Source organism: Tamandua tetradactyla, chromosome X, assembly GCF_023851605.1.
Source record: "Tamandua tetradactyla isolate mTamTet1 chromosome X, mTamTet1.pri, whole genome shotgun sequence".
NCBI classification, from domain to species: Eukaryota; Metazoa; Chordata; class Mammalia; order Pilosa; family Myrmecophagidae; genus Tamandua; species Tamandua tetradactyla.
In genome coordinates, this window is record NC_135353.1 from 114,224,421 (window position 1) to 114,295,503 (window position 71,083).

A 71,083-nucleotide genomic window follows, 5' to 3' on the forward strand; every position below is an offset into this window, starting at 1 on the left:
CTAGAGTTGTACTACTAACTTGACTTCTCCGTTTGGGTATCTCAAGGGCATGTCCAGCTTAACGTGTCCAAGACTGAACTCTTGACCTTTCCCTGAAGAAAATTCCTCTTCTCAATGAACAGCCTGGCCCTACCATCGCCAGATCCCTAGGAGTCATCCTTGATTCTCCCTTCCCACTCCAAGTTCTCACACCAAGCCCTCTCCATTCTAAATCTCTCTCAAGTCTTCAACCTCTTTCCATCTCCACTGTCATCACCTTAGTCAACTTGCCATCACATCTGACTGCAACAGGCTCCTAATCTTGTCCACCTCCAATCCAATCTACAGCCAAAGTAATCTTACAGAAATGTTAACCAGATCATGTCAATCCCAAGTAATCTTACAGAAATGTTAACCAGATCATGTCAATCCAAAGTAATCTTACAGAAATGTTAACCAGATCATGTCAATCCAAAGTAATCTTACAGAAATGTTAACCAGATCATGTCAATCCCCAGTTTAAAACCTTTCAGTGCAAAGTTTTGGTAATGGATGATGGTGATGGTAGCACAACATTGTGAATGTGTTTGACATCACAGTCAATATATTTGAGTGTGATTGAAAGGGGGAAATTTTAGGTTGTATATGTTATTACAATAAAAATTTAAACAACCAAAACCATAGGAAAAAACAACACAAACAATGAGCCCTAATGTAAACTATGGACTATAGTTCAATAGCACAATTGTAATAATAATTTTTCATCATTTGTAGCAACGATACCACACTAATGCAAAGTGTTAATAATAGGGAAGGTATATGGGAACTCTGCATTTTCTGCATGATTTTTCTGTAAACCTACAACTTCTCTAATTAAAAAAAGCTTTCAGTGCAGTGTATTTCACCATTTTCAACATGACCTACAGAAGAGATACATACTATTTTCATCATGATCCAGTTCACATAGAATTTATATGTGTAGTATATATAACTGAAATAAGCACTTCATTAAACATACCCGTCCTACGTGATCCTATGATACACGCCAATATCTTTTCTTTCTCAAATTGATTTCAGTATATTCTCCAATGTGACCCACATTTAAAAGCACTGCTTCAGTATGTTTCCATTGCTCATAGAACATAATCCATTCTTCTTACCATGGCCTATAAAACCCTACATAATCTGGTCCTTCCTACCTCTTCAGCAACATATCTCAGCCTTCTTGCCCTTGGGTCACCATGTTCCAGCTACACTGGACTTCATTGTAGTTTCTAAAGATACCATTTCCCTTTCTCCCAGGGCCTGCCCCACTTTTGCCTCCACACATTATTTAACGTCCACTCTTTCAGGTCTTAGCTTAAAAATCAGTCCTCCTTGCCTGACTCCTTAAGCTAAATTACCCCCATCATTCTCTTTCCTATCATCCTGTTCTGTCCCTTCATAGCCTTATCACAATTTGTAATTATGTGTGCTTATATGTTGTAATTATGTGTTTGTTTATTTTGCATCCTCTCCAGCACCAGACCGTTAACTCTGAGGGCAGTTTGTTCACTACTGTCTTGTTCATGGCTGTTTATTGACTACTTCATAGCTAGTGCCTCACATCGTGCCTGGCCCATAGTGTGTGCCCACAAAAAAACCCAAAAAACAAAAACATTTGTTGAATGAGCTGAGATCTAAAGAGCAAATGAAAATGAGGGTGGGAACAAGTGGAGAGGGTTTCAGGCAGAGGCAACAGCATATGCCAAGAGTTGGAGGCTAGAAAGACTAAGAAACAGTTTAAGAATTTCAGTTTTGCTTTGAGCATGGAGCCTGAAAAAGATGACAGGGGCCAGATCACAAAACGGTAGGCAAACCCTATTAAGGAAAGTATGTCTCCTTCTGAACCAGTGGGAACTCACTGAAGAGTTATAAATACAGGAGTGATATGATTCGATTACCTTTTCAAAAGATCACACTGGCTACAGTGTAAAGAAAGGATTCCAGGGAACTAGATTGAAACAGGGAGACCATGACAGTAGTGAAAGTTAGAAATGGTGCTGGCCTGTACTAGGATAGTGGCAGCTGAAATGGTTGAAACAGGGAGACCATGACAGTAGTGAAAGTTAGAAATGGTGCTGGCCTGTACTAGGATAGTGGCAGCTGAAATGGATAAGAGACTACTTAAATAGATATGGTAGATATTCAGGAAGTAGAAATGACAGAAATTGGTGATTGCATGGGGGTGGAGAAGAGAGAAGAGTCAGGGATATAACAGAAGAGTCTGCTTTGACTGGGGTCATTCACTAAGGTACAAAGGAGGTACAAAGAAGGACAAATAGGTTGGGGAAGGATGAGTTGACTTGGGGAGAAGTTGAGGTATCTGTGGTATATTCAGGTAGAGCTGTCTAATATCCAGTTGAATGCATGGGTCAGGAGAAATATCTGGCCTTGAGTCAATATCAGTTTTGGAGTCATCAGCAAAGAAATGATTATTGAAGCCATGGGAGTGAATGAGATAATCTAAGAAAAGAATGCAGAGGGAGAAGGCAAGAGAGCTCAGACCAAAGCCCTTAAGAGCACCAACATTTAAGGGATGGACAAAGAGAAGCCTGGAAAGTAAAAACGAAATCACCAAGGAAGTAAGAGGAAAGAAAGGAGAGTGCAGTAGTTTAAGTAGTTTAAGAAGGAGGGAGTGGTCAGTAGTGCCAAATGCTACCAAGAAGTTAAGTAGGATAAAGTCTGAAAAGATTAAATTGGATTAAGTGACACAGAGGCAATGGAGGACCTTGAGGAGGAGCAGTTTAAGGCAGGCAGTGGAGGCTGATGGGAGTGAGTTGAGGGCTAACTGCGAAGTGGGAAAATGTTAGCAAGTGTAGGCAATTCTTTCAAGAAGTTTGTCTGTTGAAAGGAGAAGGTGGGGGGCTGGGAGGTGGTTGGGTAGGGAGATATTTAGTAATTATTTGCTTTTAGATAGAAGAGACCTAAAGCATGCTTAGATGCTGACAGGACAAAGCAAGGTATGAGTTCTGTAGGTTTGGCACCAAGGAGTTAAAAGTTTCCTTTTCGTTGGCTTCTTTTTATTCTGTGAAGTAGGAGGTGGGGTCATCTGCTAAGAGTGAGGGGCTAGATGGAGAAATCGAAGGATTGAGGGGAGGGGGAAGGTTTGAAATGGTTGCTGTGGAGAGCGGGAGAGAGATAACTAGGGCCATGTAGTAGGATTGTGGGTCAGCACTGAGGGCATGGTAGAAGCTGGAGACCATGAGTTTTTTTGTGGCACCAATCGGTGAAGTTGAATGATTTTCTCCAGCAGTGTTAAACTGCCTGGGCGCAGACAGGAAAGGTGGACAGTTGGGCTGGTCCAAGACTGGGATTTTGCTAAGCGGATGGGACAATCCAGGGAACTGAGGCTACTGTTAAGGGAGTACTGAAGGAAAGGACCATGGAGTGTGGTCTGAACAGAGTGAAGAGTATGAAAGACAGGTCCTCTATGAGCCAAGCCCCAGGAAAGCTCTGGAACGTGTGGAAGGGCTTCTAGAAAAAATATTGAAGGAGGTGCGGAGGGAGAAAGACCTGAGATGGGAAAGAAGGGTAGATTTGGCAGTTGGGAGTAGGGGATAGCCCGGAGACATTGCCTGTGAGGGCCCAAGGCAGGATGGGGAAGGCAAGCTGAGGGGTAATTTTTAAGAAGGATGGCCTTGAGGGCGGGGTTGCAGCAAGGGGTGAGGCGGGCCTAAGTGAGTGGGCGTAGCCAAGCTCAAATCCCCGGCGAGGGGGCGAGGGGGCGGGGCCCCGGTAACTGGGTCCCAACGCCGCTGTGGCTTCAGCTGTGGCTTCGGCTGCCTCAGCTACGGCTCCCGCCTCCCCACCCCCTTCCCTGGGCTCCTTCCCGCCCGCCGCCGCTGAGATCCAGGCTAAGGCTAGGGTGGACAGTGGAGCTGGGCCCAGGCCGTTCCCCTGCCCCCGCGGCTGGAGCATCGTCCAGGGGAACTGGCTGAGGGCGAGCCCCGCAGCCCAAGCGCGCGGCACACAAGCGCGCCCCCGACCGCCGCCGCCCCCTCTTCCCTCCCATTCCCTCCCCTCCGCCCCCCAGCCTCCGCTGCGGCGGGAGGAAGAACCCTTTCCGACCAGCCAGGAGACACCAGATCGATTCCCATTCCGGGAGAAAGAAGACTCCGCACTCAGATCCCACCGGCCGCTCGCCCCCAGGCCACGGAAGTGTTTCGCGGCGGATTGCAGACCTCGACCCTCTCCTAGCCGCTACCGCATAGACTGCGCTCCCCAGCGGGCCCCCGGCCCCGCCAAGCCTACTCCCCGCGAGGGGCCCGGGCTGGCGATGCCTGGCGCGGCGGCGGCGGTAGCCGCGGCTGCTGCCGTTACTGCCACGGCTGCTGGCCCTGGTCCGGGCCGGGGGCTCAAAGCTCCGCAGTGGGGCTGAGCCCGCAGCCCCGCCCCCCGAGCCTGAGGCCGCTGCTCTGCCGGGCGCCGGGCCTCCTCCGCCCGCGCCTCCGCCCCAGGAACTGGAGCCAGGCGGGGAGCCCGGGCCCCGCGCCCAGGCCCGGACCATGCATGGCCACCGAGCCCCGGGGGGCGCCCGGCCTTCGGAGCCCGAACACCCGGCTGCGAAAACCCCCGGCGCTGTTCCACCGGCCTGTGACGATTCGGACCCTGGAGCCTTGGAGTCCGGACTACCGGTGCCCAGGGGCGCAGCTCCGGTTTTCTGCGGCCCCTTGGATTCCCAGCTTGCCGGGCCCTCGGACACCACTCCAAGCGCAGCACCAGGCCCCCGGGTCTTGCCCTGCGGCCCCAGCCCACAGCACCACCGAGCCCTGCGCTTCTCCTACCACCTGGAGGGCTCTCAGCCCCGGCCTGGTGAGTGATCGAGAAAGCGTGGGAGCCCGGACCACGGGCCTGGTACTGGGAGCGGGTTCTAGGTCTCTGCGGCCCTCTCACCCCGGCTTTTCGGGTCCCCTCAAGCCCCACCCCCCCCTCCTCTAGGCCTTCCATTCCATCCTTTCAACCTCCGTCCCAGTCCTCTCTCTGTGTCCCCTGTGTCCCTCAACCCCTCCGATCCCCTTCTCATCTGTAAGCTGAGGCAAATGGGAGAGGGAGCAAGAACAAGGGGCAGGTTTGCAAGGCAGCAAAAGGGGTTTGGTTGGGGAAACTGGAGAAAAGGAGGAATCTCCCATTTGCCAAGTACCTACATTGTGCCGGGCGCTGGGGTTGGGTGCTTTACATGGTATCTCATTTAATCCCAATGGGCCTCTTGTGAAGTAGGTATCATTAGCCTCATTTTGTAGGTAAGGAAACTAAGACTAAGAGAAGTTAAGTAACTTGCCCGGATGGCACAGCTAGTATGGAGCCAAGATTCAAAACCAGATCTGTTTAAGTCCAAAGCTGTGGTCTTTCTGCTTCCCCAAACTGAGGTTGGTGACCATGGAAGAAATGCCAACCCTTCTGCTTATATGACTTTATGCTGTAGTATTCAGCAGCTTTGGAATATGAATGGAAATAAAAAAAGGGGGGTGGTGAATTGATCCAAAGCTAGGGTTTTGCTAGGTGTGAATGGCAGGAGGCCAGGGGAGGGAGGGAGTTCACTGTGCTGATGAGAGAGAAAAGTGGAGGAGCTAAGCCTTGGGGTTCAGACTGTAGGGGAAGGCTGGTGGGGTGGGTGGGTAGGGAGGCAGCAGGAAGGTCGTGGGCAGAGCCTAAGGTACAGCAGAGCTGGAGAGCTGCAAGGGTTGTTTGTGAGGAGAAATCAGGATGCTTGAATATTTGGGTTTGCAGAGGTAAAGCAGCTCTAGCTGGGCTGGGGCCACAGAAGACTGCCTTGGGAGGCCTTTGCACTGCACAAACTCTAGTGAGAAGTCTAGCAGGGCCCCCTCCATTTGAGGACATTCTCATGTGGGCCTGAGCCCAGGAGCTGGGGAGGAAGATCAGTACATGTCTGCCCTGTTTTTCTACTGGACAATACCAAGTGGGTTGTTCAGCTTCTGTGGGTCCCCCAGGACCTCATCCCAGGTCCTGCAGGGTTTTGGGACTGTTACCCAGTACCACATAGCAGAAGTAAAGCATAAAGCACTGGCAAGGTGTACACCTTGATGCTGTTGCAACCTTGGGATAGTCACAGAGCCTCTAGGAGTTTTCAGGAGGCTCCTGTGATGTGGGCTGGAGATAACCAAATGACAGCAGACCTTTAATGCTCTGACTTGCATGTTGTTCTTGCTGGCTTTCCAAACTCCCCTTCACAGACTTTGATCTTATGAGTGGGCTACTCACTTGCTTTACTGCAGTACCTTCTTTCAAATCTCAAAACACACCACAAGCACTCCCACCTCAGGGCCTTTGCATTTGCTTTTCCCTCAGTCTGGCAGCTCTTGCCCCAGCTTTCCACCTGGCTTGCTCCTCAGCTTTCAGGTCTCAGCTCAGATGTCACCTCCTCCAAGAGACCTTCCCTAACCACTTAAGGTAGGGCCACTTGTGAGTCTCCCTTGCAGCTGCCTGCTTGTTTCCATCCTTGCACTTAGTACAGTCTGAAATTATCTTATTGTATGTGATTCCTTATTTATTGCCTGACACCCCCCACTAGAATGTGAGCTCTGTGAGGGCAAGGGGATTGTATCTGTTTTGTTCACTTTTGTATCCTCAGCAACTAGCATGTTGCCCAGCACACAGTAGGTGCTTAATAAATCCTTATGGAATGAATGCCCGAACAGGTACTAAGGGAGAATACAATGGACCCTCAGTAACTGTTGTCTACTACGAGAACTGAATTCCTGTCCTCCAGATACTCTTGGACTGGGAGTCAGTTTCTAGACAGTGTCTAACCGTGATCTCTGGCCTCTATGATCAATAAATGGTGCTGTCTGCATGTTCATTCCTACTTGTACCAATCCTTCCAAATTACAAATCACAAAACCCTTCCTAATCCACTCCTCCTCTCCCCAAAAAGTCAACACAAAGTTCCTAGGAACCTTTTCCTAGTGAAGCCCATGTCTCTGTCATTGCATGCATGGTGGGCATCTTTTTTTTTCTATTTCCGTCATGAGGATTGGGAATGATGGTTGTCAGGGAAGGACCTCACCCCCCATCCTGCCATTCCTAACTGACTCACTATGTGACCTCAAAAAAGTAACTTCCCTTCTCTGAACTTGTGTCTTCATTTAGAGAATGCCGTAAGGAATCTGTGAGATATTGGTTGCAAAGCTGGCAGCATGGTCTAAGCCCTCAGCAAATGAGAGCTAAAAAAAAATTAAAGTAAGCAAAGAGAAAAAACCTTCTGAACAGGAGGTAGAGGAATTACCAAGGCCTTGATGGGGCAGGCACTGGGCCATGTGATTCACGGCAGCATGGGGTGTAAGAGGCCCACCTCCCCCACTGCCCAGCCAGCCCAGGGGTAGGCACAAGTGACTAGCTTTTCTCTCCACGAGACTAGCCTATAATTGGCCTGAGTAGGGCAGGGTTGGTGGTTGTGGGGTGAGTGTATGTGAGAGAGAGAGAGGGTTTTCTGAGCTTCAATTAAAGGGTTGAAACATTTTAGTCCACATTTTAAGATTTCCGAGTGCCTGCTGATTCCTCCCTCAGACTGCTAAGGCCTTTATTGAATCACCATCCTTTAGGGTCCAGTGGTCCATCCTGGCTGGGGGTGGGGGGTAAGGGTAGAAAGGAGTGAGGAGGGTGGAGAAGTTGGTTAAAATAATGATTATATCTTATCCATGTAAAGAGCCTTGATTTGCTTCAGAATGTTGTATTTTCCAGTTACCTTGTCTGATTCCTGGTGAGGGGAGGAACAATTGTTTTTATGCCCATTTTCCAGGTTGATAAAACCTAAGGCCTCATTGGGTTTCAGGCATAACCCAGTGAGATTCCAGAGAGGGCTTGGGGGTTCCAGGTGTAGGTTTGCTCATAAGGATTAGTGCTCTTTCTTGGTCTTAGGGGGAACTGAGTCATTTGAGGGCGAACTGCAAAAGGGTCTGGCTTCTTCTGATTTGGTGCCTGGGGACATCTTCAGAGACTCCAAGACCTAGAACTGAAGCTGGAAAGGCCCCTAGACACCATCTAGTTCTGAGTTTCCCAAACTGGTCATCATCAGAATCCCTTGTTGATCTTAAAAAGAAAAATGATTCACAGACTACTTCAGAGCTACAGAATCTTGGGGTTGGAACCAGAACCCAGGGATCTATTTTCAAAAGCTCTCAATGTGATTCTGATGTGCAGCCTAGGGTGGAAATCACTGGTCAAGCCCATTTTCCTGTTAAGGTAGTAGAGGCTCAGAGAGAAAGTGACTTACCCATGGCCCTCCAGTAAGTGACAATCAACTAGGACCAGAAGAACTCATCTGCCTCCCATCTGAGACCCTCTCCCCAGGGCCCCATGGGGGCCTCCCTCCTAATCCCAAGGGAGGTACTGAGCCTAGGTGTGCACATTCACACAAACACTGGCTGCCTCACTTTGCTCTCTTCTCTTAGCTTTCATGAATGGCTGCCATTCGGCAGTTATAGTTGGAAGACAGTTACAGTTTTGGGACTCTAAGCAGAGAGAGCCAAGTACAGGGCCTGGCCCAAAGGAAGGGCTCTATAAGTGTGTCTGTAAGTAAGGTTTGTAGAGCCAGAGAGTAATGTGGAGGGAGAGTAGTCCAGGTGGGGATTTTGGTGTAAGCAAAAATACTGCGACATGGGGCATCCTAGGGACTAGGGCTAGTGTTGGGAGGAATAGAGAGATAAGGTTGGTTGAGGGAATTTAAACCAAGGGCAAAGAAGAACCATTGAAGAGTTTATTATTTTTTAAAAAATGTTTTTATTGACAAATCTAAACACGTACATTCCAAACATGGTGTACAATCAGTGGCTCACAGTATCATCACATACTTATGTATTCATTAACACAATCATTGTTTAGAAGGCTTGCATCACTCCAGAAAAATAAATAAAAAGAAAAAAGGAAAAACTCATATATCCCATACCCCTTACCCCTCCCTCTCATTGTCCTCTAGTATTTCCATCTACCCAATTTATTCTATCCCTTAACCCCTATTATTTATTTATTTATTATCCATATATTAAAAAAATTTTTTTGTTAATATTTTTATTGATAAATCTTCACATACATACATGCCATACATGGTGTACAATCAGTGGCTCACAATATCATCACATAGTTGTGTATTTATCACCGTGATCATTGTTTAGAACATTTGATTCACTCCAGAAAAAGAAATAAAAAGAAAAAACTCATATATACCATACACCTTACCCCTCCCTCTCATTGACCACTAGTATTTCCATCTACCCAATTTATTTTACCCCTTAAATGCTCCCTATTATTTATTTATATTTTTATCCGTGTTTTTACTCATCTGTCTGTACCCTGGATAAAAGGAGCATCAGACACAAGGTTCTGACGATCACACAGTTGCATTGTAAACATATCTTTATACAGTCGTCTTCAAGAATCAAAGCTACTGAAACACAGCTCAATAGTTTTGGGTACTTCCCCCCAGCCACTCTGATACATCATAAACTAAAAAGGGATATCTATATCATGTGTAAGAATAACCTCCAGGATAACCTCTGAGCTTTGTTTGAAATGTCTCAGCCACTGAAACTTTATTTTGTCTCAATTCCCTCTACCCCCTTTTGGTCAAGAAGGCTTTCTCAATCCCTTGATGCTGGGTCCCTGCTCATCCCAAATATTCTGTCCCCCATTGGCAGGGAGATTTACACCCCTGGGAGTCATATACCATGTAGTGGGGAGGGCAGTGAATTCACCTGTCATGTTGCCTTAGAGAGAGAGGCCACATCTGAGCATCAAAAGAGGTTCTCTGGGAGTGACTCTTCAGCATAATTTTAAGTAGGCTTAGCCTATCCTTTGCAGGAATAAGTTTCATAGGGGTGAACCCAAAGATTGAGGGCTTGGCCTATTGATTTGGTTGTCCCCACTGCTTGCAAGAATATCAGAAATTCTCCAAATGGGGAAATTGAATATTTCCTCCTTTCTTCCCAGTCCCCCAACTGGACTTTGCAAATACTTCTTTATTCACTGCCCTGATTACTCTAGGATATATCAGGGCATCAAACTAACCTGGACAAACCAACAAAATCTCATGCCCTATTCATGGTTCCCTGTACTTATGGTGTTCAACTAAACTGACCATGCAAGTTAAATTAGGTAATGCACCACTCAGAATATAAACTTTGCCCCAAATAAACATCTCTTCCATTGGTCTCACATAGAAGTTGAAGTTTTAAAATATGGACGATATCATCCTTTACCCTGTATTCTGATTTACCTTAGTCCTATCCAGATCAGTTTCATTCATATATCCCTTCTTGAACTCTGATCACTTTTTCAACTTTTTAAACAGTTCCTTTATGGGGTGCTGCTGACTTTCATAGTGAAGGGTTGATTAAGCTATGGAATGATGAGCTCAGATGTGGGTGTTTCAAAGACCCCCATGGCTGCATGTGGAGAATAGATAGGAGGGGTGTAAATGTGGAAGCAGGCAGACAAGCAAGTGGTTGTTGCAGTCATTCCAGCAAGAGGTGATGGTATCTTGGGTCAGAATGGTGTCAGATGGAGAAAGTGAGATCTGAGAGATCTTGATGATTAATCTGGTCAGGACTTCAAGGCAACTTAAATGTAGAGGCTGAGAAAGACAGAAAAGTCCAAGATGAATCTGTTGTCTTCTGAAACCAACTAGAGTGACCTGGTAGATAGTGGTGGAGTCATCTACATGTTGGAATAGAAGCAGATTTGGGGAGAAAATAGTGAGTTATGTATAAGGCATATTGCGTTTGAGAGGCCTGGGAGGACGTCCAGATGGAAGTAGCCAGGAGGCATTTGGAAGTATGATTCAAAATCTCAGAAGAGGGGTCTGGGCCAGAGATGTTTGGGAGTTCTCACCACCAACTCATACCATGGACCACACAGTGGCTCATGGGGAGCGTGTAGATAGTTCTGGGGGCCAGAAGACATATATAGTGAGGTCCTTGAAGACATAGATAGTGAAGTCAGTAGAGTCACACTTGGTGGTTCATTAATTACCTGCCCAAATCTCACCTTAAAAATGCTCTCTTTGGGGGGGAAGCAGTTTTTGAAAGCATATTTGCATGAAGCTGAGACCCATTTGATTTACACTCAGGGGTAGCAGAGGAAACTGAGGGAAAACTAAAAGGCAAATCAAACATCAGGGAAGTATATTCCTGTGTCTCCCTTGCTGTTCTCCCTGTCCAGGACATTCTGAGAGGCCATGAGGGAAGGGTTGCTCAGAGAAAGGAGAAGAAAGGGCTCCTAGCAGGTCAGAATGGACGGGGTGGGGGTGGAATCTGCTGGGTTTTTTTGGAAAGCAGTAGTTTGAGATTCTAGAGGACTATCTGGGAAAAGACCCAGATTTAGTTCCCAGTCAACTGGGGCCTTCAAAGCAAATTCAACAAAAAGTAAAGACTGTGGGTAGCTGGGAAAAGGACTTCCACAGACAGGACTGAAAGAATTGAAGTTTCCAAGTTGCATATGGTTGGCACTCCTGCTTCTCAGCCGTTTCAGGCGCCTGTGTCCCTGGGAGAGGGCCCAGCTGGAGCTGCCTACTTCCTCAAAGGTGAATGGCAGCTAACAGTGTACCAGATAGATGCTTTCTGGGGACCAGTTAGCTAAATGCCTTAGGCAGTTGTGGAGCTGGGAAAATGCTGGCTGGATGGGGCTAGGACCTGTCTGGAATGAGGGCAGAATGTACAATCTGCCATTGGCCAGCCCTGCAGAGTTAAGTTTCCTGATCTGGAGAGCATCACTGCTTCTAGGAGCCTCTGGGACTTGAATGCCCAGTTCCTTGGACCAGGAAGACATCACATCTCCAAAGGTGCCTCAAAACATAGATGAGGCTAGAGACAAGGTTGCAGGGTGGTAGCTGAAGGAACCTAAGTACTGCTGGTCTGCCACTAGTTCACTACACCTCTAGGCCTTTCTTCCCTTCTCAGGACCTTAGTTTAACCATTTGTAACATTGTGGATCTGGTCATCGCATTTGTCCAGCATATAACAAGGTGTCAATGAACGTCTTGGAGAGGGTAAGGAAGAATGAAAGAGGGGAGGAAGAAGGGAATTTCTTTATTTAAGATATGTTTATTGAAAGCCTATTATGTGCTAGGCCCTGTACTTGGTGCTGGGTGGGCAAGAAGAGAGGCACAATCCCTGTCCTTGTGGAGCTCATATCTAGCAGAAAAGACACATTACAAGTAATTCCAAGTGCAGATGCTACAGGAGCATATGGGGGAAGGGGGCAGGGAAAAAAAAGACTTCTGAGTTGAGAAATGAGAATAAATAGGAGCCCAGAGAGGTAAGGAGAAGCAGAAATGTGGTTTAGTCCATGGGAAGAGCATGTGCCAGAGCCCCAGGCAGTAAAGAGCACTTTTGAGGAATAGACAACAGACCATTGTGGCTGGAGGGTGGGGGCAGGGAAGTGTTCACGAGCTAGTGTTCAGTGTTGTCCCCTTGCTCAGGAGTTTGGAGTTCACCCTGAAGGCAAGGGGAGGCCTTGACAGGGCTGAGAGGATGGAAGGGGACTGTATTTTCCAAAAACTTGCTGAAGTATGGAGAATGCCTTGTAGAGGGGCTCGGAGGATAGAAGGGAAGCCAGTTAGGAGGCTGGAGTGGGAGAAAAAAGTATAGAGATTCTAGATGTACTAAGAAGTTGAGTGCACAGGACTAGGCACCTGAATGGATATGTGGGTTGAGGCAGAGGGAGAAGTTATGGAGAACTCTCATCTTCTGGCTTATAGGTGGGTTTAAGGTACCATTCCCTGGGATGGAGAAGACAGTGAGTCTGAGGAGCCTGAGGACAGGACATGTAGGTGGCAGTACCCGATAGGCCTCAGTTGTGCCCATCTGGGACAAAGAGTAAGGGCAGGAGGGGGAGGAGAACAGGTGCATGGCTGAGGCTCAGGGAAGCACTAGAAGGCCCTTCTAGGAGCGCAGGGTTTTTAGCCCTCCGTGAGACTTCCCCATGGCCCCTGCAGGGAAAGGGTTAAATCAGGGAGGAAAGGTGCCTGCAGAAAGCAGGGAAAGGCTGGATTGGCTGGCTTTGCCCCTGGGAGTTGCAGCTGGCATAGAAGCCCTTCCAGTCTGACCCAGTGGCTGCTAGGCCTGTGCCAGGGCCACTGATGCCCATGCTGCCACCTTTGCCTTCACCTTCCCTCATCCCCTCCAGCTTTCTCCTGACTCCTCTAGACAGGGCCTCCATGCCTAATGAATTCCAGGTGTAGACATGATCCCCTCCCCCACCCTGGGGCACTGGTGGAGGGCAGGGTAGGTGTAGATCCCTTTCACTGTGCATCTCTTAGAGGCTCAGGTCTTCCTGTCTCATTGACTGTTTGTTTCTCGGGAAAATTCCTTCAGGGATCTTCTCTAGGCCCTGTGTCTGTGGCAGGGTCAGGCAGTGATGACAGCTGCCATTTTGAACAAGTCAGTTCACCTCTCTGTGCCTTCATTTTTTTCATTTGTAAAATGGGATTATAATCCCCACCTCCTAAAGTCGTTGTAAGGATTAAATGCCACAGGTAAACACACAGCACTCTGCATGGCACATTGTAGCCATGCAAATGACTGTGGTTGGCCCTCTTTTGTCCCGGCCCCTTTGCCTCTCTAGGCCTGAATCCCTCACTGACCCCCATCCTCTCTATATGGGCCTTTTCATCTCTGTCCCCCTTCTGAATCCCCCCCTTCATTTTTCTATCTCCCTTTATATCTGTCAGTTTCTCTGTGTCTCTGTAGTTTTCTTGTCTTCTCCCTCCTTGTCTTTGTCCCAGTGTCTTTCTCTGTCATCTGTCTTCTTCCTTCATAATCTCTGTGCCTCCAGACCTCTGGTGGTGTGGAAGGGAGATGGGTGGTTGTTGGGGCCATTGGGATCGTGGCAGGGGTCAGAGGAGCCATCTCCCCTGGTGGCTTTGCCTCCCCTGTCCTCACAGGGACGGAAGTCCCAGCCAGCGTGGCAGCCCCAGCACTGGATAATTACTGCCCCAGTGCTCCCAGCTGCAGCTTCACTCCCTTCCCTTCCTGTCCTCTGAAGTCCCCAGCCCCTCCCGGGGGTGGAGCCACCAGCCCCTATCCTTCTCTGGCCTCAGGTCCAGAAACACAGAGAGGAGGTGGCCAAGCCCTCACAGTAATCAAACAACTGAAAGAGGGATGGGCTGCCTGTGCTCTCATATGGCTGTGTGGTTTGTTTTGTGTGCACATGCACATGTTCCTGTCTGCCTGGCTGTCTTTAGTCTGGGTCTGTTTTGTATGGGTATTGACGTCCTTGTTTCTGTATATCTGGGTATGTTTGCATGTATGTCTATGTATATCCGTGTGTGTGTGTGTGTGTGTGTGTTTGTCTTAGGGACTGTATATGTGTGTGCCTTCGTTTTTCACAAGAGTCCTCTATTGTGTCACTTTGACTCAGTCTAAGCCCGTGGGGATTTCTAGATGTTTGTGCATGCAGGTCTCTAGATCTTGTATGTGTCTGTTTCTGGACCTCTGTGTGTTCATGGGGTTTTTTCTCTGTGAGCCCCCCATGGATCTGTGTCTTGGTAAAGGTGGTGGTAGTGCTAACCTGTATCTCTTGACCTTTTCCTGCTCCTCCTGCAAATCACAAAACTTTCTGTACTTCTAACTCATTCGTTACCCCTGAGAAGCTACACCTTTGCCCAGTTTTTCTTCCCTTGCCTACAGGACCTTCCCCAGTCCGTTTATACTTGAATAAATACACCCTGTCCTAGAGCTAATGGATCACAGCGTTGTTAGGAGCATGCCATATAGGAAAGCATCAGTATAATGCCTGACCCAGAGTACATATTCAACAAACTGTTGAATCCCCAGCATTATATTTCCACTAGAAAGTGAATACTTTGGGTTCCAGAGATTTCTGCAAGTTCCTGTAATTCCCTGCTCTCTTCTCCAGGTACGCTACTACACGGTAGAACTTGAATTGGGCCAGACAGAACAAAAGGTAGATTCCAATTCAGAGAATTTTTGATGAGTATTGTATGAGCCTGTCCAACCTTCAAGGCCCAAGGGCCAGAGCATGTCAAACAGGGCAAAATGTAAACAGCAAAGGTGGAAGGGGCCTTAAGGACCATCCATCCAACTCAGATATTACAAAGTGGTGGCCCAACTTGAATTTGACTCACAGAAATGTTTCATTTGGACTGCTCACAGCCTTTAAAATTAGGAGATTTCATGTAAAATTCTGAATTTCTGAGTTCTCTTGAAATACTGGAAGATCTGGCAATACAGGGCCCATTACTGCAAGTGACAATTGGATGGCAGGGAGGAACTACTGCCCCTGCTTTAGGTGAGGCACATGCTCTCCAGTTCACCCCACTCCCCACCATTCCCTATTGCCTTATACCATCCCATTTTACAGAGATGTCCTCACTTTTCAGTAGGAGCCACACTTTAAAGAAGGAATTTTCTTTACAGAAAAGAGTCCTTCCATTTTACAGAAAGCGCCTCCATTTTTTAGGAAGGGACTTTCTTTAGAAGGCACCTTACTGCTCAGGATGGTTCGCATATTCCAAAAGTGTTCACACTCTACAGAAGGTGCTTCCATTTTTCTACAGAGTCCTTATGTTCAGAAGATCAATCTACTTCAGGGAAGGAACCTCCAGATGACCCACAGGGCTCCTATAAGACCAGAAGCATGTGCTCAGGATATCTGTCAAACACAGGCATGCAGCAACCAGAAATAATCTTTGGAATGATTTTACATTACAACAACAATAAGTTGTCATGTGAAAATTCAAAATTCTGTGACGTTTCTTTTTTTTTTGTAGTCATCATCATGATCATTTCTTAGAACATTTGCATCAATTCAGAAAAAAAAATAAAAGGAAAACAGAAAAATGTTTCGTATATACCTTACCCCTCCCTTTCATTGATCACGAACATTTCAATCTACTAAATTTATTTCAGCATTTGTTCCCCCTATTATTTATTTATTTTTATCTATATGTTTTACTCATCTGTCCATAAGGTAAATAAAAGGAGCATCAGACACAAGGTTTTCACAATCAAACAGTCACACTGGGAAAGCTATATCATTATACAATCATCTTCAAGAAACATGGCTACTGGAACACAGCTCTACATTTTCAGGCACTTCCCTCTAGCCTCTCCAATATACCTCAACTAAAAAGGTGATGTCTGTTTAATGTGTAAGAATAACATCCAGGATAACCTCTTGACTCTGTTTGGAATCTCTCAGCCATTGATACTTTATTGTATCTCATTTCTGTCTTCCCCCTTTTGGTCAAGAAGATTTTCTCAATCCCTTGATGCTGAGTCTCAGTTCATTCTAGGATTTCTGTCCCACGTTACCAGGAAGGTCCATACCCCTGGGAGTCATGTCCCATGTGGAGAGAGGGAGGGCAGTGAGTTTCCTTGTCGTGTTGGCTGAGAGAGAGAAGCCACATCTGAGCATCTCTTGGGGGTGACTGTTAGGTCTAATTTTAAGTAGGCTTAGCCTGTCCTTTGTGGGGTTAAGATGAACAAACCATAAGATTGTGAACTCAGCCTATTACTTTGGTTGTCCCCACTGCTTGTGAGAATATCGAGAATTCTCCACTTGGGGAAGTTGAATTTTCCCCCTTTCTCACCATTCCCCCAGGGGACTTTGCAAATACTTTTTTATTCACTGTTGAAATCACTCTGGGATTTATTGGGGCATTACTCTGGATAAACCTATAAAATCTCATGCCCTACTCAAGGTTCCATGTACTATGGTGTTCAATTAAGCTGTCCACATAAGTTACATTATGAAATGTCTGTGACACTTCTTGACCCCCTTACTTTACGGTTTCATATGGTTCGTAATTTGAGTTGCCTCTCAGGGGATGGTGTGCCATTGTCTTTTTCATTGTTATGCCACCTCTAATAGGAATCCCACCCTGATCTAAAGTGCTGTCATGGTGAATAGGGCTGGATTTTTTGCCCACCTCTGGCTGGATTTGCTTGGGTTTCTCATAACTTTTTGTTGAGTTGAGACCTGCAGCCTCTGGGTTTATGTATCTGTGTATACAGTTTTGTATTTTTGCGGGTGTGCTATTTTGTTGGTTTTCAAGATTTATCCTTATCGCTCTGTGGTATGTCTGGTGGGGTACATCATGCTAAGCTCTTTACCTGCAATTTCTCATAGATGCTCCAAACCAGGGAGCTGCTCTTATTATGCTATTTGCCAGACGAGGAGATTGAGGCCCAGGTAGATGGAGAGGCTTGCCCAAGGTCGCACAGCTTGTTGGGATTTAAACTGAGGTCTAGAGGGTGCACGGGTAGTTCACCGGTTAGAATGCCTGCCTTCCATGCGGGAGACCTGGGTTCGATTCCTGGACCATGCACCACCCCCCCCCAAAAAAAACTGGGGTCTGTGGGACTCTTAAACTAGCTTTCCTAATAAAGGTGCTGCAATACCTTAATGCATGCAGTCCTGTCAGTGACTATGGTCACAATACCCTTGACAACTTGGAATTGTCAAGTACCACAGTTTTTATATTTTGTTTTTAATAAAAAAGACCAGAGTCAAGGTATCCCTGAAATAATGTCACTGCCACAAGCATTCAGGTGCCCATTGCAGGAAAAATTGGATAGAACTCACATTCTGCCTGAGGCTTATAAGTGGAACAAGATCTGCCAGATGCTACCTTGGAAGCCTAGCTCTGTCTCACTCCCTCCAAAAGCCTTCCCTAACCAAGGTTGTCAGAATTAAGAAAAGGGAATACAGGGGGCTGGTTAAATTTGAATTTCAGATATACAACAAACACTTTTTTAGTATAAGTATGCATGAGCCATACACTAAAAAAGTTTTCATTGTTTATCTGAAATTCAGATATGACTGGGCATCCTTTATTTTCTTTGGCAACCTTATCCCCAACCTCTCCTTCCTCTGAGCATCCATGGTCCTGACAAGCTGACCCCTTTGCACTTCCTGAGCTACCACTTAGCTTTTCCAGAATAAGAGTCTATTATCTTTGAGATTGGGTGCTCCCTGAAGGTAAGAGTCAAGATTGCCCTTCCAGCCTGCTGAGGGCCTGAAGTATATGGAGGGAGGTGGTGCACACACCCACACAGCAGAGCAAGGAGACACCTAGGCATATATGGGATGCCTCAGGGTATGCTTCCCATCAGTGATGGGAGGTGTCTGAGTGGCAGTGGTGGTGGTGTGTGTGTGTATGTGTGTGTATGTTTACATTGTGCAGAGAGTATTGCATATTGATGCGTGAACAGCTTTGGATTCACTCTAGGTCTTTGAGGTCTGTGCATAGTTGGTGTGTGGCTGAGTACATTTTCACGAAGTGTTGCATGCTTTGGTGGTATGACTTTATTTGGTGGGGGGAGGGGCTTTGTGGCCTATGCTTTAATGGGCCTTGGGGACTCTGGTAAGCTCGGTGGTGGGGGAGGCAGTGCTGGTGGAGGATATTGTCAGGTGTGGGTAGGTGTGTGGGTATGTGTGTGAGAAAGAGCGACAACGGTGTAGGTGATCAACCATGATAAATAGGCTAGGAAACAAAACAATGCAGGATTTGACTGGGTAGGGGTGGGATAGGGCAGTGGGAAGGTCTATGGTGTCTAGGAAGGGGGGAGTCCTACCCTGGTAGCAGGGATGGAGTTTTCAGCAGCCCCTGGCACAGAGTCTCCCAGGATCAGAGCAGGGCTTAGAAATTTAGGGTGAGAAGAACCAAACTAAGGCAGGGGAAGCCAGAAAGTTCAGCCAGGGGTAAGGTTGTGAGGGGTTGCAGATGCCTGGCTGAGAACTTCCCCTAGTTTATTCCATGGAGAATGGGGAGTCATGGAAGGTTCCTATGCAGTTAAGTGACATGACCTGAGTTGGACTGTAAGATGGTTCATCCAGTCATCAGGAGGGAGTGAGATCTGGGGCTAAGGAGGCCATGGAGGGAAGACAGGTGGAGACAGGAAAATGTAGGCAGAGAGACAAGGGAGGAGGAGTTCTGAAGTAGGAAAGGGAGGGATCTTGAACCTTTTCCCCTCAGTGGAACCTAGCCTGGTTCTTGGCCAGGCCTACACTTCTGAACTAGAACCCTGTTGTTCAGCTCCCTCTAGATGGGGGTTGGGAGTGTTTCCTTCACTAGCTACACTGCAGTTCATGAATTTCTGAAACACTGGGGTGCACCCCTGCCCCTCCTGGTTCCCTTCTTTTCCAGCACCCCCTTAGAGAGCAGGCTCAAAAAAAGAGTCCAGTCCAGGACCAGCTAAGTGCTTGAAAGTCTACCATTGACTTGCTGTGTGACCTCAAGCAAGTTGTCACCCCTCTCCCTGCCATCATCTCCTCACTAGAAACTGAGCCGACAGTCCCTGCCCTGCTCACCACGGTTTCCAGAGTGTCCCAGAATATTTGAATTTTACTCAGCCTCCCATTCTGCAGGACTGCCTGCAAGAAGGCAGAGAGAGGAGAGAAGTAGGCTCATCTGTGGGCTTCCGGGTGAGGTGGAAGAGGAGAGACTAGAGAGGTCGCTCGGGCAAGGTGACCCCCACCCCCAGAACAAGCAGCAGCGCAGAGGGAGAGAAGCCCCAGCTAGAGACCCTACTGCCCTGCTACATATTGGGTGGTGAGGGCTTGCCCAGCAAAACCTACCTACTTTGGGTTGTGGAAACAGAGACAGATGCAGCTGGGACCTCAGCATCTATACAGTATCTCTGAAGCAAGTGGGGGGTTGGGTGGTGGTGGTCTGTGTACAGTGGGGTGCCTGGATTTTGCCCACTGGATCTCTGGCCCTGTCAGCTACTCTGTGTCTCATTTTCTCTGGCCACATGTCTCTGAAACTATGTCTCTGCATGTGCCACTCTCCATGTGATTCATCCTCCTCAACCCCACGCCCAGGGGGAGGGCAGGGCAGGACCCAGCCAAGATGTGCTGAGCACGGCAGGGTAAGCTGCCCAGCTGAGCTGAGAGGAACACCTCCTCCCTCCTGGCTGGGGCCTGCCTGCTCAGGTGGGACAGGAAGTGAGGAAATTGCCACCAAAGCAAGGTACAAGGTGGGCAGAGGGGTGCTCGGCCTGGGGCCTGGGGCACCATGTTCCATCAGGGCTGAGAGGGGACCATGGTCTGAGTCCCCTGGTGCCTTCCTGGCTGGACTGTGGCCAGGGTGGGGAGCAGGGTCTCAGAGGGGCTGCTGGAGCCCTGTAGGTTGGGCTGTTCTTTCCCTCCAAGACGGGAAGACCTAAAATCCCCTGTGACTCTTTCTGCCTGTATGACCCTGTAAAGGAGGGTGTGTTTTGTAGCTGTGTTTGAGGATACCGGTATGTTTTTGCAACAGAGGCCACCTGTGACTATGACCATTTAGGCCAGGAGAGGGCAGGTATCCTTGTGTGTATGCATGTACCTGTACCTGTGGGTGAGACTCAGGGACACCATGAACGTGTTTGTTTCATGAGTGTGACGAAGTAAATTATGCCATGTGTCTGTGATGATGTTTGTGTTTCTGTGTATGTAGTGGTGTGTTACTTTGTGCTGTTTTGTCATTGTGTGAGGTTATATATGGCATGGTATAATTAACCTTGTGTGGCTCTAGTCTTCGTCACTGTGTGTAACTGTGTTTACAGGTGTGTAAAGATGTGTTATAGTGTGTATGATACTCTGTAACCCTGTGATTGTGAGACACAGAGTAGATGACACTATATCTTTGTGACTCAGTAGAGTCATGTTTGAGGGGTATATGTGGTTGGGTGACTGTTATATGACACTGTATGTGAAATGGTATGCTTGACGTTGTGTGACTGTGGGCCTTTGTGATTATGCATGACCAAGTTTGCAGGAGTGCATGATATTGTGTGGCTGTGTGACAATATGTGAGGTTGTGACTGTGGATCTTTGTGCCTGTATGTAACCAAGTTTTCAGGAATGTGATGGCATGTGATTGGTTGTATGAATTTGTAGCCCCACCATTGTGCAAAACAATGTAAATTATTCCATGTGTCTTTGTGACAGTCCATTTAGTATTGGTCATATGTGATATTGTGTGTAACACTATGTGGCCGTGTGTGAGAGGACATGTGACTATGGTACCACATAATGGACACCATGTGCTAGTGGTGCCTCCTGGAACTCTTGATTGCCACTCACTCTCACATCTTCACATCTGTTTGCATCCTTCCCCTACACAGGACTTTTCATGGCTCACTTCTGTCTACAGGATAAATGCCCAACTCCTCAACCTGGCACCTAAGGCTTTTTCCTCTCCCCTCTGGTCCCACCTGACTTCTCTATCATCTGAGACACCCGCAGCAACCCCATGCCCAGCCAGGACTACCTTCCAGTGGAAGAGGAGAGAGAGGTCTTATTAGAAGGGACAGGGAAGCGCCATGGTCTGGGGGACAGTGCTACCCAGCCAGGGGACAGAGGGCTATAGCCTAGAGCTAATGGGTACACATTCAGCACTCTTCCTCAGGTCATGTCATCCCTGAGGGCTCCCTCACTGCCTCCCAGGCTAGTCTTTTCTCCCATGTGACAGTCATCTCCCCCAGGACCAATGTCAGAAGTGGGTTTGGGGGCCACACAGAGGAAAGGAGGGCAGGTAATACAAAAAGGCCTCCCTTTTTCTGGATATCTTGTCCACTGTTCTAAAATTGCTCCCATGATACCCTGCCAGTCAATCCCAGCATCTGAACTCTGCATGCTGGGTATGTAGGGGTGTGAGTGGGTATTGAAGTACAGGAGAATAATAGATTAATGAGAAGCTGGGATTTTTAAAAAATATTTTTACTGAGATTTCTTCACGTACCATATAAAGTCCATTCAAAGTATGCAATCAGTGGCTCACAGTATCATCACATAGTTGTGTATTCCTCACTGTGATCATTTTTAGAACATTTGCAATACTCAAGAAGCTGGGATTTTTAGACACAAAACTTTTGCTCATGAAATACAGTTTCATCATCGTCAAGCATACTGAGCTGTACAAAATTGTAACCATGAAAATCCATATATCCTCAGAGCTTTAAAAAATGTTTTATGCTCAGCATACCCATTGTGGCTGTATAAACAAGGACTGCAAACACATACACATTCCCAACATGGTTAAACTCCTTAGTAATAAGGCCTATTGCCATACATAGAATCAATGTACTAACCACAAAGAATTCTCATCTATTTATGAAAATGAAGCCCACCACAGCCTTGGATCTCACTCTCCATCTCAGGGTTGGGGTAGGGGGCTCCTCCGAAAAGCAGTATGGTGAGGAAGAGGGCTCAGGAAAACTCAAAACCCCCAATACCTGCTAAGACTTGTAAGTCCCCGGTCCCCTTGGGATGAAGTCAATCACTTCATACCCATTTTCTCCCTTTCTATAGGGCTGCACCAGGGAAACCGAATCCTGGTTAAAAGTTTGTCCCTTGACCCTGGCCAGAGCCTTGAGCCTCATCCAGAAGGTCCCCAGCGACTTCGCTCTGACCCAGGCCCCCCGAGTGAAACTCCCAGCCAGCGTCCTTCACCATTGAAACGGGCACCAGGTCCAAAGCCACAAGGTAAGTGGTTCCAGAGCAGAGAAGATAGTGGCCCAGGGAAGGACACAGACAGCAGAGAGGACAGAGGAAGGGGAAAGGTTGACCAGTGGTAGAGGATAGGGTTTGTTACAAGGACAGGAAAGCACCATGGTCTGGAGGGCAGTACTACCCAGCCAGGGGACAGAGGGCTGTAGCCTGGAGCTAATGGATACACACTAGAATCTCACCTTGAAGTCAAATTGGGGATTTGTGGAGGTGGTTGTGACATGGACGTGACAGCTATCTCCACCTAGTTCATTGAAATGTCCCCTCTCTCTCTTCCCCATCCATCTCTCAAGTCCCCCCAAAACCCAGCTACCTGCAGATGCCTCGGATGCCCCCCCCTGAGCCCATTCCCCCTCCGCCATCACGCCCACTACCTGCAGATCCCCGAGTGGCCAAGGGCCTAGCCCCAAGGGTGGAGGCCAGCCCCAGTTCTGCAGCAGTATCCTCACTGATTGAGAAGTTTGAGAGGTGAGTCTGGTCTCTAGGGGACCCAGTGGTGGGGAGGGTGGGCCTGGGACAGGAAGGGATCTGCAGAAGAGGCCTCTCAGTCAAGCTCACACCCTGCCCTCGTGTGTCCACCACCCACTTCAGAGAGCCTGTGATTGTCGCCTCGGATAGGCCAACCCTTGGCCCCAACCCAGGTCCCACAGATTCAGCCATGTTGCCACCACCAGCCCCACAGCCATCAGTGCCCCAGCTCCCTGAGGGTGAAGCCTCCCGCTGCCTGTTCCTGTTGGCCCCTGGGCCCCGAGACGGTGAGAAGTTGCCCAACCGGGACAGTGGAATTGACAGCATCAGCTCGCCATCCAACAGTGAGGAGACCTGCTTTGTCAGTGATGATGGGCCCACCAGCCACAGCCTCTGCCCCTGCCCCGGGCCTCCTGCCCTGGCCAATGTGCCTGTTGATTTGGCCGACCCCCTCCGGCCTGGCTCCCAGGAGGTTGACAGTGACTTGGAGGAGGAGGACGAGGAAGAGGAGGATGAGGAGAAGGATGGAGAAATTCCAGTGCCCCCCATGGAGCGACAGGAGTCTATGGAGGTACTGACCCACATTCACTGAGAGGCAAGAGCATGTGGAAAAATCAGGAGCCTAGCTTTTATGCCTGGTTCTTCCCCTAGGTCAATATTTCTCAAAACTTGACATTGTTTCCATTTTGGACATTTACCTTCCCTGGTCTCCTGGTACTAAATCCCAGTAGCAAATCTCCACTCCCCACCCCCCATTGCTGTGACTACCAAAATGACTGCACGTGGTTTCAAATGCCCACTAAGGTAATTGTCCTACCCTCAGCAGAACTGGACCTCAGGTTTTCTATCTTGAAGATGGGCAAATCGGTTAGGGATCTTAAAGTCCTATTTCAGCTCCAAAGTCCCATGACTCAGTAACTATGTGATATTGAGCAAATCTCTTCTCTCTCCACTCCCAAACCACAAGCCTCAGTTTCCTTATTTGTAAAATGGGGCATAATGAAAATATGCTTTCATATCCAGAGAGACTTCCTGACAGCTGGCAGAGGAGTACAAGAGTTAGAGCCCCACAGGGACAGTTGAGGCTGGAAATGAATGGTCTTGGCAGTAGAGACCTCTTTCTCTACTCTGGTAGCCCACCATTTCTTCAGAAGGCAGCCTTGCACTTGAGTTAGGTCTCAGCCAGAATACCTGTTCTTCCAGAATCGAGCTCATGTGTGGAAACTGAGGCCAGGGACTACTGGGATAGCAGGTACTCAGCCAATATGTATCTAATGGGAAACTGGGCCAACAAGCAATGCATTTTATACATTTGTATACTTTTTGGTTTTCCTCACACTCTACGTACTCAGCAAGCCTTTGCTGACAATGAACCAAGTGAGTAAATAAATAACTAACATTTATATAGTGCTTAATCTATAGCTTGTATTTTAAAATTCTCTGCACCCTCCATTTAATTTATATTTTATTTGTATTAAACCATTTGTCACAACAAATAGACTTAGGCCCTATTATTATCCTATTTAGAGATGAAAATAGGCTTACATGCAGAGCAGTTGAACAGTTTTTACAATCTAGTGAATGGCAAAGGTAGGATTTGAACCCAGAAAGACTGATTTCCCAGCTCACACTCTTAACCACTACACTATGTTGAATGAATATAGAGAGCAAATGAATGGGTGAATGAGAGCTGAGTGAGTAAGTGCATGTCATCATTATTGAGAGGTGAGCTTTATGATACACTGGGGAGTCAGGGATGAAGCTGGGGGGACTTATGGATCTAGAGATTGGGGTCAGGGCTATTTTGGGGTGGCATTAGGTTTGAAGTCTCATTTGAACTGCTCAGAGAATTCTTAGAGCTCAGAGCTCGGATTAGGATGGAAGATGATGGATCGAGGGTCACTTCTTCTCCTTTCCAGTTGACCGTGCAGCAGAAGGTGTTCCACATTGCTAATGAGCTCCTGCAAACTGAGAAAGCCTACGTTTCCAGACTCCATCTTCTGGATCAGGTGAATGGCTCCTGAAGGGCCCCAGGGCCCCGGGACTGGGTAGGTGGGTTCTAAGGACCTGAGCTCAACTGTACCATTGGGATCAGAATGTAGAGGTGGTAAGGTCCTTCTCTGACTTTGACCCCCATCCTGGCCCTGATTGTGACCCCAAGCTTGATCCTCATATCAACCCTCATTCTTAAGCCTTGGCTATTAGTATGTCAGCGCCGACTACAAACTGTGAACCAAATATTGACTTTAACCCAGATCCTGAATACCTCGTCTGTGAACCAGACCCTGAATCTCATTCTAACTGTGACCCAATCCCTGACCCCAAATGCACTAGAATATCAGTTCCCTGAGGGCAGGGATTTTTGTCTGCTTTGTTCACTGCTCTGCCCAACCTCTGTCCAAGACATGCCTGGCACACGGTAGGCACTCAAAAATATTTGTTAAATGAATGGCTCTAATTCCAACCTTCTCTCTGTCCCTGAATCTAATTCTGACCTTGGCCCTGATCCTGACTTCTCATTGTTCCAATACCTAACCCCAGGTCTTAACCTTAACAACCAGAAATCCAACCCCGTACGTAACCCTCTCAAGACCCATGCTGATCCCAAAGCTCCAACAAGCTGCCCTCACCTGAAAGCCACCCTTCCCCAATCAACTCCAGATCCAGCTAGGCTGAGCACTCCTGCCCTGCCCAACAGGTGTTCTGTGCCCGGCTGCTGGAAGAAGCTCGGAACCGTAGTTCCTTCCCGGCCGACGTTGTCCACGGTATCTTCTCTAACATCTGCTCCATCTATTGCTTCCACCAGCAGTTCCTGCTGCCAGAGCTAGAGAAGCGCATGGAAGAATGGTGAGGGGTCCCAGGCCTAGGCTGCCCACCTTCCTGTACAGTTGTCTGCTGGGCCCAGGCCCAGATGTTTGCACAGAGTTCATTCTTACCAACTTTCGCAAAAGAAACCAGGCCCAAGCTCTGCCTTTGAGGCCCTCCCAATCTAATGTGGAACACAGACCAGGACTCAGACAATTATAACAGAATAGCATAGCCCTTAAGATTGTGAGATCAGGTGCCAGATTGGCTGGGTTCAAATTCCAGCTCTGCTACTCGGTACTTTTGTGACATTGAGCAAGTTTCTTAAGTTGTGGTGCCTTTGTTTACTCTTCTATAAAACAAGAATAATAATAGCCTACCTTGTGGGGTTGTTTTAAGGATTAAATGAGTTGATACTGTAGAGCGCTTAGAACAGTATCTGATATATGATAAGTGCTCAACGAATGTGAGCTGTTGTTATTGATAGAGGTGAGAATGGGAGACTGTGGGAATCCAGACAAACGGACCTAATCCAGCCTTAGTTTGGAAAAGGCTTCAGGGAGGAGGTAATGGCTAAGCTGAGCCCTGAGGTAGAGGGGCGGGGTTTATAGGCAGTGTCCTGGCCTCCTGGCTCTCCTCTCCCAATCCATCCTTTAGAGTCAACACCACCTGCCAGAAGCATCTTTCTAAAGAGCAGTAGGACCATGTCATTCCCCTGCTTAACATCGTTTCCTCCTTACCCACATGATAAAGGCCTTGCCTGCACCATTCCCCAGGCTGATCAGGTGACAGTCCCTGCCTTACACTTTGCCTTCTACTACCACCAAATTATGTTTAGTTTTCTGCAAACACCTTACTATATGTCACTTCCATGGTTTTGTTCATTTGATTCCCTCTGCCTGGAAATCTCTCTCACCAGCTTTTGACAGATTAGCCTCAATTGATCCTTCAGGGGCTACTGCAGGCCTCCCCTCCTCCAGTAAGACTGCATTGATCTCCAGGCCAGGTTAGAACACTTCTTCTGGGGTTTGCTTGTCCTGATCTGAAATACCCTAATTAGAAGGTGTGAATGAAGTAGGTTTTGCTGTAATGTCGGGGCAGGTATTCTAGGACGTGTCTTTTGGTGCTTGAGCAGGGTAGAGTTTGGGCAACTGGAGGCCCAGGAAGTGATCTTAGGTCAAGTTGAGCCTCTTGGGCTAATTGGCCTGTAATTAGTAAGCAGCATTTCTAAAGGAGTAGATTGACTGAGAAGTGGGTTCCCAGGACTGAGATGAGAGTGGCTTACCAGGCACTGTAGACCTGAGGGAGGGTTTGGGGGGCCAAGGATCAGCAGGACCATGTCAGCCCCTTCCTCCACCCCAGGGACCGCTACCCACGCATTGGAGACATCCTGCAGAAGCTGGCACCCTTCCTCAAGATGTATGGCGAGTATGTGAAGAACTTTGACCGGGCCGTGGAGCTGGTCAACACCTGGACAGAGCGTTCCACCCAGTTTAAGGTCATCATACATGAAGTGCAGGTAAGTAGGGAAGCTGGATGAGGCAGACTGGGGGAAGAGAGGTCTGCAGGGAGCTGGTGGGGGCTCTATAGCCAGACCTGAGCCCTTTCTCCTTCTACCTATCACAGAAGGAAGAAGCCTGTGGCAACCTGACATTGCAGCACCACATGCTGGAGCCTGTGCAGCGTATCCCCCGCTATGAGTTGCTTCTCAAGGACTATCTCTTAAAGCTGCCCCATGGCTCCCCGGACAGCAAAGATGCCCAAAGTGAGTGTGTACACCCGGGCCCTGCCCTGCCCCCAACTGTGAGCCCCGCACTGATTGCCCTAAGTTGAACCTCTGAAACAGGCCCTCAAGACTTAATTCACAGGGTAAGATCCCTGAGTGAAATTTCTGTCCTGAGCTACATGATTGAGATCCCAGAATAGGATCTCTAATCTGAAACTCCACATTGAGGTTCTGGAGTGAGACCCTAGGATGAACACTGGGTGATATCCTTGTCTGAGCACCCAGACAGAACATTCAGGAACTCCCCCCCCTTGCCCAGTGTGACTTTCCCAACTGGACCCCCACAGTCTGAAGGCCATGTCCATAATGATCCCCCCAAGGGGAGCAATCCATTTCCTAAGCTCAGACCCCCAAGGCTAACACCCATAATGGGCTCTGAATGAAGTTATACCAAGTCTAAAATTAAACTGGGCCTGAACCCTAGAAACTGAGCTGCAGAGATTGAGCCATTGGACTGAGAGATCCAACTTGCCCCCTTAGGATGAGCCCTCCTTACTGAATCTCCACAGTTGAGCTCCCCAAAAAAGAGTCTTATCTAGTCAAACCCCTGTCTTTCCTCCAGATTTAGAGCTATACTCTGTGTCCTGCAGCCACTATCCAGGATGAACCTCCCCAAAGAACTTCCAAGTCTGATCAGAGCCCCACAGAATCAACTCTCCAGAACTGAGTACTGTAGACTGGACCCCAGTATTTTCTACTTCCCATATTTGGGCCTCTAGCCTGAGATAAACCCTCCCCAGACTAAGTCCTTATACACTGAACCACTTTAAAAGTGTTTCATTCTGATTTCCCCCAGTATAAGCCCCATCCCTACAGGGCCCATACCCCCTAATAGAGCTCCCCAGATTCTACTTCCACTCTCTCTTCCTCAGACTATTTCCATTCATGCATTCATTAACTAAGAGCTATTTACTGAGTACCTCAATGTCTGTGCATTGTTGTAGGCACTGGTAATGTAGAGGGGGAAAAAGACAGACAAAGCCCTTGATCCCAGGGAGTTTGTATTCTAGTGGGGGTGACAGACAATAAACAAAAGTAACAAATACACAAGAAAATAGTAGATAGGTGCTAAGTCTAATTCAGAGAATTGGAAGAGGGTGATGTGACAGTGACTGGGGCCTACTTTGGATTGACCTTTCTGAATAGAAGACATTTGAGTCAAACCTGAATAACAAGAAGAAAGTAGCCACATGCTGATTGGGGAGGAGCACATTCCAGTCAGAGGCAACACCAGGTGCAGAGTCCCTAAGTTGAGGTCCGGGGACCAGCTTGCATATCTTTGGACCAAGACAGCCACTATGACCCAAGCATTGCAAGTGAGGGTGGAATGGTACTGGGGTTGGAGAAAGAAGCAAGACTTTGAAGGCCTAGATAAGGAGGTAAATTTATTGAGTGTAGTGGGAAAGCACAGGAAGGGTTTTTTTGTTTTGGTTTTTTTTTTATATATATATATGGGCCGGCACTGGGAATTGAACCTGGGTCTCCGGCACAGCAGGCGAGAATTCTGCACCACCCAGCATGGGAAGGTTTGGTCAGGATTACAGGGAGAGCAAGAAAGGGAGCCAAGAGACTGGTTGACAGGCTTTTGCAATAATCCAAGTAGGAGTAGTTGGCTTGGACAAGGACAGTAGCAGTGGAAGTGGTGAGAAATACTTGGATACAGGATATATTATATTTGGAAGTAGCACTGAAAGGACTAGGGTGGAGTGGGTGTGGGGCTTGTGAGAGTCAAGAAGGACTCCTATATTTTTGGCTAGTGGTGATGGTTACTGAGATGAGCTTGGGAGTTTGATTTTGGATGTGTTCAAAGTGATCTGCCAGTTAGACAGTTAGATGAGTCTGGAATTCCAGGAAGAGAGATTTCTATGTCACTGGCACACAGACAGTATTCAAAGCTATGGGACTGGCTAAGATGACCAAGAGAATAAGTATAAATGGAGAATAAAAAGTACCCGTGACAAAGCCCAGGGAGTGGGAATCAGCAAAGGAGGAGTGGCCCTAAAGGTAGGAGGTAAACTGGGAAAGTGCAGGGTCCTGGAAGCCACAAGAAGGGGTGGATACTTGTGTCCACTGCTGTTAAGATTTCCCAAACTGAGCCCCTTCCTTCCACCAGATGGGACACTTTGCTATCAAGCCTGGACCGCTAGAAAGAGCTAGACCCCTAGAAAGCTTCATAGCTGAGCTCTGTAAACTGACATCTGCAGACTAAGTACCCCATTGCTCCCCTCAGACTGAGAGCCCCCACTGAGGTACCAGAATGAGCTGTATGATCTAAACTTCTAGAAAGAGCCTTCCAGACTGATTTCCTGGGATAAGCGCCATCCATGGACTGACATTTCCAATCTGAGAGCCCTCTAACTGAACCCAGTCTAAGGCCCCAATTATAAATCTCTGCACTGGTTTTCCCAAACTAAGATCCCTCTAAAATGCTATCTCTACCCTGAGACCTAGAGTGAGTTTCCAGTCAGAGACCTCAGCCTGAGCTCCCAGAGTAAGATTCCCCCAAAAGAGCTTCCCAGTCTGATCTCATTCACCATTCTATAGAACAGATGTTGCCTAACTGAGTACTCTAGATAAGCACCTTCATTGACCACCCCTCAGACTGAAAATTCTAGCCTGAGCCCCAAAGTCTAATCTCCAGAGCCATCCCAAAGACCCCACTGAGCCCTCAGACTTGGTTCCCAGAATCCCACAGTATCAATCCGAGCTCAATATTGAGATCGAGCTGCCCAAATTTAGCTCCAAGACTGAGTTGCTAACTGAATTCCAGACTTTTTTTCTCTAGTCCAAGCCCCCCAACTGAAGACCCCTATTTTCTATCCTCCAGATTTAGTCTTCCAGCCCCCAGACTCATGCCTTAAGCGTTTCCTCAAATTAAGCCACCCAGACTAAGGCAACAAGTCTGATCTTCCCGGTTTCAGCTCCCAGACTAACCTCCCCCAAGCTGACCTCCCTATGTTCTACCTCCCAGACTTGGATTTGTAGATTGAGATTCCCAGGCTGAGTCTAGCAGACTGGGCCTCATACTGAGACCCAAGTATGGTGCCTTGCCACCGTGCTGAGTCTCCACATTTTATAGCCTTCAGATTGGGATCCTCAGAAGAAAGCTGCTGTGTCATCTGTCCACTCAAATTTCATAGACTCACATGTTCACATTGAGCTCCCAGGATTTAGTCCTACAATTTTACTCCCAGATTGAATCCCCAGAATGATATTCCCAGACTGAAATTCCCAAAATGAGCTCCCTGGACTGGACCCCCAGAGTGAGCTATCAGTGTAAGCTCCCTAGACTTGGCCCCAAATGGAGTCCCTTTTATCAACAATGTATCCTTGGATAAGCTGCTCAGACTCTCAGCCTCAGTTTTCTCCTATGTAGAATGGGAATAATAATGATATTTATCTCATAAGGTTGTTGTGAAGATAAATAAAATAATCCAGGTAAGGCTTTTCACAGTACCTGGCACATGGCAAAGGCTCAATAAATTTCAGCTGTTTTAATTTTACTGCCTGCCCTGGCAAACCCCCTTTATACTTAATTCCCCCCCCCAAATTAACCCTCCGATTAAGCTCAACAAATTTAGATCCCTATTCTGTACCGCTCCTATTCTGATCTGAGCTCCCAGAAAGAACCTCAGAGCCTGAGCTTGGCAGACTGAGCCCCACAAAAGGAGCATCCTAGACTGAGATCCCCACAGAGAGCCCAAAGATGAAACCTCTAGAAATTTTATGCCTTCAAGACTGAACTCTAGAGCCTGAACCCTAGACAAAGCTCCACAAACCAGGCTAGCTGGAACTCCTGGCCTGAGCCGCCTGTGCTGATCCCAAGCCTGAATCCCAACATCTCAGTTCTGCCAACCCCAGACCAAGCTTCCAGACCATAAAGCTTCCAGACCAAGCCCCTATACTGCACTCCCTAGCCTGAACCCTGAAGTGAAATTGTGGACTGAGATCCCCACACTGAATCCCCAGACAGCCTGAACACATTGGACTCCTAGAAATATCACTTTGTACCTCACATAAAACCTCTCCAGACAGCGCTCCCTGCACCAAGGCCTCCAGTCTGAGCCCAGTGGCCTACACAGACCTGAGCTTGTGTGCCCACAGCTTGCCAGAGTCCTCTTCCTTGGGCACCTCCTACCTCTACTACCCAGCATGCCCCCACCCTAGGGTGTGAGGAAGATTGAGAATGTGTAGGAAAAGGGGCAGCTGGGAGATCAGCCCCAGCTTTTATGCTGTTTTTGTTACCTCCCAACTAGACAACCTAGGGCTAACCACTTCCTCTCTCTGAGTCTCAGTTTCCTCGCTGGTAAAATGAAACAATCATGTCATAAGGATTAAAGGAGCTAATTTATGGGAAGCATTTGTTCGGCGAGCCCTGAAAGGTGGTGGGTCCTTGGTCCTGTCCTAAGGAGCTCCTTTTCTACTGAGGGATACAAATATAGGCATATAAGTGCCTTTTGAGCACATAGTATGTCCCAATTCAGTGGGATAGAGGGGAACAAAGGGGAATATGGGAACCCAGGCAGGGTCCTAACTCAGCCTGGGAACTCACGGCAAGCTTACTGGAGGAGATGAGCTGAATCCAGGAGATCGAGTAGAAGTCTGCCAATTGAAGCAAGATAAGACATGTTTAGGTGCAAGAGAAGGAAGCCAGACAGGTCAACAGAAGCCAGATTACCAAGGGCTTTGCCAGTCCGAGGAGCTGTGGCTTTACTTTGTGGTAACAGGGGAACCATTGACAGATTTGAGCAGAAGAGTGACAACAAGCTGTGTGTGAGAAAGGTCCCTCTGGCAGCCAGGGTGGAAGAAGAGTTGGAGGTTGGAGCCTGACATCTGAAAGGCATGTTTAAGGCTGAGCTGGGATAGGGTCACTGATCTTCAGCACGAAGACTTTCTTGTGGAGAGAAGCCTTGTAGGAAAATAAGACTTAGGTTTGCAAACCATAAGGACCCTCTTCAGAAGTACCTGTGCTCCTCCATTACAGGCATGTTTGCTGAGTGGGCAAATCCAGTGCCATATAGACACAGTGACATGCAGTATAACTGCAGCTGGGCCTTAAGTATAGGCAGGATTTGTTAGTGTGGGGGCATATTTAAGCATTTATTTTCTTTCCCTGAAGATGAAGGGTCACTATAGAAAAAATCAAAATTACAGAAAACAGTAAAGGAACAGGTGAAAAAAATCACCTATAATATAAGCCCCCAGAAAACAAACATGGTGATTTCTTTTTAAGAGAAGCTATAGGTTTTACAGAAAAATTATGTGGAAGTATATAGTTCCCAAATATCGCATCCTCACACTCACAGTATTCCCTATTATTAACACCTTGCATTAGTATGGTAACTTTGTTACAATTGATGAACCAATAGGATTATAAATATGCTATTAACTATGGTATATTTCTGTTTTACAGTTCTATAGTTTTTAAAATTTTTATTCTGGTAACATACATACAACATAAACTTTCCCATTTCAGCCACTTTCAAATATACCACGATAAACTTTTTTTTTGTATGCTGTATGGTGGGGGTCACATTTCATTCTTTTTTCATGTGACTATCCTGTTATTGCAATACCATTTGTTGGGTTTTTTTGGGGGGGGAAGCACATGGGCCGAGAATCGAACCCAGGTCTCCCTCATGGCAGGTGAGAAGTCTACCACTGAACTACCTTTGCACCCCCCCACAATGAGCATTTTTGTATGTGTGGGTATTAACTTTTTTTATTATGATCATTCCATTCTACATATATAATCAGTAATTCATAATATCATCACATAGTTGCATATTCATCATCATGATCATTTCTTAGAACATTTGCATCAATTCAGAAAAAGAAATAAAAAGAAAACAGAAAAAAATTCATACATACCATATTCCTTACCCCTCCATTTCATTGATCACTAGCATTTAAATCTAAATTTATTTTAATATTTGTTCCCCCTATTATATATTTTTATTCCATTTGTTTTACTCGTCTGTTGATAAGGTAGATAAAAGGAGCATCAGACACAAGGTTTTCACAATCACACAGTCACTCTGTGAAAGCTATATCATTATACAATCATCTTCAAGAGACATGGCTACTGGAATACAGCTCTACACTTTGAGGTAGTTCCCTCCAGCTTCTCCATTACATCTTGACTAACAAGGTGATTTCTATTTAATGCCTAAGAATAACCTCCAGGATAACCTTTCAACTCTGTTTGGAATCTCTCAGCCATTGACACTTTATTTTGTTTCATTTCACTCTTCCCCCTTTTGGTTGAAAAAGTTTTCTCAATCCCTTGATGCTGAGTCTCAGCTCATTGTAGGATTTCTGCCCCACGTTGCCAGGAAGGTCCACATCCCTGGGAGTCATGTCCCACGTAGACAGGGGGAGGGTGGTGAGTTTGCTTGTTGTGTTGGCTGGAGAGAGAGGCCATATCTGAGCAACAAAAGAGGTTCTCTTGGGGGTGACTCTTGGGCCTAATTTTAAGTAGGCTTGACCTATCCTTTGTGGGGTTAAGTTTCACATGAAGAAACCCCAACATTGGGGGCTCAGCCTATTGCTTTGGTTGTCCGCACTGCTTATGAGAATATCAAGAATTCAACTTGGGGAAGTTGAATTTTCCCCCTTTCTCACCATTCCACCAAGGGGACTTTAAAAATACTTTTTTATTCACTGTTCAAATCACTCTGGCATTTATTGGGGCATCACTCTGGACAAACCAATAAAATGTCATGCCCTACTCAAGGTTCCATGTACTTATGGTGTTCAATTAAGCTGTCTACATAAGTTATATTAGGAAATGCACTAGTCAAAATATAGATTTTGTACCAAATAAACATTTTTTGCTTTAGTCTTACACATAAGTTAAAATTTTAAAATATTAATTACTATTTTCAAGACCCTGCGGTAATGACATTCCTATGTTCTTCCTCATGCAAAAACATTTTTAAAATTTGTACATTTCATCACTATCACACAGTGAGCATTTTGACATATATTATTCCTGGTGTTTTTTATACATGTGTATTTGTAAAGTTGAGATCATACTGTATGTATAAATTTGTAGTCTCTTTTTCTTAAAATATCTCAGGCGTTTCCTATATCATTAAAAGCCCAACATAAGCATCCTTTGTAAAGGTTAATATTCCGTTATATGACTGTACCATAATTTATTTAGTTGAACCCTATAAAATTGAACATTTTGTTTCCTGTTTGGCATTGTTGTAAACACTGCTGCAATGACTGTGTATAGAATGTGTATTTTTAAATTATTTATTTTTAATTGATATATATTACATATTCACATACCATATAATCATCCAAAGTGTACAATGAATGGTTCACAGTTCATCATATAGCTGTGTATTTATCTATCAAAATGGACTTTTTTCTTTTTTGTGAAAAATAACATATATACAAAAAAGCAATAAATTTCAAAGCACATCACAACAATTAGTTGTAGAACAGATTTCAGAGTTTGGTATGGGTTACAATACCACTGCTTTAGGTTTTTACTTCCAACTGCTCTAAGATACTGGAGACTAAAAGAAATGTCAAGATAATGATTCAGCAATCATACTCATTGGTTAAACCCTACCTTCTCCGTATAACTCCACCATTACCTTTAATCTTTTTACCACTCTATAGGGGTATTTGGACTATGCCCATTCTAACGTTTTCATGTTGGAGGGGGCTGTTGATAATATGGGGTAGGGAGATGGAGCTAACTGATCATCTGGAGAGGCTGACCCCTCTGCATTTCAGGACTTATGTGGTCCCAGGACCCAACTGGAGGTTGCAGGTCTCTGGAAAGTTACCCTAGTGCATGGAACCTTTGTAGAATCTTATATATTGCCATAGGTGTTCTTTAGGATTGGCAGAAATGGTTTTGGTTAGGGGTTGGGCAAGTTATGATAATAATGTTTGACTGAAACTTGGTAGGCTAAGCTTCTCCGCTATGTACATAAGGTTTAAAAGAGCAAGCCTGAAGACCAAAGGCTTGGCCTATTGATTTGGGTGTCCCTGATGTTTGGCACATTATCTCGGGTTTTCCCGGTGATAAAGTTTAATAGTTCCATAATTTTCTCCTATCCCTCAAGGGAGTTTGCCAGTATTTCTTGATTATCTGCTTAATATACTCTGGGATGTATCCAGGCTTTACATTAAGATATACAGACAGGATTAAAGGCCTTTGTTCTTATTCTGGGCTCCCTGTGTTTGGATTGTTTAAATGATCTATCCAGATAGGTTGAGCTAGATTATGTGCTACAGAAAATTTAGGTACTGGACAAAATAAAATTTCTTCCTTTGTTCTCAAAGAGTAGATGAGGTGCTAAAATATGGACAATGTCTTTCTTACCCCTTTAATTGAGTAATTGCCTTTATCCCACCTGATCAGCTCTGATCTTATCTCTAAATACCAGGTTATACATATATAAAGCACCCTTTCAAAATCCAGAAATAACAATTACCACTCTGGACTAAATGTGACTGCTATAAGAGAGCTTACAGTCTAGACCCCTGTTTTCTATAAGTATTTTCTAAATGAGACCATACAATATTTGCTCTCTAGTTTCTGGCTTATTTTGCCTCACCAAATGTTAGAATGTGTATTTGCTTAACACTGATTCCTCTAATCAGGATTATTGTGACAAAGAGTAGTATCATCTCTTGGTTTATTTTTTCTGAAATTTTTTTTCTGATTACAAAAATAATACATGTTCTTTGTCAAAAATATAGAAATACAGAAAAATTTAAAGACAATAAAAATCACTCATAGTCTCACCATCCATAGACAACCTGTTACTCAAAACATGGACATATTTCCTTCCAGTTACATATGCTTGTATTATTGCTGCTATCATTAATAACAATAATCTTGGTAAACTTGGGTTTTATTGGCTGCCAGCTATTGCATATACTATTCTGCTATTATTGCATTCACTAGGACAGTTTCTGATTATAAATTATGTGGTTATGAATATCTTTGAGGCTGGTGCTTTCTGGGATGAGGAGGATGTGGTCAGGGGAAGATGATGTATTTAGAGAAGAAAGAAGCCCCTGAGACTCCTCTCTGCCCATCTCCCATCTGACCTCTCTTCTCTATGCCCACAGAATCTCTGGAGCTGATTGCCACAGCAGCAGAGCACTCCAATGCTGCCATCCGCAAAATGGTGAGTGGCCCTCCTAGTCTCTGCCCCTCCTTGGTCATCCACCTGTTGTGTCTCTATCTTCGGTGGGTTTGTGGCTTGTGGGCCTCTGAAGGGAGGCTGGCATTGCAAGTCCTGCCTTTTGCTCACCATATCCTGCCAGGAGCGAATGCACAAGCTGCTGAAGGTATATGAGCTGCTAGGGGGTGAGGAGGACATTGTTAGCCCCACCAAAGAGCTCATAAAAGAAGGCCATATCCTTAAGCTGTCAGCAAAGAATGGGACCACTCAAGACCGATACCTCATACTAGTAAGTGCCAGGTGTGGGGCTGTGGGGTGGGCCATGCCTCCTTTTCACATACAATTTGACGCAAGACCATACCTCTTACTAACCATTATTTCCCTTATTAACTCATATTTTCTTTTTATATGTAAACTAGGAATTTTTTTCTCTACTTTACAGGTGAGATAACTGAGACTTAAAGTGAAGTGACTTGCCCAAGGTCACAGACTTAGGAAGTGACTCCCATGCCTAGACTCTTTCCTTGTGTGCCCTGTACCCAGTCTGGGCTCTTGCTTTGGGTCCCCAGCAATAAAACTTCAGGAGTTTCATAGGGCAGGAGCTTACTACTCCTCTAGTTCCTCTGCACATACATCCCAAACCTTTTCCTTCCTAGTTCAACGACCGCCTCCTTTACTGCGTACCCAGGCTGCGGCTTCTTGGCCAGAAGTTCAGTGTGCGGGCACGCATCGATGTAGATGGCATGGAGGTGAGCACCAGGAGGTGGGAAGTGGGGGACGTGGAGTGGGGCCTTAATGTTGGTAGGAACAAAGAACAAAGTTCTAGCTTTGATCCCATGTCTGTGTATGCATGTGTGCAAAGGGCTTGTAGGTCTCACCAAGCCCCTTTCCCCCTCCATCCAGCTAAAGGAAAGCTCCAACCTCAATCTGCCTAGGACCTTCCTGGTGTCGGGAAAGCAACGCTCCCTGGAGCTCCAGGCCAGGTACTTGCCCTTGCTTATAGATTTCCTCCAGCCCTCTCATCCCTTCAGAGATGCAGAGCAATTCCAGGCCTCGTGCCAGGCCTACCTCCCTGGGTGAGAGATTGTTCCAGAGAAAGGATGGACACCTTTCCCCAAAGATACAGGATTGCTCTTCAGGGCTGGGGGTGATTCCTGAAGGCTAGAGCCCACTTGGGCTCAGGGTAAGTACTTCATGATGTGGGGAAAGGTGGCACTCCTGACAGGAGATCTTTTTGGGGAATGAATAAGCTCTCCCTTTTTTACAGCAAAACTCTCTTCTGATAAGTTTCATTAGAGGAGAGGGACAAAGGGAATGCTGATCCTAATGTGAATAACCACAACACAAATAGTTTATTCTAGATTCAGAGGTTTAAGAAAAATAACAAACAAATGTAATGCTTGGTCCTTGACAGAACCTGGTCTGAGAAAAACAGCCCTGAAAGACATTTGCATGACAATAAGGAAAGTTTGAACATAAAATGAGCATTAGAAGATATTGGAGAAGTTTTGCAGATTTTCTCAGGTTGTGATTATGGTATGGTGGTGATACAGGAGAATGGCCTTGTTTTGGGCTATACATGCTGCGGATTTAGTGGTGAAGTATCAGGGTGTCTTTGGTTTACTAGAAAATGAGTCATCACCCCAAAATACATACATATAGAGGAAAGAAATACAGTAAAATGTTAAAAAAAATTAGTGCATCTATATAGTGGATAAATAGGTATTTATTGTACTTCTGCAATCCTACTTTTCTGTATGCTTGGAATTTTTCATAATAAAAAGTTAAAAAATAATACATGAGTAGAATGTTCAGCCATTTAACAAAGGGGTTTACATAGCCATCCTCTACTTGAACTCACATTAAATGAACATTTATTCTTGTGCCAGGCACCATTTTAAGTGCTTTACATTAAATTGACTAGTTGAATCCTTACAATAACCCTTGAAGTAGCTACTGTTATTTCATCAACCCCATTCCACAGATGAGGAAACTGAGACATGGAACAGTTGTACATATTGCCCAAGGCCCCACAGCTAAAAAGGATTGGCGTTCAGGCCACCTGGCCGCTGAATTCATGCTCCTAACCACTGCCCATGCTGCCCAAATGATACAGTATCGAAGTCACACTCAGAGCTGGAGAATGGATGCACATCGGTAGATGGTCTGCTTCAGAAAGGCTGCCAGGAAATGATAAAAGAGAGACAGAACCCTTGTTGCTGAGACTGTGCAAAGGTGGCAAAGAAAGATGAATGTGGACTACAGGGATCCTCCTGGAGGAGAGAATCATGGAGGCCTGCAGCAGGGAAAGTGAGAACAAAGGTGATGACCGGCACATCTGGGGGACGGCAGGTGCTGGGCCCAGTCCAGCCTCAGTGGAGCCTGAATGACAAGCCACGTGACAGGGACACGTTGTACGTTGTCTGCAGGAATGGGGCTGCTGAAGGACACTAGGCCTGGAAGGGGCTGAAGAGCGGTGTAGGGTTTCCTCCTAGTGGTAAAGGGAAGGCATGAGGGTTTGCTTTGCAATATTTTTACTGCCCTTAAAAAAAAAAAATTGTATGTTTTTTTTTCCCCCAAATATCCAGAAGAGTAGAAAGACTAATAACAACACCCACCAGACAGCTTTAGAGCTTTAAAAAAATCCTGATGCCTGGGACCCACTTTCAGAAATTCTGCTTTAAGTAGTCTGTGGTGTAGCCTAAACATAGGGATCTTTAAAACTTTAATGGGTGCACCAGGGTTTAGAACCAGACTTAAGAGTCATGAACTGCTAATATTTTTCCACCATATACTTTAATAATATATCTTTTGCTGAACCATTTAAGAATAAATGAGACATCATGAGATTTCACCTCTATATACTTCAGTATGCATCACCAAAAAGCCTACTATAGCTTTTAAAAAATCAAAAACAACACTTGTTCATCCCAAAGAAATTAGAAAATATAGATAATAAAAAAGAATACAATAGTTTTAAAGTAAAATTTCTTACCAGGCAGAGATAACCAGTGTTGATATGTTGGCAGAACCCCTTTCAGGCCTTTTCTCTATGCATAGATATATGTACACATACAAAAACACATAATATATGTATATTTATTTTTGTCCACAATTTATTATGAAAATTTTCAAACATGCAGAGAAGTTTAAAGAAATGTATAGGAATAAACCCAATATTTAGATTCTACAAGTGTTTGTATTGTGCTGTACATACTTTAGCACTCGGTCTTTTTATATATCCATTTTTTAAGTGAATTTCAAAGTAAGTCGCACCATCACTCCACATCATCCCTAAAGACTGTGGCATACATAATCATTAACTAGAGTTCAATATTTGTTTAAAGTTCCCCCTTTTCGTTTTTTTTTTCTTTTGGGGCTATAACTTGGATAGTTCCCCCTTTTCTTAAGGTAAATTTTTATACAGTGAAATCACAGATCCTAAGTGTACCATAGATGAGTTTTGGCAACTGTGTCATGTATATTTTAAACAAAAATGAGATGATACTATATATATTTTGTGTATGTTGCTTTCACTCTATATTATGGACATCTTTTTACATTATTAATAGTCTCCTGCAGTAGTCACATACCACAATTTTTTAACCTATTCTGTTGTTGGACACTTGGTCTGCTTCCAGTTTCTCACTATAGTAAATAGTATTGCAATGGACATTCTCACATGTTTCATTTTTCATGAAGTGGTTCTAAGGATGTAGTCAGACTTTCATATTAGGAAAATATTTTTGCTGTCTGGAGTGTGGATGTGGAAGGTGATTAGAAGAGACCAGACAGGAAGCAGCAAAGAGGGGTCCTATCCCTATTGAGTAGCTGATAGGGCTGTACCCAGACTAAAGGCCCTGGAGATTACAGGGCAGACAGGAGAGTCAGGGAAGGAAGGCAAAGAGAAGGGTGAACTCATACTGATAAGCATCTAATATATCAGACATGGCACTGGGCACTTTACATGTCATCACAGAACCCAGAGATAGAAATGAAATATAAATTTAAAAAACTGACCTCATTTCTCAAACTTGGCATTCCAGCAACAGGGAATTATGTTTTTCTGTATGTTCCTTATTCTTTCTTACAGCTCACCTTTGCCCCTCTTAAAAGCCCTCACCCCATTCCTGCAAAGAAGAAGTTAAGCCTACATATAATTATGTCTAAGAGTCACCTCCAGAGAACTTCTTTTGTTGCTTGGATGTGGCCTCTCTCTCTAAGCCAACTCAGCAGGTGAACTCACTGCCCTCCTCCACTACGTGGAACATAACTTCCAGGGGTGTAAATCTCCCAGGATGAGCCAGGACCTGGCACCATGTAATTAAGAAAGCTTTCTTGACCAAAAAGGGGAAGAGAAATGAAACAGAAGTGTCAGTGGCTGAGAGATTTCAAACAGAGTCAAGAGATTATCCTGGAGGTTATTCTTACACATTGTATAGATACCCATTTTTAGTTTGTGGTGTATTGGAGTAGCTGGAGGGAATACCTGAAACTGTTGAGCTGTGTTCCACTAGCCTTGGTTCTTGAAGATGACTGTATAACTATATAGCTTTTACAGTGTGACTGGGTGATTGTGAAAACCTTATATGTGATGTTCCTTTTATCTAGGGTTTGAACAGATAAGTAAAAAAGTAAGGATAACAAATAAATAAACAATGGGGGTAGGGATAAAGGGTAAAAAATTAAATTGAAATACTAATGGTCAATCAGAGGGAAGGGTAAGGGGTATGAGATGTATGAGTTCGTTGTTTTCTTTTTTTTTTTTTTCTGGAGTGATGCAGATGTCCTAAAAATGATCATGGTGATGAATACACAACTATATGATTATATCAAGAGCCATTTGATTGTATAATATGATTGGGCTGTATGTGTGTGAAGATTTCTCAATACAAATATTAAAAAAAAAAAAGCCCCCACCCCAGCTCTAGGTCCCCTGGGCTCCCCAGCCCTATTTTTACTCTGTCACAGCACCAACCCCTCTATATATCCCTGTCTGTCTCCCCCACCAGACCACAAGCTCCGTGAGGGCACGATCTTCTGTGAGGCCCAAATTTCTAGCACAGGTTCTTGCCCAAGGTCACACAGATAATAAGTGAAGGAACAAAGTGAAAAAGCCAGGTCTGCCCCACTCCAAAACATGCTTTCTACTAAGCTCCAGTGATTTTTTTTTTTTGGCCTATGTAACCTAACATCTTTCTTTTTTCCACCCCTAGGACTGAGGAGGAGAAGAAAGACTGGGTCCAGGTAACATCCACAAGGATTTGTGGTAGGGGGGCTGGAAAAATATAACAGGGATTGGTAGATTCTGCCCCCAAAACTCGTGTCTCACCAGAATGGGCCTGGACACCTGTATTCCAACAAACTTTACCATCCCCATTTTACAGATAAGCAAGCTGAGGTCCAGAGATTGAGCAGGAACTCACAGATTTTTCTTTTAGAATGCTGGTTCCTGAAAGGGCTTAATCCCAGTGAATCAAGCCCTGTAAAACCTTAAGCCCAGACAGTGGCCAGAAGGCCGCATGAAGTTTTTCAGCCACTGCTCTCTTCCCCAATTTCACAATTGTAAGAACTGAGACCTAGATTTGGAAAGAAACTTGTTCAAGGTCATATACCAAGCAGTGGCAGAGCTAGGCCTAGAACCCAGTTTTTCTGACTCTAGGGTAGGGCACTGGAGGGTGAGGTGAGGTGGAAAAGGGATAGGTTGACGAATAATCTGATCTCATTTCTAACACCTCCCCTCCCGCCCCAGGCCATCAACTCCACCCTTCTGAAGCATGAACAGACGCTGGAGACCTTCAAACTGTTGAACTCAACAAACAGGGAAGATGAAGACACACCCCCTAACTCTCCAGTAAGAGTCCCTATCTCCTCTTTCCCTGCACCAGGGCCCCTTCCAGGCCTCCACCTTACCTTTAAATGTTCCTCTCCTTTTCTCCAAGAGTAAAAACCAGAGAGGCAGTGCATGATCCTGAGAAACAGTCTTCTGTTGGTAGGGCTACAAAGAAGTTACTGGGAATATCAAGGCCCAGAGTGTAGAAAGTGACTTGTCTTCAGTAGCACAGTGAGGTAGGGGCAGAGCCAGGACTCAAGGGCAGTTCTTCTGAATGTGTCTGCTGACCCCCATGATGATCTATGCCTTCAGGCAGGGGCAAGGGCAAGGGCTGGCTGGACAGGGCTGTTGAGTAGCTGTCTCTGACCTTGACCTGGCCCTCCCCTCAGAACGTGGATCTTGGGAAGCGGGCACCTACGCCCATCCGGGAAAAGGAAGTCACCATGTGCATGCGCTGCCAGGAGCCCTTCAATTCCATCACCAAACGCAGGCACCACTGCAAGGCCTGTGGGCATGTGAGTTTTGGGAGGTAGGGGCAGAGCTGGGAAGGGGACAAGTTGGCAGCCCCAAGGCCCACTTCTGAGTGGGTACCCTCCCATGGAGGAGTCTGCAAATCTGCTGTGGGAGTAGGTATACTGAAGGGGAATAAGGCAGCTCTTGCCCACCTGCCACTCCAGGTGGTTTGTGGGAAGTGCTCCGAGTTCCGGGCCCGCCTCATCTATGACAACAACCGTTCCAACCGTGTGTGCACTGACTGCTATGTGGCCTTGCATGGGGTGCCTGGGAGCAGCCCAGCCTGCAGCCAGCATACACCCCAGCGCCGGAGGTCCATCCTGGAGGTAAGAGCCGGGATCCCATGAATCCCCCACCAACCACATGGGCCCCACACAGTGAACAGAGGAGGGCTGCGTATCTCTTAAACCTTAGGGTGCCATGTAAATCCACTGGAAAGTGAAGTACATGGAATGAGTATGAGTTAAATGAGCAAGAGTGAATGAAAGACAAGTCATTTTTATTTAAGTGCTTTACACACTTAATCATCATAGTAACTAATCTACTCATGCTGTTACTATCCCTATTTCACAAATGAGGAAACCAAGGCCCAGAGAGGTTATATGCCCACTTTACAGTCACTGAGTAGTACAGCTGAGATTTTTTTTAATTAACAAATTACCTTTTATTATTACAAGTTAGGGTTTGTACACTAAGGAAAAGTAGATAATATAAATAAAAATAATAGAAACACCAGGTTCCTTTTACCCAGAGATTACCACTTACCCTTCTTATCATTTTAGTTGCATACACATATACACATACATACAAACATAAACGTTTTTGTTTTTTGAACCAAGAGATATTTAACACTCTGTGGTAGGTACTACTCTAAGTGCTTTTATATATATTAATTAATTTAATCCTCACAACACCTCTATATATGACTTTCCTTCCAAGTCAACACATTTCATCTAGAGCTAGGATTCTGAGCCACACTCCCGACCACCCACTCACCTTCATAACCACAATGCTCTGTTACCTTCTCTGAGTATAGGCAATGGTTGTGTGATGAAAGACATTAAGCTGTAAATGAATAACTTGAGGAATAAATGACTAGCTGAAGAAAGAAATGTTTGATTAAGCATTTAACCCCACTAAGATCTCTACACCCCTGCCACCAACCCTTAGTGGCAGTAGCTAGGGCCCCAGAGTCAGGCAGACAAGACTCTACTGATTGGGTGACGCTAGAAAAATCACTCCTGCCATTTGAGCTTCATTCAGTTTCCTCGTGTGAGATATGGGAATAGCAATCCCTATAGGGGTGGAGTGCTGAAGCCAAGAGGAGCCAGGCTAGGCCTTCGGTCAACATCAGTGCCCCTATGTCTCTGGCCACAGAAACAGGCCTCAGTGGCTGCGGAAAACAGCATTATCTGCAGCTTCCTGCACTACATGGAGAAGGGTGGGAAAGGCTGGCACAAGGCATGGTTCGTGGTGCCTGAGAATGAACCCTTGGTGCTGTACATCTATGGAGCCCCTCAGGTGTGTATCCTATTCCTTCAGGTCCTTTCAGCCACTTGGCAAAGCCAGGCTTCCTCCCTTACCCCACAGTCCTCAACTTCTCCTTGGCCTTGGGGAAATGAGGATTCCCACCCTTGTGAGCTAAAGGCCAGCTAGGGACAAGGGCTGATTGTGGGTCAGGGTATGTAAGAAAAATTGAGGTGAGCTGGGAGGACTGGTTCCTGGAGGAAGCAGGAGTGGAGATGGGGCACTTCCAGGTCCAATTTGGAGTGGAGAAGAGCATGCAGACAGAAGCCTGAAAATATTATTTATATATGCTAAAGAGACTAGCCCAGGGGGTTTATGGGTGAGAGGAAATGGATATTCAAACCATCCTGCATTCTAGCCCCAGTTCAGATATTTTCCTGTTGATAATGGTGGAGCCAAAGAAGGCTCTTGAGAAGGGGAAAGAAAAGTGGGGAGTAGTTGCTAAACCAATTAGAAGCTAGAGCAGAGGGGAAGGCCCAGCCACAAGGTGATCCCAGTTCTGTCCATTCTCCCCAGGATGTGAAAGCCCAACGAAGCCTACCCCTCATTGGCTTTGAGGTGGGGCCTCCTGAGGCAGGGGAGCGGCCTGATAGACGGCATGTCTTCAAGATCACCCAGAGTCACCTGAGCTGGTACTTCAGCCCTGAGACAGAGGAGCTGCAGCGACGCTGGATGGCTGTGCTTGGTCGGGCAGGCCGCGGGGACACATTCTGCCCAGGCCCCACACTGTCTGAGGACAGGGAGCTGGAGGAGGCGCCAGTGGTAGCTTCAGGAGCCACTGCTGAACCCCTTGAAGGCCCCCAGACCCGAGACAAGACCTAAAGGGTTTGGGAAGAACTGGGAGCCCCTGCCCCACTCTTAGCTGCCCGTGTCCGACTGGGGGCTCCAGCCCCACTCCCAGCTCAGTTAATACTTGAACTCCCATCACGGGCATTTTCAATCCCAAATGCTGGGTCTTGGGTTTTTTAATTAATCTTTTCACAAAATGTGAGGTTTTAAAAAAAATATTCCTACAGTGACATTAATTTTTTTAATCCTCCCCACCAGAGGTTGGGAGCTCTTGCTAGACCCTCCTGTATTAGGCCATTTTACCCCCATTCCCCCCCTCCCCAATACCCAACAAATCCTGCCTCCACACAGTCCACACCCACCCACACCTGCCCCAGAGCACCAGAGGCAGGAGACCTGGATTCCAAGTGCCAGCTCTGCCACTGACCCCGGTGGCTGCCCACCCCTGCTCCTCAGCCAGTGTCTTCACATGTACAACTCAACATGGGGTGGTGACTATACTCTTCCTGTGTCTCTCCCATGGCTTACAGCTTCTACCCAGCTCCAAGGCTACCTAGTATTTTGCCGTCCAGACCCATGGCAGGGCCACCGGGCAGGACAGGGGAACAGGGGGAGGACAATGGATACTCTGTTTTGTTTTGTTTTTTAAAGAAAAATACAGTTTATTTCAGACTTACAGAAACTTTCAAAGCACAGTTGTGTTCCATTCATCCATGTTTGTTTGTCCAAAGCACCAAGCTCCTGGAGTGGGCCCAGAAATTATTCTCTTGCTGAGCAGTGAGGTTCAGTCCCCCAAAAAGCTGATTCCAAGGCTACTCACAGGTCAACCACAGACTAAACAATAAGGTATTTATGAAGGTCTTAAACCTTATCCATGGACTTAACTGGGGTGGACTAAAAGTGCAGAAAGGGGATGGAGGACACAAAGAACAAAGCCTAGCTTTTCTCCTAGCCAAGATCTCAGAATTTCTGAGGGAATCCAGGGCTGGAGGCTGGGCGGCAGAAAGGGAGCAAGTTCTGGGCAAATTACAGAGTTGCTGTGTGTGTGTGTCTGGTGGGGGAGGACAGAGGGGCACACCACAACTTTCATTCTCATCTTCAACTAATCTCTCTTCCATTTATGTGTCCTGTTCATCTCACCATTCCTGATCCAGCCAGCTCCTAGCACTAAATATTGGCTCTCCTGCTGATCTTTTCCCAGCTTTTCTTCCCGTGGATGGAGCTGGGCAAGGGAACAGGGGAGAGGATGGGGATGGGGTAACCAGCCAGAGATCCACAACCCTCCAAAACAGCCCCTACAAACAAGTCTCAAATTAACTTGCAAGCGAGGGCCTAAACCATTTCCAGCCCCACTCATTTCTTCCTCCGGACAATGGTCCAGCCATCCTCCACTATATCCTCTTCCTTAATAGTCTGGGAGTCTGGGCCAGAGGGTTCAGGCTGGGCACAGACTCTGTCTGTAGCTGCCCCATCATTCGTAGCTGTGACCTGGAGGGGAAATACAAGAGAGAACTAAATATAACACCTTCCAGTTGTGGCCATCAGAGACCCAATCCCTGTTCTCAGCTTTGCCAGAACTGGCTGGGTGACCTTAGGAAAGCTACCTGCCCTCTCTGGATAATACCACCACTGCCATCAACTCTCTCATCACTTCCCTATGAAATCAGCTGATCTCCCAGGAAATTGAAAATATCTACATCCCCCATAAAGGGCACCCCTTTCACCTCCATCTCCTCCACACTGTCCGCATCATCTTCATCCTCATCAGTCTCTCTGGTGGTTGTAAGTGCAGTGGCTGAAACCCTGCACTTTCTCTGGATGATGTGGGAGGCCATCTCCCTCAGAGCAGCCCCATCACCTCTCTGGAAGTGGTAGAACATGGTCTGCAGCTGCTGACTCACCTACCAAGAAAATACTTAACCAGCTTGGATTTTCACAAGAACATACTATACAACCAGCCCATATATGCAGCAAGAGTGGAGAAGGGTTGGAATTTTCCAGAAGAGAACAGGGTTCTTTCCTCCCCAAGTAGTTCATCAATGAAGCAACCACATATGAAGGCCTCAAGGGAAGTACAGAAGCAGTAAAGGAGGGCCTCCTAGGAGGGAAGGCACTAGAGCTGGACTTTGAAAGATGGAAAATGTAAAAGGGAAGGCCATTTCAGCAGGGAGAGCGATGTGAACCAGATGAATGGGTAGAAATATACCTGGCCTGCCCTATACTTGGAATAGGGGAAAGGAATAGGTGTGGCTGGGACTTATATATGGAGAGAAATAAAGGAGAGAGGCAGAGTTTGGAAAGTCCTGAGAAGATTAGACTTTTTCCTCTGGGCAACAGGGAGTCATAGAAGGTTTTTGTGCCAGATTTGAGAAGGGTCTTGGCCCAAGACAGTTGGGGAGAGAAAGGACTGCAGGCAGGGAGATAGCAGTTTTGTCCACGTTCAGCTCACCTGGGGCAGACTCCCATCCTCCACAACCGTATCAAACTCGTTGGTCATGAGCTCCCCGAGGAAGTCCTCCACCTCATCTAGCTCCAAGTCAGCTGAATAGGAAAGGACAGGACCTATTGGTCAAAACCCAGCCAAACTTCATTACCCCTGTTTACTAATCCTTAATACCTGATTGGTAGGTAAAGTCCCAAACAGGAAGACTTTTTTTTTTCTTTTTTTGGAGACTTTTATTTGCTGAAATGCTCTGCATTGCAAGTTTTAAAATGATATTTAAAAACACCAAATATTAATATCTAATTTACTATCTCCTGCATCCCACTAAGTCCTCTATTTCCACAGCTTCCAGCCCCATGCTCACCCTCTTTCATCTGGTCTATTTTAACTGGTCCCCCTCTGTGTAACTTTGAGCAAGTTGAACCTCAGTTTTCTCATCCGTACAGTGGGGCAAAGAGTGGGCTCCTCAAAGGTCTGTTATGAGGAGTTATCCAACACAATGCCTGGCACAGAGAGACCCATAATCCATGTTTCTATCACTCATGGACTGAAGGTTTTAAATGGTGGAGATCCTTCAAAACTGTGGCTCCACTGATACAGAAGGCCACATATCAGTGGGATCAGTAAAAAGAAATGGGTAAGTAGCTGCAACACTGATTAAATAAAATCATCATAACCTTGAAATCAACATTCTACTGTGTGACCTTGGCCAAATCCTCCTCTCTGGGCTTCAATTTCCTTTGGGGCCCAGATCAAATGTTCTACATTTTCTGAATTAGAGAATAACTCCAGGAAGGCTTCCACAAAGCTCCTCACCTTCTCTTCACTGTATATGCTCTCCCTGAGGAAACTCATTCATGCCCTTGGCTTTCTCTACTACTGTACCTTAGTATCTCCCAAATCTGTCTCCAACCCAGACTACTCTGACTAAATGTTTCTGACACCTCAGACCCTCCATATCCAAAGCCAGACTCATCATGACCTTACTCTCCAAACCTGTTTCTCATTCTCCAGGTTTCCTTTACTCCATGAAATGTACGTAGTCCACCCAGCCACTCAAATCAGAAACTTGTCATCTTTTCCCTTCCCCTCTGCAGTCAAATAATCTCCATGATCCTAATCTACCCCTTCCTTTCCATGGCTATTGCCACTGCCCTAGTTCAGACCTCATTTTCTGGACAAAAACAGTCCTCTTATCAGTATTCTCCCTCCAGTCCATGCTGATTATTTTTTTATGTTTCTAGCTAGTAAACCCCAACCTATCACTCACCTTAGAATCTGCCTATGAATTTGTATCAGCTACTATTTCATAGTCTGACTGGAAATATCTCTTCTGCTGGGTTTCTATCCATAGAAAATTAGGAAACAAAGGTAAATAGGTTTCTTTTTTAGTGGTTCTTGACTTTATCCAAGCCTTTAATACATTAATAAGTGTCCCGACTCTTAAGTGGGAGCTGAAGAAAAGAGCTTTTCTTAATTTGACTAGTGAAGCTTTTTCTTCACTGAACAGATAACAGAACTAGTCTTCCAAAACATTCATTCTGGCAAATGGTGGTCTAAACGTTAAAATTAAAGGCACATAAGGCCTTCCATATCTTAGTGTTTTGGGTCAAGAGGTGCCACACCCCCACTCCAGCTTAATTCTCTATGACAACCTCCCCACATAACACACACAAACAGCCTTACTCCAACACTGAGTTTTCTGCCATTTTCCAAATGTAACACACTATCTCCTCATACCACATAACTCCTCATACCACATAACTTAGGCAGGTGTTGCTCTAGTTTACCCTTTCTCATCTTTTAAGATCCAGCCCATCACCATCTCCCCTAAGAAACCTTTTCCTTAGTCTCATGTTCTCCCAACCACCCAGAGCTCCTTTCTATCACCCTCTGTTGTAACTGTCTATTTCTCTGTCTGGATCCCTCAGTAGATACTAAACTTTCATGTGAGAAATGACTCAGCCTGAAGTCATTTCCAAGGCTACAGAATGAATATAAAAATCATACTATGCAACAGGCCCCATCTGCTGGGCCCCTTATTCTTATATGACCCTTTACAGAAGCCTAACGTGTAGCTCTTCTGGTAGCCTCTAGCCACATCTGGATACTGAGCACTTAAAATGTGGCTAGGCCAAATTGAGATGTGCTAAAATTGTAAAACACACGCCACGTTTCAAAAGGTTAATACTAAAAAAAAAAAAGGGGGAGTAAAATTTCTTAATACTGTTTCATTTGACAGAAATATTTTTAATATTCTGAGTTGAATAAAATATATTATTAACTTCAACTGCTTCTTTATATTTTATTAATGTGGCTGCTAAAAATTTTAAATGACAAGATTTGGCTCACATATACTTCTACTGGACACCGCTGGAGTAAATACTTATATACTCATTTTAGGAACTAAGAAACCGAGTCCCAGAGAATTGGAATGATTTGTCCAGAGAATATGAGTCAGTGGCATGGCCAACATGATACTCGAACCCAAGATTCTAACTCTAAGCCTTTATTCATTCCACCTCGCACTCCGGTACAAAATGACAATTGCCCAGGAGAAAGTGCCGACTTTTCCAGGAGTGAGCGGCTCTTCTCCACGCTTCCACATAAACACGTCCGAACGCCTCACATTCACTCACCATTGCGGATGAAGTACTCCTCTACGGCACCCCCCAGCCACTCAGCCTTCTCCTGGCTGTGCACGCCCCCGAAGCCATTCTCCACGGCGATCTGCAAACACAGGCCCGATCCCACCACGTCAGCAAGGGCGCCGGCCTGGAGTGGGGTGGGGGCTCGCCACTTACACCGCCCAGCTAAACCTCGGGCGCCTCGCCTGGCCGACTCCTGTTCTGCCCCAAGCCCTAATCTTTATCCCATCCTGGCCTCACTCACCTGCAAGGCCGGCCAGGCCTCCAACGCCGCGCGAATGCCGGCCGCAAAAAGTGTTCGCGAATCCTCCCTACCACCAGCCATCACCTTGGGACCACGTGATACCCAGGCCGCCCAATGTCTTCCGCGCCGGCCCAGGCAGAATGAGCGGAAGGCCGATGCGGAAACTAGAAAGTTGCTTTTCCGCTGACCTGGCAACAAGGCTAGAACAATAGAAAAGCCTATCAGAGCGAATGATGACAAACCACGTTACTCCCCAGTGATAATTAACTAGAAGAATGCCAGGAGTGGAGGATGGTTGGGGCTAGCTTCCCGGCTGGTGGATACTGTGCAGGGAGGCTTTATTAAAGATACAGATTCCGGGGTCCCAGGGCAGAGGAATCAACCTCTAGGAGCTCAGCCTAAGGAATTTACATTTTTAAAAAAGTCTTAACATCTGTAGGATACTGTGCTCAACAACAGCAGAATATGCATATTTCTGAAGGGCACATGGAACATTCTCCAGGGTAGACCGTAAGCTAGAGCTTAAGCAGCCCTAATAAATTTTAAAAGATTGAAATCATACAAAGTATGTGCTCCCACCACAATGGAATGAAATTAGAACCCAATAACAGAAAGGAATTTGGAAAATTCACAAATATGTGGAAATTAACATAGTCCTAAATAACCCGTGGATCAAAGAAGAAATCACAAGGGAAAGTATACCTTGAGATGAATGAAATAAAAACCACACATAACAAAACTTACGGGATGGTAGATAAAGCAATGCCTAGAGGGGAATTTATTTTATTGTTGTAAATATCCATATTAAAAGAGGAAAAAGATTTCAAATCAATAACCCTAATCATCCACCTTAGGAAACTAGAAAAAGAAAGTAAACACAAACAAGAAGGAAATTATAAAGATTGAAGTAGAAATAAACGAACGGACAATAGAATAAGAAAACAGAAAATCAATGAAACCATAAGTTGGTTCTTTGAAAATTTCAACAAAATTTGCAAACTTTTAGCTAGTCTCACCAAGGAAAAAAAAGAGAGGAGATTCAAACTACCAAAATCAGGAACGATAAGAAAGAGATTGCTACCAACCCTAAAAGAATAAAAGGGAATACTATGAACAACTGTATGCCAACAAAATAGGTAATTTATAGGAAATGGACAAATTCCTAGAAATACCAAAATACCAAAACTAACTCAAGAGGAAATGGAAAATCTGAATAGACATATAACAAATAAATACTGAGTTAGTAATTTTAAAAACTTCTGACAAAGAAAAACTGAGGCAGAAATGGATTCACTGGTGAATTGTACCAAACATACTGCAAGAGTGGTTCAAGTATGAAAACCAATTATTATCATGCACTATATAAATAGAATAGAAGAGGAGAAACCTATATGACCATGAAAATAGATGAAGAAAAAGCATTTGATAAAATCAAACACCCTTTCATGATAAAAACAATCAACAACTAGAACGAGAAAGGAACGTTTTTAACTCGTTAAAGAGCATTTATAAAAAAAACCACAGCTAAAATAACTTGAAATGATGAAAGACCAAATACCTCCCCCCAAGATCAGGAACAAGACAAGGGTGGGTGATCTCATCACTTCTGTTCAATATTGCACTGGAGTTCTAGCCAGGCCAATTAGGCAAGAAAAAGAAATACAAAGTAGCCAGAATAGAAGGGAAGAAGTAAATCATCTCTATTTGCAGATAACATGATCTCGTATATAGAACATTCTAAAGAATCCACCAACACATACCCAAAAAAAAACATTAGAACAAAGAAACTATTTCAGCAAGGTTATAGGATACAAGATCAATATAAGAAAGTCAATTATATTCCTATATAATTGAGGACAATGAATGATCTGAAAGTGAAATGAAGAAAACAATTCCATTTATAGTAGATCAAAGGGAATAAAATACTTAGGAGTAAATTTAACCAAGGAAGTGCAAGAACTGTACATTGTGAGGCCCACCATGGCACCTTTGTCCCTTAGCCGATATACCTCACCTTCGCACCTTTGCCAACCCAGCCCACTCGTGTTCAGAGAACTGGTAGCACCACTCTACCATGTGTGGCATTTGGGCCCTCTTTGGCAGCAATGATTGCCTCTCTGTTCAGTGCCTGAGTGCCATGAAGATTGCACACAGAGGTCCAGATGCATTTGCTTTTGAGAATGTCAATGGATACACCGATGGCTGCTTTGGATTTCACCAGTTGGCAGTGGTTGACCAGCTGCTTGGAATGCAGCCAATTCAAGTAAAGAAATACCCTTCTTTGTGGCTCTGTTACAATGGTGAAATCTACAATCACAAGGAGATACAATGCTGTTTTGAATTTGAATACCAGACCAAAGTAGATGGTGAGATAATCCTTCATCTTTATGACAAAGAAAGAATTGAGCAAACAATCTGTATATTGGATGGGGTATTTGCTTTTATTTTACTGGATACCGCCAATAAGAAAGTATTCCTGGGAAAAGATACCCATGGAGTCAGACCTTTGTTCAAAGCCATGACAGAAGATGGATTTTTGGCCGTGTGTTCAGAAGCTAAAGATCTTGTTAACTTGAAGCACTCCTCAACTCCTTTTTTGAAAGTTGAGTCTTTTCTTCCTGGCCAATATGAAGTTTTGGATTTAAAGTCCAATGGCAAAGTTGCATCAGCGGAAATGGTTAAATATCATCACTGTAGAGATGAAACTCTGCATGCCCTCTATGACAGTGTGGAGAAACTATTCCCAGGTTTTGAGTTAGAAATCAAGAAGAGCAACCTCCGGATCCTTTTTGAAAATGCTATTAGGAAATGTTTGATGACAAACAGAAGGACCTTTTTATTAGGGGGGTTGAATTCCAGCTTGGTTGCTGCCACTCTGTTGAAGCAGCTAAAAGAAGTCCAAATACAGTACCCTCTCCAGACATTTGCAATTGGCATGGAAGACAGTCCTGATATACTGGCTGCTAGAAAGGTGGCAAAACATTTTTTTTTAATTTTTTATTAATTAAAAAAAATTACAAGAAACAAACATTCCCAACACATACACTCAGCAATTCACAATATCATCACATAGTTGCATATTCATCATCATGATCATTTCCCAGAACATTAGCATCAATTCAGAAAAAGAAATAAAAAGACAACAGAAAAATATAACAAACAGAAAAAAAAATTTACAGGCCATACCCCTTACTGATCCCTTTCATTGATCACTAGCATTTCAAACTAAATCTATTTTGACATTTGTTCCCCCTATTATTTATTTTTATTCCATATGTTCCTCTCATCTGTTGACAAGGTAGATAAAAGGAGCATCAGACACAAGATTTTCACAATCACACAGTCACATTGTGAAAGCTTTATCATTATACAATCATCATCGAGAAACATGGCTACTGGAACACAGCTCTACATTTTCAGGCAGCTCCCTCCAGCCTCTCCATTACATCTTGGATAACAAGGTTATATCTACTTAATGCATAAGAATAACCTCCAGGATAACCTCTTGACTCTGTTTGGAATCTCTCAGCCATTGACACTTTGTCTCATTTCACTCTTCCCCCTTTTGGTCGAGAAGGTTTTCTCAATCCCTTGATGCTGGGTCTCAGCTCATTCTAGAGTTTTTCTCAATCCCTTGATGCTGAATCTCAGCTCATTCTGGGATTTCTGTCCCACGCTGCCAGGAAGATCTGCACCCATGGGAGTCATGTCCCACGTAGACAGGGGGAGGGTGGTGAGTCTGCTTGCTGTGTTGGCTGGAGAGAGAGGCCACATCTGAGCAACAAAAGAGGTTCTCTTGGGGGTGACTCTTAGGCTTAATTTTAAGTAGGCTTGACCTATCCCCTGTGGGGTTAAGTTTCATATGAACAAACCCCAAGACTGGGGGCTCAGCCTATAGCTTTGGTTGTCCACACTGTTTGTGAGAATATCAAGAATTCAACTTGGGGAAGTTGAGTTTTCCCCTATTCTCACCATTCCCCTAAGGGGACTTTGCAAATACTTTTCCACTCACTGATCAAATCACTCTGGGATTCATCAGGGCATCACCTGGACAAACCAACAAAATCTCATGTCCTATACAAAGTTCCATGAACTTAAGGTGTTCAATCAACTATCTACATAAGTTATATTAGGAGATGCACTACTCAAAGTATAGATTTGTACCAAATAAACATTTTTTGCTTTAGTCTCACACATTAGTTGAAATTTTAAAATGTCAAGTACCATCTATTTTCAGCACACTGAAGTAATGACCTTCTTTTGTTCTTCCTCATGCAAAAACATTTTTAAAATTTGTACATTTAGTCACTATCATTATACACTCTAGGCATTCCTAGATTACACCATCTCAATCTTTATTGTCTATCTTTCTTCGTGATTTCTATTGTGCCCCAGCCCTCCTCCCTCTATCATTCTCATATGCAGCTCCATTCAGTGTTTTAACATAATTGTATTACAGTTAGGTAATATTGTGCTGTCCATTTCTGAGTTTTTATATTCAGTCCTGTTGCACAATCTGTATCCCTTCAGCTCCAATTACCCAATATCTTACCCTATTTCTATCTCCTGATGGTCTCTGTTACCAACGAAATATTCCAAGTTTATTCACTAATGTCAGTTCATATCAGTGAGACCATACAGTATTTGTCCTTTTGTTTCTGGCTAATCACACTCAGCATAATGTCCTTAAGGTCCATTCATGTTGTTACATATTTCATAACTTTTTTCTGTCTTATAGCTGCATAATATTCCATCTTATGTAAATGTCACAGTTCGTTTAGCCAACTGTCTGTTGATGGAAATTTTGGCTGTTTCCATTTCTTGGTAATTGTTAATAATGCTGCTATAAACGTTGGTGTGTAAATGTCCATTTGTGTCCTTGGCCTCGTGTCCTTTGAGTAGAGACAGCATATAGATGGGTCCTGTTTTTTAATCCACTCTTCCAGACTGTCTTTTGATTGGAGAGTTTAATCCATTAACATTCAGCGTTATTACTACATGGGTAGTACTTTCTTCTACTATTTTGCCTTCTGGATTTTATATGTCATATCTAATTTTCCTTCTTTTTACCTTTACTCATAGTCTTCCTTTCTACACTCTTCTCCATACCTCTCTCTTCTGTCTTCGTATCTGTCTCTAGTGTTCCCTTTATTATTTCTTGCAGAGCTGGTCTCTTGGTCACAAATTCTCTCAGTGATTTTTTGTCTGAAAATGTTTTAATTTCTCCCTCATTTTTGAAGGACAATTTTGCTGGATATTGAATTCTTGGTTGACAGTTTTTCTCTTTTAATAATTTAAATATATTATCCCACTGTCTTCTCGCCTCCATGGTTTCTGCTGAGAGATCTGCACATAGTCTTATTGGGCTTCCCTTGTATGTGATGGATTGCTTTTCTCTTGCTGCTTTCAAGATCCTCTCTTTCTCTTTGACCTCTGACATTCTGATTATTAAATGTCTTGGAGTATGTCTATTTGGATCTATTCTCTTTGGGGTATGCTGCACTTCTTGGATCTGTAATTTTAAGTCTTTCATAAGAGTTGGGAAATTTTCAGTGATAATTTCCTCCATTAGTTTTTCTCCTCCTTTTCCCTTCTCTTCTCTTTCTGGGACACCCACAACATGTATATTCATGCGCTTCATATTGTCTTTCAATTCCCTGAGTCCCTGGTCATATTTTTCCTTTTTTTTCCTATAGTTTCTGTTTCTTGTCAGATTTCAGATGTTCCGTCCTCCAGTTCAGAAATCCTATGTTCTGTCTCTCGAAATCTACCATTGTAGGTTTCCATTGTTTTTTTCATCTCTTCTACTGTGTCTTTCATTCCCATAAGTTCTGTGATTTGTTTTTTCAGACTTTCAGTTTCTTCTTTTTGTTCTTTCCTTGCCTTCTTTATATCCTCCCTCAATTCATTGATTTGGTTTTTGATGAGGTTTTCCATGTCTGTTCATACATTCTGAATTAATTGTTTCAGCTCCTGTATGTCATTTGAATTGTTGATTTGTTCCTTTGACTGGGCCATATCTTCAATTTTCCCAGTGTGATTTGTTATTTTTTGATGGCGTCTAGGCATTTAATTACCTTAATTAGTTCTTTCTGGAGATTGCTTTCACTTCTTTTATCTAGGGTTTTCTTGCTGGATGAATTTGTTGTCTATCTGTTCTTTGACATTCCGTTCAGCTTTATCTGGACCTTTAGCCTAAGTTTTGTTTAACAGAGGAGAATTTTTCAGTTCTTGTTTTCTTGTTTCTTGCCCTGCTTGTGTGGTGCCTTTCCCACACACACACTTAGGAGGGTCTACTTAGATATTATAGACCCCAGCCAGATTTTCCCAGACCAAACTGGCCTCCTATTAGGAGGAAAGAGTCTCCTGCGTCGGTTTCCCCTGAGGGTGAGACCCAGCAGGTTAAAAGACTTTCCTGTGAAGTCTCTGGACTAAGTTTTTCTTATCCTGTCCAGTATGTGGTGCTTGTCTGACTGCAGGTCCCACCAGCATAAGATGATGTGGTACCTTTAATTTTGGCAGACTCTCCCTGCTGGGGGCGTGGTGGCGACAGAGGAGAGGTTGTAGGCTGGTTTTAATGGCTTCAAATTCCCAAGCCCTGGGGTCTGAATTCCTTGATGGCTGGATTCCACCTGGGTGGGGCTTCACCTGTCCCCTGGGGAAGGCACAAGCTGCAGATAAGCCCCCAGAAGAGCTTACTTCTGCCTATACCTGGGGCAGTTGCAGCCTGAAAATTCCTGCCACTGTATCCAGAGGCAGTCAAGCCTTTGTAGATACACAGCCACAAAAACCTCTGTTTCCTTCCCCCCCTCCCTTTTTCTGTCAGTCCTGCCCCTTTGGTGCCGGGGCAAAAATGAGCAAACTCTGCTTTGATCAGGTTCACCTGAGCTGGGGACCTATTTTTAGTAGTCAGAATTTGTTAATTAGTTTCACAATTGGCGTTTGATTGTGCCCAGTCCCTGCTGCTGGTAAAGTCCTTTCCTTTCCCCTCTGGGAAGCGGCCTGTGGGGAAGGGGCACTGGCCACCGCAGCTTTGGGAACTCACAGTTCTGGGGGGTGCTCACAGCCGGTCCAGCTGGTCCAGACTGGGATACGCTGTGTGTCTGGTCACTGACGTGGCTCCGGGAGCTGTTCTGTACTGTTTCTGGTTATTTAGTAGTTGTTCTGGAGGACGAACTAAAATGCGCACGTTGTTAAGCCGCCATCTTGACCCGGAAGTGGCAAAACATATTGGAAGTGAACATCATGATGTCCTCTTATATTCTGAGGAAGGCATTCAGGCCCTGGATGAGGTCATATTTGCTTTGGAAACTTACAATATTACAACAGTTCATGCTTCAGTAGGTATGTATTTAACTTCCATGTACATTCAGAAGAACACAGATAGTTTGGTGAACTTCTCTGGAGAAGGTTCAGATGAGCCTACACAGGGTTACATATATTTTCATAAGGCTCCTTCTGCTGAAAAAGCTGAAGAAGAGAATAAGAGGCTTCTGAAAGAACTCTATCTGTTGGATGTTCTCCTTGCAGGTCAAACTACTGTTGCCCATGGCCTTGAGCTGACAGTTCTATTTCTGGATCATCATTTTTCTTATTACTTGTCTCTGCCACCAGAAATGAGAATTCCAAAAAATGGGGTAGAAAAACATCTGAGAGAGACATTTGAGTTCTCTGACCTGATACCTAAAGAAGTTCTCTGGCAACCAAAAGAAGCCTTCAGTGATGGAATAACCTAATTTATCCAAGAAGCACAGCATACACCAAACAAAATAGATACAAATAGACACAGTTCAAGACACTTAGTAATCAGATTGTAAAATGTCAAAGACAAAGAAAGAATTTTGAAAGCAGCCAGAGAAAAGAAATCCATCACACAGAAGGGAAGCCCAATAAGACTACGTGTGGATTTTTCAGTAGAAACCAAGGAGGCAAGAAGGCAGTAGTATGATATATTTAAGATTCTAAAAGAGAAAAACTGCCAACCAAGAACTCTATATCATGCAAAACTGTCCTTCGAAAGTGGGGGGGTGGGCCATGGTGACTCAGTGGCAGAGTTCTCACCTGCCATGCCAGAGACCTGGGTTCGATTCCCAGTGCCTGCCCTTGTACAGAAAAAAAATGGGGGGGGGGAATGAGGAGGGGGGAATGGGGGCTCAGTGGCGAAATTCTCACCTGCCATGCTGGACACCCAGGTTCGATTCCCAGAGCATGCCCATGCCAAAAAAAAAAAAAAATGAGGGAGTGAAACGCTATCATTTATTGCAGGGGATTGAGGATTGCAGGTAGGGAGGTAGGAGGGAGAATGAAGTCAGATAATACCAGCAGCCAGTGGGATAAAATGATCTGTGACATTACTCTGTCAAGAGCTTGGAGATGCCCAAGAGACATAAGAGCAATTTACACTGACACAATAAAAACAAGGTTTTGCATGCTTGCACGTACTACATAACACACATTCTGTTAATGGCCACACATGTTCAATCAGAACTTATATATGGATAGGTGTACACATTCCTTGAGTGCATATAATTTAGAACTAAAATCCTTATGGTTAGATGAAAACCCCAGAATATGAGGAAAATAACTGCAGAGGAATAGCTCAGCCTGAACAGTGTAGTAGTCCCAGCTAATACATCAGATGTGGTTTCTTTGCTCTCTTATGTTCTTTGGATGTGATTATAGTGTTTGTAGGCTTGGTGATGAAGAACTGAAGATAACTGGTGCTAGATGGAGGAGCCTCATTTTTTATTATGGCAGCTTGCTATTTTTGTAACATGATGACTGAGTTGAACACAAAGTACAGTGACTGATCTCCCCTTCCTCCTGATGAGGGAGCAGATGATTAAATATTGATGTCAGCATCCTTGAATGTCTCCAAATGGGCAATGTTAGGGCACTACTTCTGTTTGAAATGCTGTTTTGGTTGTGGCCCGAAGCATTGATTTGTTGCTTGGCCTCTCCTTTCTTCCATGGAGCTCTCACCATTCAAACATGAAAGATTTGGCAAAATACTAGTTAGGTTGAGTCCTCCTTGCCACCACTCTATCATCTTTGTATGAATCAAACGTTTTTTGGCTTTTTTAAAAAATATTTTTAGCTGATGTTCACGAGGAGCAATCTTAGAGTTGTGCTGCTAATTAAAGAAAATCCCTTCTAGGAAGGTGCATTTCTTCACCAGAGCTGTGTCACACCAATTTTGGGCTCTCTGCTAGAAAAGTAGAATCAAGTCTCAAATAATGCCTTTTTAATCGTATCCTCTAGTATTACAGATGTAGGACAATACTGTATCATACCTTGTGGATGTAAAATATCTTATACCTACTTTATGATCCACAGTAGTGACCATGCTATATCAGACCTGTTTTTAATGATGCTATTCTAGAATTTTTCTTTCCAGATGATGATTGAGAAGCTAATAAAAATGGTGCCAGGTACCATAACAATAATAGAACTTGCCATTTTCTGCAATTTTTGTTTGTTACTTTATTTTTTGAATGGAGTGTGCTGGATGTCTCTATAATTTTGTTCAAATGACTGCAGAACCTGGAAACACTGTTGCTGATATTGATGGATAACATGCTGCTATTGGTCTTTTTACATATTATGTGAATTTTTGGAAAATTTAGCCGTGCTGCCAACTTTGGAAAAAGTATCCCAGTTGTACCGTGCTGAGTTGGTGTACAGGAATTAACATCCATATGGTCTAGAAATATTAAATTTATTTTTTTCCATTTGTACAGGTGTAATGCACTGTATTAAACATATAAGATCTTATCTACATGGGTATGTAAGGTCTTATATACATGGGTTTGATTACAGAAAATAATATTCTCTAAATGATGAAAAAATGAGGGGAAGATTAAAATATTTTCAGATAGTCATTGAGAGGTTTTTGTGACTAAGAGACCAACTCTACAAGAAATACTAAAAGGAGCAATACAGGCAGGAGCAAGAGGTCTGGAGAACAGTGTAGAAGTGAAGACTATCAGGCAACATAAAAAGAGAAAAAAAAATAGATATGACATGTAAAATCCAAAGCACAAATGGTAGAAGAAAGTACTGTCTTTACAGTAATAACATTAAATGTTAAGGGATTAAACACCTCAATCAAAAGAGAGAGACTGGCAGAATGGATTTAAAAAAAATGACCCATCTATACACTGTCTACAGGAGACTCATTTTAGAGCCAAGGACAAAAATAAGTTGAAAGTGGAAGGTTGGGAAAAGATATTTCATGCAAACAACAATTTAAAAAGAGCACAGATAGCTAAACTAATATCTGAAAATTAGACTTCAAATGTAAAACAATTAAAAGAAACAAAGAAGGACACTATGTATTAATAAAAGGAACAATTAAACAAGAAGACATAACAATCATAAATATTTATGCTACAAGCCAGAGTGCCCCAAAATACATGAGGCAAACACTGACAACACTGAAGGGAGAAGTAGACACTTCTACCATAATAGCTGAAATTTTCAATTCCCTGCTCCCATCAATGGATACAACATCTACACAGAGGATCAATAAGGAAACAGGTTTTGAATAATATGAAAATATGAAAAATGAGCTAGACTTAACCGACATTTACAGTACATTACACCCTACAAGAACAGGATACACATTTTTCTCAAGTGCTCATGGATCATTCTCAAGGATAGACCACATGCTTGGTCAGAAAGCAAGTCTCAATAAATATAAAGAGATTGAAACTATCTGGCAGAGGGCCAGAAAATTCATGAATATATGGAGGGAAAACAACACACTCTTGTACAATGAGTGGGTCAAGTAAGAAATTACAAGAGAAATTTGTAAATATCAATGAGGCAAATAAAAATGAAAACAAAATTTATGGGATGCACCAAAGGCAATGTTGAGAGAGAAATTTATTGCCTTAAATGCCTATATTAAAAAAGGAGAAAGAGCAAAAATTGAGGAATTAACTGATCACTTGGAAGACTTAGAGAAAGAACAGCAAACTAACCCCAAGAAAAACAAAAGGGAAAAAATTATGAAGATCAGAGCAGAAATAAATGAAATTGAGAATATGAAAACAATAGAGAAAATCAAAACCAGAAGATGGTTCTTTGAGAAAATCAATAAAATTGATGGCCCATTTTAGCTAGGCTGACAAAAAGACTAGAGAGAGAGAGAGAGAGAGAGAGGGAGGGAGGGAGGGAGGGAAGGGGGGGAGAAGATGTGAGTAAATAAAACCAGAAATATAAGAAATGTAAGAGGGGACATGACCACTGACCACGTGGAAATAAAGGAGGTAATGAGGGGATACTATGAGGAACTATGTGCTAATAAAATAGACAATGTAGATGAAATGGACAACTCCCTAGTAAAACATGAACAACCAACATTCACTTGAGAAGAAATAAATGACCTCAACAAACCAATCACAAGTAAAGAGATTGAATCAGTTATCAAGAAGCTCAAATAAGAGAAAAGTCCAGGACCTTCAGATGTGAATACTACCAAGCATTCAAGAAAGAATTAGAACCAATCCTGCTCAAATTCTTCAAAAAAAAAATTGAAGAGGAGGGAAAGTTACTTAACTCATTCTATGAAGCCAGCATAATCTCATACCAAAGCCAGACAATGATACTACAAAAAAAAAGATAATCACAGACCAATCCCTCTAATGAACATAGATGCAAAAATCCTCAACAAAACACTTGCAAATCAAATCCAGCAACACATTAAAATAATTATACACCATGACCAAGTGGGATTTATTCCAGGTATGCAAGGCTGATTCAGAACAAAAAAACTATTAATGTAATACATCATATCAGTAATTCAAAGTGGAAAAACCACATGACCATCTCAATTGATGCAGAAAAGACATTTGACAAAATTCAACATCCTTTCTTGAAAACACTTCAAAGGATAGGAGTAGAAGGGAATTTCTGATAAAGGGAATCTATGAAAAACCCACAGCTAGCATCATCTTCAATGGGGAAAGACTGAAAGTTTTCCCCCTAAGATCAGGAACAAGGCAAGGATGTCCATTGTCACCATTGTATTCAACAGTGTTGCTGGAAGTTCTAACCAGAGCAATTAGACAAGAAAAAGAATTAAATGCCATCCAAATTGGAAAGGTAGAAGTAAAACTCTCACTGTTTGCAGATGATATGATACTATATGTTGAAAATCCCCAAAAATCTATAGCAAAGCTACTAAGGCTAATAAATTAGTACATCAAAATGGCAGGGTACAGGATCAACACCCCAAAATCAGTAGTGTTTCTACATACTAGTAATGACCAACCTGAGGAGGAAATCAAGAAAAATATTCCATTTACAATAGCAACCAAAAGAATAAAATAGTTAGGAATAAATTTAACTAAGGATGGCAAAAGACCTATACACAGAAAACTACAAGAAATTTGCTAAAAGAAATCATGTAAGACCTAAATAAATTGAAGAACATACGTGTTCATGGATTGGAAGACCAAATATAGTTAAGATGTCAATTCAATTTAATACTAATTAAAATCCCAACAACTTTCCAGAAATAGAAAAACCAATAACCAATTTATTTGGAAGAAAAAAGTGCCCAGATTAGATAAAAATATCTTGAGAAAGAAAAATGAAGTAGGACATCTCACACTACCTGACTTTAAAACATATTATAATGTTGCACTGGTCATAACTGCAGGGAACTGGCATGAAGATAGATATACTGACCAATGGAAATGAATAGAGTACTCAGAAATAGACCCTGTCATCTATGGACAATTGATCTTTTTAATTTCCTTATTTATTTATGTATTTATCATCACAATCAACTTTTTTCTTTTTTGTGAAAAATAACATATATACAAAAAAGCAATACATTTCAAAGCACATCACAACAATTAGTTGTAGAACAGATTTCAGAGTTTGGTATGGGTTGCAATTCCACGTTTTTAGGCTTTTATCACTAGCTGCTCCCAGACACTGGGGATTAAAAGAAATATCAGTATAATGATTCAGCAATCATACTCATTTGTTAAACCCTACCTTCTCTGTATAACTCCACTAGACAATTGATCTTTGATAAGGTGGTCAAGCCAACCCACCTGGGACAGTGCAGCCTCTTCAGTAAATGGTGTTTGGAGAACTGGGTATCTATAAGCAGAAGAATGAAAGAGGATCCATATCTCACGCTTTATAAAAAAAATAAGCTCAAAATGGATCAAAGACTTAAACATTAGCGTTAAGATCATAAAAATGTTAGAAGAAAATATAGGGAAATATCTGACAAATCTTGTAATAGGAAATGGTTTCCTAGATTTTATACCCAAAGCACAAGCATTGAAAAAAGAAATAGATTAATTGGGATCTCATCAAAAGTAAACACTTTTGTGTACCAAAGAACTTTGGCAGGAAATTTAAAAGGCAGCCTATGCAATGGAAGACAATATTGGGAAACTACATATCAGATAAGGGTTTAATATCAAGATTATATGAAGAGATTCTTCAACTCAACAACAAAAAGACAAATAACCCAATTTAAAAATGGACAAAAGACATGAACAGGAGGAAATACAAATGGCTAAAGGGACATGAAAAGATGTTCAACTTCACTGGCTATTAGGAAAATGTAACTCAAAACCACAATGAGATATCATCTGACACCTACTAGAATGTCCATTATCAAAGAAAGAAAGAAAGAAAACAACAAGTGTTGGAATGGATGCTGAGAAAGACACACACTTATCCACTATTGGTGGGAATGCAAAGTGGTACAAGTGCTCTGGAAGGCATCTTGGCAGTTTTGTAGGAAGCAAAATATAGAATTGCCACATGATCTAGGAATCCTATTATTAGGTATCTATTCAGAGGACCTGAAGGCAAGGACACAAATGGACATTTGCACACCAATGTTTATAGCAGCATTATTTAGGATTGCCAGGAGATAGAAAACAGCCCAAATGTCCATCAATGGATGAGTGCCTAAACAACCTGTGGCATACACATATGATGGGATATTACACAGCTATAATATTGAATAAAGACATGAAGCATGTAACAACATGGATGAAACTTGAGGGCATTATATTGAGTGAAATACCAGAAACAAAAGGGCAAATATTGTATGGTCTCACTAATATGAACTAACATTAGTAAATGAGCTTGGAGAATTTCAGTTAAGAACACAAGTTATCAGGAGACAGCAATAGGGTATAGATTGGGTAGTTGTGGGTGAAGTGATACAGATTGTGCAACAGGACTGATTTAAAAAATTCAGTAATGGATAGCACAATACTACATGATTGTACCACAATGGTGTTAGTACACTGAATGAAGCTGAATGTGAGAATGATAGAAGAAGAAAGGCTGGGGGGCACATATGAAACCAGAAGGAAAGATAGATGATAAAAATTGCAATGGTATAACTTAGGAACGCATAGAGTGTACAATGATGGTGATTAAATGTACAAATTTAAAAATGTTTTTGCATGAGTAAGAGCAAAGGAATGTCAGTATTGCAAGATGGTAAAAATAGATGGTCATCCATATTTTAAAACTTCAACTTCTGTGTAAGACTAAAGGGAGAAATGATTATTTGGTGCATATATATATATTGTTTTTTACATGGGCAGGCACCAGGAATCAAACCCAGATCTCTGGAATGGCAGATGAGAACTCTGCCTGCTGAGCCACTGTGGCCTGCCTTTTTTTTTTAATTTATATTTTGACTATTGTATTTCCTAATTAAACTTGAGTGGTCAGTTTAATTGAACACCATAAGTACATGGATCCTTGAACAGGGCATGAGATTCTGTTGGCTTGTCCAGGTTAGTGTGATGCCCCACTACATCCCAGAGTGATTTGAACAGTGAATAAAGAAGTATTTGCAAAGTCCCCTTGGGGGAATGGGGAGAAAAGGGGAAATACTCAACTTCCCCATTTGGAGAATCCCTGATTCTCGCAAGCTGTGGGGACAACCAAATCAATAGGCTGAGCCTTCAATCTCGGGGTTTGTTCATATGAAACATCCCTGCAAAGGATAGGCTAAATCTACTTAAAATTAGGCCTGAGAGTCACCCCCAGAGAACCTCTTTTGTTGCTCAGATGTGGCCTCTCTTTCTCTCTAAGCCAACATGGCAAACAAATTCACTGCCCACCACCTCTATATGGAACATGACTCCTAAGGGTGTAAACCTCTCTGGAAACATGGTACAGAAATCCTGGGATGAGCTGGGACTTGGCATCAAGGGATTGAGAAAACCTTCTCGACCAAAAGAAGGAAGAGAGAAATGAGGCAAAATAAAGTGTCAGTGGCTGAGAGATTTCAAACAGAGTTGAGAGGTTTTCCGGGAGGTTATTCTGATGCATTATATAGCTATCCCCTTTTTAGTTCATGGTGTATTAGAGTCGCTAGAGGGAAGTACCTGAAACTGCAGAGCAGTGTTCCATAGCCATGTTTCTTGAAGATGATTGGATAATGATACAGCTTTTACAATGTGACTGTGTGACTGTGAAACCTTGTGTCTGATGCTCCTTTTATCTATGCTATGGACAGATGAGTAAAAAATATGGATAGAAAATAAACAAATAACAGGGGGAACAAAAAAATGAGCAAAAGACATGAACAGACACTTCTCAGAAGAGGAAATACAAATGGCAAAAAGGCACATGAAAAGTTGTTCAACTTCACTGGCTATTAGGGAAATGCAAATCAAAACCACAATGAGAACATATAACAGCTACTAGAATGGCCATTATCAAAAAGAACAGAAATTGACAGGTGCCGGAGAGGATGTGGAGAAAGAGGCACACTTAACCGCTGTTGGTGGAAATGCAAAATGGTACAACTCCTCTGGAAGGCATTTTGGTGGTTTCTTAGGAAGGTAAGTATATAGTTGTCAAATGATCCAGGAATCCTATTGCTAGGTATATATTCAGAGGACCTGAGGGCAAGAGCACAAATGGATATTTGCACACCAATGTTTATAGCAGCATTATTTATGATTGCCAAGAAATGGGAGCAGCCCAAATGTCCATCAACAGATGAGTGGCTAAACAACCTGTGGTATACATATATGATGGAATATTACACAGTTGTAAGACAATAAAGTCATGAGGCATTTAACAACTTGGATGAACCTTGAGGGCATTATATTGAGTGAAATACCAGAAACAAAATGCTAAATACTGTATGGTCTCACTAATATGAACTAACATTAGTGAATGAACTTGGAGAATTTCAGTTAAGAACACAAGTTATCAGGAGACAGCAATAGGGTATAGATTGGGTAATTGTGGGTGAAGTGATACAGATTGTGCAACAGGACTGATTTTAAAAATTCAGAAATGGATAGCACAATACTACCTGATTTTACCACAATAATATAAGTACTGAATGAAGCAGTGAGTATGATAGATGGAGAAGGGCTGGGGTCACATATGAAGCCTGTTCTAGTTTGCTAGCTGCTGGAATGCAATATACCAGAAACAAAACGGCTTTTAACAAGGGGAATTTAATGAGTTGCTAGTTTACAGTTCTAAGGCCAAGAAAAAGTCCCAGTTAAAGCAAGTCTATAGAAATGGCCAGTCACAAGCATCCAGGGAAAGATACCTTGATTCAAGAAGGCTGATGAAGTTCAGGGTCTCTCTCCCAAGTGAGAAGACATGTGGGGAACACAGTCAGGGCTTCTCTCTTGGCTGGAAGGGCACATGGAGAACACGGTGTCATTTGCTAGCTTTCTCTCCTGGCTTCCGGTTTCATGAAGCTCCCCGGGAGGCGTTTTCCTTCTTCATCTCCAAAGGTCGCCGGCTGGTGGACTCTGCTTCTCATGGCTATGTCGTTCTGCTCTGTTCTCTCTGAATCTCTCATTCTCCAAAATGTTTCCTCTTTTATAGGACTGCAATAAACCAATCAAGACCCACCCAAATGGGTGGAGACATGTCATCCCTTAATCCGGTTTAACAACCACTCTTGACTAAATCACATCATCCAGGGAGATGATCTGATTACAGTTTCAAACATACAGTATTGAATAGAGATTATTCTACCTTTATGAAATGAGACATATTAAAACATGGCTTTTCTTAGGGGGCATACTTCCTTTCAAACCAGCACAAAGCCAGAAGAAGAGATAGAGGATAAAGACTGAGATGGTATAATTTAAGAAGGAGAGGGAGAATAAATGAATGTTAATATTGCAGAATGCTGAAGATAAATGGTATGTGGGAAAAAGTACAATCAGTGCAAGCTAGGATCTATAGTGAATAGTAACATTGTAATATGCTTCCAGTGAGTTTAACAAAGGCATTATGCTGAAATTACATGTTAACAGGTGGAGGGCATGGGGAAGGGGTATGGATTCTTTGTGGAAGAAAAGGAAATGTCTTCAGATAGATTATGGTGGTGAAGTCTTGTCTATATAATTAGGCTGAATTGTATGATGTGTGAATAAAACTGTTTAAAAAATGAACAGAGAGAAATAAGTACTAGAAAAAATGTGGAGAAAGAGATGTACCTATTCACTGTCAGTAGGGAAACTGAGAGGTGCAGCCCCTTGGAGGACAGTGTGGTGGTTCTACAGGAGGCTAGGAATGGGGTTGCCATAGGGATCCTGAAACCCCAGTGATCAATATATAACTGGAGGAACTGAGTGTGGGGGTACGAATGAGCATTTGTACACCAGGGTCTATGGCAGCAGTGTTTACAATCCAGAATGGATCTAGGCAGCCTAAGGATAGAATGACTCAGGAATGGAATGGGAAACTATGTTGCATACATACAGCAGACTACTGACCCACCACAAGAAAGAATGGAATGAAGTTGTGAGGCATGCAACGTTAAGGAATGTACGTTAAATGAACGTTAAGGGCTGTAGTGAATGAAATATCAGAAACAAAAAGACAAATATTATCATGCCTCAATCATATGGATTAATTATAATAGAAAAACTTGGTGAACAGAAGTTGAGAGCATGGGTTATCAGGTTGGGGCCTATTGGTAAGGTTGCTAGATTGTAAGCTGTTACAGTAGTCACATATATTCATGAATTGTAACTATTATTCCTAAATTTTGAGATACTTAGCTGTTTATTTATAACCTGGCATTCCCAGAAACTTTGGGTCTTTATGTGACACCTGGGACTGAGAGTTAGAGCTCTGAAACTATGACAGTCAGAATTACCTCATACAGCAACTGTTGAAAGGTTGGAAAATGAGAACACCTTGACAGATATGAATGAAGCCGATCTGGATAGGATTAAAGTAAATCAGAATATAGGGTAAAGGATGATATAATCCATATTTTAAAACTTCAACTTCTGTGTGGAACCAAAGGGAGAGATGTTTAGTGCAAAATTTATATTTTGAGTAGTACATTTCCTAATTTAATTTGTGTGGTCAGTTTAGTTGAACACCGTAAATACAGGGAATCTTGAATAAGGTGTGAGACATTGTTGGTTTCTCCAGATTAGTATGATGCCCTGATATATACCAGAGTAATGTGGGCAGTGAATAAAGAAGTATTTGCAAGGTCACCTTGGGACACTGAGGAGAAAGGAGAAAATACTCAACTTCCCTATTTGGAGAACTTCTGATATTCTTGCAAGCAGGGGAGACAACCAAAGCAATAGGTAGACCCCTCAATCTTGGGGTATACCCCTATGAAACTTATTCCTGCAAAGGATAGTCTAAGTCTACTTAAAGTTAGGCCTAGGAGTCACCCCCAGAGAACCTCTTTTACTGCTCATATGTGGCCTCTCCCTCCATGCTGATGCTGCAAGTGACCTCACTGCCCTCCCCTACTACATATGACATGACTTCCAAGGGTGTAAAATCTCCCTGACAACATGGGACAGAAATCCCAGGATGAGGTAGGAAACAGCATCAAGGGGTTGAGAAAGCTTCTTGACCAAAAGGGGAAAGAGAGAAATGAGACAAAGTGTCAGTGATTAAGAGATTTCAAACAGAGTCGACAGATTATCCTGGAAGTTATTCTTATGCATAACATAGATATCCCTTTTTAGTTTATGATGTATTGGAGTGGCTACAGGAAAGCCGCTGAAACTGTTGAGCTGTGTTCCAGAAGCCTTGTTTCTTAAAGACATTGTATGAGACTATAACTTTTATGATGTGACTGTGTGATTGTGAAAACCCTGTGTCTGATGCACCCTTTATCTACAGTATGGACAGTTAAGTAAAAAAAAAAAAAAGGATAAAAATAAACAAATAAAAGGGAGGACAAAAGTTAAAATGAATTGGGTAGATGGAAATACTAGTGGTCATTGAGAGGGAGGAGTAAGGGGTATGGTATGTATGAGTTTTTTCTTTTTATTTCTTTTTCTGGAGAGATGCAAATGTGCTAAAAAATGATCCTAGTAAAGGTGGGGCAAGATGGCAGCTTAGTGAGGTGTGGAATTTAGTTCATCCTTCAAAGCAGCTAGTAAATAACCAGGAAGAGTACAGAACAACTGCTGGGGCTACATAAGTGGCCAGACACACAGCATACACCAGTGTGGACAAGCTGGGCCAGCTGAGACCCCACACAGAGTAAGCCCCCAAGCTGTGGAAGCCAGTGCCCCTCCCCCATGGGCACAGCAGCCTGTTTCCTGGAGGGGAAAGGAAACAGACTTTACTAGCAGCAAGGGCTTAGCTCAACCAAGATCCACTTGTGAAATTAATTAACTAATTCTGACTACTGATAATAGGTCCCCAGCACAGAGAAATCTTGAATACGCACTGAAGTTACTAGGAAACTTTGCCTCCATAGAGAGGGTGGGGCTGACAGAAAAAAAAAACAACAACCCATAAAGCAAACAAAAAAAACCTCAGGCTTTTTTAGTTGGACCACACAAAACACTGCAAAAGGGCTGGACCGCAAGAAAAGGGGGCGTACAGAGCCACATATCAACTGAAGCTTTTGATTGACAAACCAGAGGAGTAGGGGTCCTGCTTTGAAAAGGATTTGTTGGGTTTTTTTCCTGCTCTGTTTCTATTACTTAATAGCTCATTAGATAGAAGTGGAAGCCTTCTCAGGCTCCAGTACTGCTCCAGGCAAGGGTGGAATTAAGTTTGTCTGAGAGACAAAGCAACTAGGAAGGTGAAAGGAATTAATTTCCTGGAGGCTGTACCTTCCCCAGGGGAGGGGTGGGGCACCACATCACTTTACCCTGGTGGGATGCCACAGGCAGACAAGTGCCACATGCTGAGCAGAATAAGAAAAGTACAGAGTCTAGAGGCTTTGTAGGAAAGTCTGTCAACCTGCTGGGCCTCACCCTCAGGGAAACTGATGCATGCTACTTTGTCCTCCTGAGACGTGGGCCAGTTTAGTCTGAGAAAATCTGACTGGGGTCTATAATATACGAGGAGACCCTCCTCAAAAATAAAAAAGGCTCCATATAGGCAGGGCAAGAAACAGA

At 44.0% G+C, this 71,083-nt stretch overlaps 3 protein-coding genes across 5 annotated transcripts; 2 read left to right on the plus strand and 1 right to left on the minus strand.

Moving 5' to 3' along the window:
• The first annotated feature begins 4,526 nt into the window (after nt 1–4,526).
• Nucleotides 4,527–46,071, plus strand: FGD1 (FYVE, RhoGEF and PH domain containing 1). 2 transcript variants are annotated; one of them, XM_077146195.1, is made up of 18 exons: nt 4,527–4,833; nt 22,291–22,464; nt 22,782–22,956; nt 23,080–23,527; nt 24,876–24,965; nt 25,655–25,803; nt 27,124–27,280; nt 27,388–27,526; nt 36,653–36,711; nt 36,851–36,997; nt 37,365–37,457; nt 37,612–37,691; nt 41,925–41,955; nt 42,461–42,562; nt 42,931–43,056; nt 43,219–43,380; nt 44,432–44,575; nt 45,098–46,071. In XM_077146195.1, the coding sequence occupies exons 1-18, from the start codon at nt 4,527–4,529 to the stop codon at nt 45,401–45,403; spliced, it is 2,889 nt and encodes a 962-aa protein (XP_077002310.1). In that variant the 3' UTR covers nt 45,404–46,071. The 2 variants fall into 2 exon arrangements, with proteins under 2 accessions (XP_077002310.1, XP_077002311.1); XM_077146196.1 differs by lacking the exon at nt 4,527–4,833 and adding an exon at nt 19,906–19,969 and having other exon boundaries at nt 45,098–46,069.
• On the minus strand, nt 45,722–50,826 carry TSR2 (TSR2 ribosome maturation factor). Of its 2 annotated transcripts, XM_077146197.1 has the most exons (5): nt 50,706–50,826; nt 50,453–50,543; nt 47,820–47,911; nt 47,095–47,271; nt 45,727–46,858 (listed from the first exon to the last, which is right to left on the minus strand). In XM_077146197.1, the coding sequence occupies exons 1-5, from the start codon at nt 50,784–50,786 to the stop codon at nt 46,724–46,726; spliced, it is 576 nt and encodes a 191-aa protein (XP_077002312.1). In that variant the 5' UTR covers nt 50,787–50,826; the 3' UTR covers nt 45,727–46,723. The 2 variants fall into 2 exon arrangements, with proteins under 2 accessions (XP_077002313.1, XP_077002312.1); XM_077146198.1 differs by lacking the exon at nt 50,453–50,543 and having other exon boundaries at nt 45,722–46,858; nt 50,706–50,811.
• Nucleotides 50,827–52,779: 1,953 nt separating this feature from the next.
• LOC143670725 (asparagine synthetase [glutamine-hydrolyzing]-like) lies at nt 52,780–58,441 on the plus strand. The gene is made up of 2 exons (XM_077145655.1): nt 52,780–53,686; nt 57,933–58,441. The coding sequence occupies exons 1-2, from the start codon at nt 52,780–52,782 to the stop codon at nt 58,439–58,441; spliced, it is 1,416 nt and encodes a 471-aa protein (XP_077001770.1).
• Nucleotides 58,442–71,083: the final 12,642 nt, after the last annotated feature.

Coding starts and splice junctions, on each gene's coding strand:
- FGD1 (XM_077146195.1), top strand. CDS start 4,527: ATGCATGGCCACCGAGCCCCGGGGGGCGCCCGGCCTTCGGAGCCCGAA. Junction 4,834..22,290: donor GGGCTCTCAGCCCCGGCCTG/GTGAGTGATCGA, acceptor CCCTTTCTATAG/GGCTGCACCAGGGAAACCGA. Junction 27,281..27,387: donor TCATCATACATGAAGTGCAG/GTAAGTAGGGAA, acceptor TACCTATCACAG/AAGGAAGAAGCCTGTGGCAA.
- TSR2 (XM_077146197.1), bottom strand. CDS start 50,786: ATGGCTGGTGGTAGGGAGGATTCGCGAACACTTTTTGCGGCCGGCATT. Junction 50,544..50,705: donor AGGCCTGGCCGGCCTTGCAG/GTGAGTGAGGCC, acceptor CTGTGTTTGCAG/ATCGCCGTGGAGAATGGCTT. Junction 47,272..47,819: donor AGGATGGGAGTCTGCCCCAG/GTGAGCTGAACG, acceptor TTTTCTTGGTAG/GTGAGTCAGCAGCTGCAGAC.
- LOC143670725 (XM_077145655.1), top strand. CDS start 52,780: ATGTGTGGCATTTGGGCCCTCTTTGGCAGCAATGATTGCCTCTCTGTT. Junction 53,687..57,932: donor TGCTAGAAAGGTGGCAAAAC/ATTTTTTTTTAA, acceptor AAGTGGCAAAAC/ATATTGGAAGTGAACATCAT.